This window comes from Cricetulus griseus, chromosome 2 (assembly GCF_003668045.3).
Source record: "Cricetulus griseus strain 17A/GY chromosome 2, alternate assembly CriGri-PICRH-1.0, whole genome shotgun sequence".
Classification (NCBI taxonomy): Eukaryota; Metazoa; Chordata; class Mammalia; order Rodentia; family Cricetidae; genus Cricetulus; species Cricetulus griseus.
The window spans coordinates 179,547,042-179,619,130 of NC_048595.1; positions in this window are offsets into that span (position 1 = coordinate 179,547,042).

Genomic DNA, 72,089 nt, shown 5'->3' on the forward strand with positions numbered 1-72,089 from the left:
AACACATACAGTTCAACAACTGTCACTAGGGTATTTTTACAACTCCATGATCATTTTTTAATCCTTAAAATGCCTTGCATTTGCTGTAAGCTAATAGGATGATCATCAGAAACTTAAAAGGAAAACCAGAGGATTAGAGCTCTGTGGGTTGCTTTAAAAGCCTTTAAGGTGTTTTAGAGACCATGGAGGACAGAGGCATGTGCAGAGCTGCCTGTAGTACCAGAAGAAACTCAGGGAGGCTTTGGTTCTCATGGAGTTCTGTACAACAGAAAAGGAAGGCTAAGGCCGAGTTGTCACCTTCCACCAAAATGCTGCAGTCATACTCTGACATACAGTCCCGAGACACACAACACTTTGTAACTTCAATTCATTTGCAGAATCTCTTGTTTACTGTTCTATTTTGCTTTGTTTGAATTTATTTTAAATAATTAATATATATAGCAGTGTCTGAAGAAAAACTCCGCACTTATCCATATGTGCCAAGTAAAATAATGCTTCTATCTTTGTTCTGTTATTTGTAAAAGGAAGTTAGCGACATAACCTAAAATTTACAAACTTCTTTTGTGATAGTAGTGTTTAGTTTATAGCTAGCATTTCAAATGTTAAGAATTACCTATACAAAATATAAGCAATGTAAGATAGATTTCTAAAAATGATTATAAGACAGAAAGAAACTACCTAAGGGGTATACAAAACATGCAAAAGTGGGAAAGTCTTTCAGCCTGAGGGAAGTTTTCATTTTTTTCACTTAGTGTATTTTTAATACATATTTTGTTATTCAATATACTTGTAACTATGTATTAACCAATCAATCTTTTTTAATCTCTTTATTTAATTTTAGAAAACTGATGCTTACTTAAACACAAACACTATTTTGGGTAAAAACAACCAAATAAAAGCTATTGGTGCTTTCCCTTTGATATTAGAATAATGCATAATTTTTGTTCACTCTTTGAAAGAATTAATCATGTATAATGCCATGCTGACAGACTCCAACAGGCAGTAATTTGGGTATAATGGGATACAAGTTGTGATTCAAGACCTTACAGACATTTTTGGATGGATCATCCGTAGAAAATTTCTTAAGATATTTTAACACAACTGGTAACAGAATTATGTACCAACAAAACTAATGATAATTAACCTATAATAAAAAGTAATGTATTCAAAATTTCCTTTTAATGAAGGACTACAACAAATGATTTACTGATGCAGCTTATTGTCTAATATGATTCAGAAATACTGAATAAGTAGATTTAGGAAACTGACATTTGATGCCCTATGTGAACCATGTCTCAATAAATAGCTAATTTTAATGTGTTCCCACTTTTTTTTTTTACAACTCCATGCAAGGGGTATTTTATACTAATTTATTGTCCATTATCAAAATTTTCTTTTTTCATTAAGAACCCCTCATTCAATTAGCCTAATCACCTCATTCTCTGTCTTCTTCACAGTAAACAAAAAGATTTGTGAGGTTGGTGTGGTCTTTGGCTAACACCTGAATGAAATGACAAATTCCAGTAGAAAAAGAAACATACTTTTGCAAATTATTAACTTAAATGTGGCAAAAGTTGATTTGGCTGAGATAGAACTTCCCAGATTTTAATGTCAATACAAATTGCCTAGAGATATTATGGAAATGCAGGTTCTAGCTTAGTAGATTTCACTCTCACTCAACATATCTAAAATTTTCTATTGCTAATAGATGTTCATCTGATACTGATTTTGAAACATAAATGAGAGTATTTAAGAGCAGGAGACCAGAACTTTGGCAGCAAGGTGCTATTCTTTGTGAAAAAAGTACTAGGATACAGTGTAAAATTAGGGGAATTAGAGAGCTAGCTGAAGGATTCTCAGGTGATAAAAGAAAAAGAGATGTTTGAGGGTCAACCTGGAAACATTATCTGTTCATTGTTTCTCTAAAAGGAAATCATGTTAAGAAACCTTTAAACTCCTTTAAATACCTTTAAACTGGAAGTCAGTAGTATGAGGCATGGGAATGGCCCCTAATGATAGCTAAATACAACTAACTATAAGAAGTGACAGCAATTTTGTCACAGACTCTATCAAGTTCAATGAAGAGTGGATGTTGTACATAGTGGGTTTTATTAGATAGTTGTTTTCTTTCTTTCTTTCTTTCTTTCTTTCTTTCTTTCTTTCTTTCTTTCTTTCTTTTTTTTTCTAAGAAGCATGGCCAGAGTAATGTGACAAAGTCAAAGAGACACATGTTTGGCTAGGCTAGGCTAAGTGAAGTACAAATCTAGTTTAAATTGTGGCAGATGAAAGTCTAAATCTCAATGTACTATTAATCCAGGAGTTGGTAATGGGAGGATTTCTTGGAGTAGATGAATTCTATTAGGATTATACAGGATCGAACTACTGCATTGAATTTGAAGTAGGTTAATTAATTACACATGTATGATTTCAAATGGAAAAACACCTATAAGCCAAACACCTGAACAATGAACAAATATCAGATCCACAGTGTGTACTAGACTGCATTATAGCACACAGTTATCAGGTCTGAATCCATGAAAGCTGCAAATGCTGTTTTACTTTGACAAAGAACCTTAGAAGATGTTTACTGTTATAGAGTGATTATTCTGGATTTTTGTGTTGTGTTCTAAGTTTCAACACATGTGACACAGACACTGAGCTTATATGAAGAAAAAGGCATAGACTGAAATAATTGCTGCCAGTCATGGAAACTAGGAGGGTCAATAAATGGGGTCTCTCCTAAGACTATTGGTGGTAGGAAAGTGCTTTCCTAATACCTGATTTCAGCTCAGAGGGTCTGGTTTCAGACTTCGCATCTCTAGCATAGTAACATAAACAGTATTAATACAGTTTTATGCCATACTGTGTATGCTTATTTGTTACAATTGTCATAGAAAACTAATATGGGATCCCAAGAGCAGGCTATGAAGACAATGTTCCAATTAGAAAAGAGAATGAGCTCAGCTCAGTAATATGGAGCCTGAGGCAGTAGAGAAAAAAAATGACCTGATAAAGCTAATTGGCAAATAAATCCAACTTATTTCCATGTTACATTTTCAAATATATTACTCACAGCCTCTTTGCCTTTAGGCAAGCTACCCGCTCTAATGGCAATGTCCTCTTCAAACTCAGAAAACTACAGAAGCATCAGAAGTAATTAAATTTGGATTTATGAACAGAGCATCAAACACTAGATTAAGCAGTAGACAGGGGCCACACTGACTCAGTCTAAGAACTTGGACTCTAGAACTAGATATCCATTTCATTGGCTGCAGTATTTTGCCAGGACAGGATCCAACAGGTTCTGTTTCAGGGAGTAGCTGTTTTACTAGAGATTTGTATGACTGTGGATCAAGTTCATAAGGCAGATAGCTTGGGGTTATTAGAGTTACTCTGCTTCACTAATACTCTAGCTTGCATGAATGGTCTTCCAAGAGATAGAATCAAGTAATCCTGGATGTAATTGTATACCATGTGGTCTCCATGGAGTCTTTGGATGTTTATGCTCAGCTGACCAACTTGAATGGCAAAGCTAGTAGTTATTTTTCCATATTGACACCAGCTAACTCACCTGACCATCTGAATAGATCAAATTTAGCTGTCTCCATGTGTGTTTGTGTGAGTGCTTGAGTTCTGACTCATGTTATTAAAGACAGAACAAGGTGCATTTTGCCTATGCATTTAGATAATAATCACTGACTTGGATGTGGATATTGCACTCTCACCTCTCAGGGAATTTTTGCACCAAATTTTATCTTCAGAGGCAAGTGTCCCAGATTCTCCAACTTTTGCTTGTATTCTCTTCCCAAAGGTGCTTGACAGGTTAATCTCTGAAAACATAGCTGTCTCCTGCTTTTAAAAGGTAATGGAGTATTTATCTCAGTTTTCATGTCTCTTTCTCAATCAACTTTCTCAAGTGGAAGCATGAAGAGTTTGCTTTTCCAAATTAGCCAGGCATTTGTTATAACCTACCATGTAGTGTAAACTGAAATACAGCTATACACTTCCCATGGATTCAGTATCATGAAAATGGGCATTATCTCTGTTGGCCTGAAAATTAAGGAGCTTTAAATATTGATTTCCTGTTTTCTAATGAAGAAACTGTCATGTGATTTATGTGAGAAATAATCTCATTAGTGCCATGTGTTGAATAGAGCCATATATTCTGGCTTCTTACTCAGTTATTCTGCCTAATTGTAAACTGGAGTCATTCACAATGCTAGTAGAGTTGTAATTTTGAAATCCCAGCTACTATATATGCAGTACTGGCATTTAAGGGAAATGTAAGTCATGAAGGTGGAGTTTATTACTTTGGTGAATGGATCTGGCTCTGATTCATTATGAGACATTCATACATCTCCCTTCTACATCTTTGCTGCTTTAATTTGTAACATCCACTTCTGTCATCTTTAGTAAGTGAAATGTCGTCAAATAAAATTTATCCAAAGAGATTTATGCCTTCATTGCCTACTTCTTCCTTAGGAAAGGTACAGATAACTCACCGCTGGAAAATTAAGCTGTGACCCAATGTTACCATTGTAATGAAACAGTGACATGTTTGAGTTCATCCTAGAGTAAAACCAAAGGCATGGAGAATTCATGGAGAAGCAACATCTAATCTATAACAGGAAGGATCCTGGATTGTTGAGTTGGACCGAAGAATGCGAGATCAGGCTCTGGAATATCTACCAATAAGTACTTAAATTTTGCTTGTCTTGGAATGCCATTATTTTTCAATAATAATTTTTCTGGATACAAAGACTTGGAAGTCAGATTTTGCCCCTTAGGCATTTTGAACATATCCAATTCCTTATAGTTTCTTTGCTTTAGCTGAGATGGCAATCATTAGTTGTACTATTCACTCCATCTGATTAGAAAATTTTGTTTTTTTAATAATGTTGTTGTTTCTAACTTATTTTAAACTTTAATTTTTTAGTGGTTTGGTCAGTTTTTTTCTTTACATAATTTTTATTCTACTTAAATTCTATTTTGTTTCCTTTGAGGGTTTCTATTTCCATTTGTGCATGTGCTAGTGTACCAGAGTTTTCTAAGGTTCTATTCATTCTATTTAATGCATCTATTTTTTTGTCTTGAGGTTAGATAATATCCACTGTTTCAAGGTCAATAGATTTGTTCTTCTAATTCAATACATTTGTCACAGCCCAAGGTTGAATTTTTTTTTTTTTTTACTATTTTTGTTTCAAATATTTAGTTCATTTTAAATTATGTGTTTCTTGGAAATTTCTACATGATAGATTGTTATCTTTAAATTTCAAATTACTATTCTCATATTATTTTCACAGTGCTCTCTGAATGTGGGTTCCAGCTAGGATGCCTAGGCAGTCTATGTGACCTCTAACAGTGGAGCCAGTGTTTATCCCTAGAGCATAAATGGACTTTGGGAGCCCATTCCTAATGGAGGGATACTATTGTATCCCAGATACATGAAAGAGGGCCTAGGCCCTCCCCCAAAGGATGTGACAGACTTTGATGGTCCCCTGTGGAAGGTTCACCATCCTTGGGGAGTGGGTGGGGAGTGGGCTGAGGCAGGTCCATGAGGGGCATGGGAAGATGGGAGGGAGAGGGAACAGAATTAATATGTAAAATAAGATTGTTTCTAAAATGCAAATATAATTCAATGATTCCAGGCTTCATCCCAAGTAGTCAACAGGACCAGGCAATGTTGACCAATGGTTCTAGATTTAGAGTATAAAGGTAATATGAATATAGGGATTATAGAGTATTACTCCAAGATGAAAGAAAGCTACAGAGGACAGGCATGTGGCAGGGGAGTCCCTGAATGGAGAAGTCACTGTGCAAAGTTGTGAAGGTAAAGTATAGATTGCATTTAAGACCCCAAGATATTGGAGATGCCAGCATGAGACATGTGCCAAAGAAAGCTGCACACAGGAAGCTGCAACCAGCCCAAGCGTGAGATGTAAGTTTTAGGTAGCAAAGCTGGAAGCAGAAACATCTAATCTCTCTGAAGCAGACATGGAGTTTGCTCTGCTGGGTTTCAGTCTTGTATTGTTCCAGTATTTCATCACTCTGCCCTATATGGTGATATATATTTTGGTCCACTGAATGTTGGAAATATATGCTCTGCTTTTTGATTTTACAGGAGGTTACAAGTAAGAGATTTTCTTGAGCTTCAGAAAAGACTATGGTCTTTTAAATTATATTGAGACTATGAAAAATTATGGGGATTTTTAAAGTTGGACTAAATTCCTTTGCATTTAGGTATGACCACAAATCTCTCTCTCTCTCTCTCTCTCTCTCTCTCTCTCTCTCTCTCTCTCTCTCTCTCTCTCTCTCTTTGTGGATTAAGATGTGAGCTCTTAGATATTCCCGCCTCCATTCCTTTGTTTGCCACCATGGGCTTAAACCCTCTGAAACCATAAGCCCACTTTAAACACTTTCTTGGTCATGATGTCTTATCAGAACAATAGAATAGCAACAAGAATAGACTTTCACATTTTGTTGTGATGGTCAAGTGTGTGTTCATGCACTTAAAGAGTTGCCATTACCATGAACATGGATGTTCCATGAAACAATCATAATGTGATTGTTGTTTTCTCATTTCAATGCATTTCTCTTATGGGAAACATAGACATGGGTTTAGCCATGTCTATCTTTGACTCTCAGCATGAATCTGTCCTTATAGATCCTTTCAGAAGCCATTGTAGTTTACAAGGTTGTTAAAGCTAAAAACAGATCCTTCTCAATAGACAATTATTTCCCTCTTTTTTACCTTCAATATTTGTTCCCATCACATTCACAGTCAAACAACACAGAGAATACATCACCCATTGCTGTAACCAGAAAGACTCCTTGATTTCTCCTGCAACTTGCATTTTAAAAATAAATTAATCAGCAAGCTTTAACCATTCTATGTGTTTATTTCAGGTCGCCAAGATTTTCATAAGCTGTCATTTTTTAAAAAGGAAGTATTTTGTTTTTGCAAGTGAAAAAACATTTCTATAAAATTAGAGTGCCTTGTTTTATTTTGTTATAACCAAGAAAAAGTCATAGAGTTTTGTTAAAAAAAGAAAGTAAATAAGAATGGTCTGTGATTAAGACTTTGTCTGGAAGATCTGAGTAAGAGAGAGAAGACTGGAAAGAATGTTATAGGTACAGAAAACAGAACAGATTGAGAAACGAATTAAAGCAGAATCAACTGAAGAGAAGTAAAAGTTTCAGAGAGAGAGAGAGACAGAGAGAGAGACAGAGAGAGACAGAGACAGAGAGAGAGAGAGAGAGAGAGAGAGAGAGAGAGAGAGAGAGAAAGAGAGAGAGTACAACAATAAAGTTCAGTAAAGAACAGAGACAGAGGAGTGGATTTGGGGGATGGAGGGGAGATGGAAGTAAGGAAGGGGACAGGAGGAGGCAGGGACAATTCAGTCAGGATGTAAAATAAACTTGAAAGAGGAAAGTTCAGTAAAGAGAAAGTTTGAAATTTCATGACAATTAACATTTATGAAAAAATTCATTCCCCATTTGAGTGGGAGTGCAGACATTTCAAAACCACTAAGAGAGGATCTGACAGAGGTTAGATAAAACAAAGATAAAGATTCTTCTCTCTAGTCATTATTCTATATATTTAGTTTATATATTTAAGTTTTGCAATGTGGGATTTTCCCAGTTTACTAAGACCTATTGCTCCCATGCACAAATAATACACAAAAATGAAAATCTGTGTTCTGTTATTAAACATACTCTCTATCTCTATCCAAAGTCCATCCATTCTTCAGAAGAAATTATCTATAGCAGCACAGTAATAATTTATCCTTAGTCTTCTAGGTCTAATGTATGAAATCCTGCAATTCCAAATACAAGATTCACTGAGAGCAATAAATTAATAAATAGAAAAGGGCATATTATAGGATACACACTATATATCTTTATTTATATCTATTTATATATACATATACCTATATATAGCTATATATCTATAATTCCCCCAATATCTATATTTCCACCTATATATAACTAAGGAACCTAAATATAGCAACCTAAATATAAATAAGAGCATAAAGGTAGAAATGGATCTGAGGAGAAACACAACCATGAAGATTTGAATTTGAATTTGAATCCTAAAACTCCTGCAGAAGCTGGGTATGAAGGCTAATGCTTACAATCTCAAGGTTGTTAACAGAGTCTGGCAGATTAGTAAGGCTTACTGGCTATCCACACTAATGAAAAGCTCCAGAACAATGTGAGACACAGTCTCAAAAAACCAAAGTAGATGGGTCACATTGAATGAAAACAGAGATTCACCTCTGGCACATGGTATATGCATATTTACTGTTGTGTAGCAGTTTCTCCAAAAGTTTAACTTTTCTTCTTGGACAAAAGCTTTCACAGAAAGGAGAAACAATAGGACATTCTACAAGGTGGTGCAATCCATCCTGCAGGACATCTCATTAAGGCAGGACCCAAGCAACTCAAAATAGCTTAAGGAGCCACTGAAGCTTACCAGTTCCTTAGGCTCTTCCATTCTGAAAGTAAAGACAGCTAGGAGATACTCTGAGAGCTGCTCAACTTCCTAGAAGAAGCAATAACCTGAGAAGCTGCCTTGAAATGGCTCATATCAACTGAGAAGCTAGGAAAGGACACTCCACCTTGTTCAGATATCCATCAGGTGTGCAGGGTGCTCCATTTTTCCAGCTTTGGTGAGCTGTCACCCATTCTGGGCTGGGCTTTTGGTGATGGACCTGTCTTTGAGTCATTTCTATCCCCTACACAGCCTCTGATACAGACTCTTCTAGTAAAGCAATACAAATCATTGGTTCAGCAAGTTGTACTTTGGTGAAGATCTGTAGTTTGTCTGTTGTTGGTTCCCTATCTGGGGCAGGGGCATATTTGTTCATGTCCCCATGGGATAGTGTCAGATAAGACCTGCACACACATGCAAACACACACACACACACACACACACACACACACACACACACACACACACGTCAATATATACATACACAGTAACACACATAATGAAGTGAAGGGGAGGATTTATGAAGAACTACTTACCAGCTGGCTTCCATCTGGGTATCGCTGCTGTCTCCTTGTAACTTTGAGATATGCTGGGAAAGTGGGGCAAAAACTAATCTTAATTTCTTCAAGGTGGAGAATTGAAGATACCTAACTAACTAAGATTGCTCTCCAGAGGTCTGAACCCTTAGTAGAGGGTGAACTAGATGAAAAAAGCACAGTGTTGAGCACCTTTGACTTTTTTTATATAGAAGGAACAAAAGGAAATACCCTTTGACAATGTGAACAAAAGATCCTAGGAAAGTTTTTAGAATTGCACTGCTGAGGGAGATAAGAGTAATGAAGTGCTAATAATAACTATTTTAAAATATCCATTAACTTGACAAAATTAAAAGGACTTGTGTCAAGAATATAGGACAGAATATTGAAAACAAGTGTTTCTTTTCCTGAAATTGGAAGAGGCTAAATTTAGCACTGGTTGATGACTGCTTGTGTTCTGAGGTAGATAACAAAAAGACATATGTAAGAAATATACGTATTCTGAGGCATCTATTTAGTGAATAGCTGCACAGAAGCACAGATTATGTTACTTATCAAGGTCCATCAGAGAGAGGACTCTCTGAAAGGGCAGACAGAGCATTCAGCTCAGAGAGAAATATTGCTTCCATGATTGCTCTGTGGGATGCTAGCCCCAACCCCAACCCCAGTCAAACACACCTACATCTGAATTAAAAGCATCTTCAGAGTATATGGCAATGAGACAAACAAAGGCAACATGGAAATTAAAGACATGTGGTCCAAGCTCAGGAAGAGTTCAGTGTGGAAGAAGGAAGAACTTAAAACTGGTTTATGCCGGTGTTGGTGGCACACGCCTTTAATCCCAGCACTCTGGAGGCAGAGGCAGGTGGATCTCTGTCAGTTTGAGGCCAGCCTGGTCTACAGAGCTAGTACCAGGATAGGCTCTAAAGCTACACAGAAAAAAAACCTGTCTTGAATAACTAAACCAAACCAAAAAAAAAAAAAAAAAACTGGTTTGTGTGTAACAGGAAATTGATGCAACAGAATATGGCTTGGCCAAAGAGGGAAGAAAACCAGGAATCAGAGCAAATTACTTTCCTTTTCTTTCTTCATTGGTGATTTGAGATAAGGACTTCCTATGTTATCCTGGCTATCCAGGAACTTGCTATGCAGACCAGGCTAGCCTCAAACTCACAAAGAGCCTCCTGCTTCCACAAACACTGGTTATGTCCAAGAAGAACTAGGCCATCATAACAATGAAAAGATCTGTTTGATAAGAGTAAAGAATAGTTAGGTAGCCAGGAGGGCAGCATGGGGAAATACATGAAAGGACTGCACATATCTGTAAAGATAGACTGCCTTCTCAGGTAAAGAGAGCACCAAAGTACAGTGAGACCAACCATTCCCCAGTGGCAGTGTGTGCTTCCTTTCAAATTCTCCAGGGCAGAGTGAGGTTAACCACAGCTCATTCCGATAACAGCAAACTCCTGAAGACATATAGCCCTGGAAAAGCCACATTACCTATTCATCTCAGAATATGTGGGGTGTTTCTCAGGTTTGTAATATAGGGGTGTCATTCTTGCTCAAGAAGGATACTCCTCACACTTGAGCTTTTTATGTCCTCAGGATGTGAAGCCACAAATTGAAAATATAGTCATTTTTATGTCCACACAATCAAGTTAGGAAATTAGAATCTGTATCCATTCCTTCATTCTTCTCTTATTATTTTTATCACTTACTCTATACTATCACTTATACTATTAGCCAATGTACTAAAGACAGCAGTGAAGAAGGCAGAGTAGGCACTTAGAGACACTTATGTTCTATAGAAATGCCCCAAACTTAAGGTATCCTGATGTAACTGGCTACAGTAACTAAGTATGAATTATCTAACTGGCACTGGAAAGCAATGCACATCAAGATAACCCAGAGTGAGTATTTTACTTTATTTTTAACTTATTATTGATTATTTGTGGATTTCACATCATGCTCCCCAACTCACTCATCTCCCTCTCCCCTTGCTTCTCTCCTCTGCCCTTGACAAACTGCCCCCCAAAACAAAATTTGACTGGAGTTTCTGACTAAAGTTATGCAAACAGTTATTTTCACTTAATTGTTTCTCATTTCCAAATCTTCCCTTTTATAATTGCATGTTAATTCCAGACTAAACACAAAGAATTCATTTGAGAAAGGTATGGTTTCCACAGTAGGACAGAGAAGCCTTTTCTATGTATAATCACAAAGCAAAGTACAGATACCTGACCAGTCACAAGTAACATGATGGTGGGAAATGAAGGGATGTATTTACATAAGAATAAGCAGAAAGAGAATTTTTTTGGGTGGTGAACAAATACAAAAAAAAAATAGATAATGAGGATGTACATTAAAATCTAGGAATCTAGCAATATACAGTAGCACAAACCTATAATCCCAACACTAAAGAGGATGAGAGGCATGGGGATTGCCATAAATTCAAAGCCAGCCTAGGCTGTATAACAGATACTAGGCCAGTCAGAAATGTATAGCAAGATCCCATCTGAGGAAAAGCAAAACAAACAAGCAAGCAAGCAACAACAGACCAAACCTAGGAAGTTTGATAAAGGAGAAAAGTCTTGTCTGTTTTGACAATTCATCTCTTTCCACGCTCCTAGATTAAAGCCATTCATGCAGAAGATTTGTGCTTCATAAGGTTTCTGTTGTATGCACATGTGTCTGTGAATTCCTCTCTAAAACAAGGGCTTTCAGCCTCATCAAAAGGTCAAGGAGAGAACACAGAGGGATGACAAGGATATGGTAATAGGAATCAATAAATTTTTATAAATAAATAGAAAGTAGGAACAGAACATTCAAGATTATGAAACACTACAAAAATCCTTTGAAAAAGATGTGCTTTGTACTTCACAAAAGAATGAATAAAAGGGAAGAATAAAATGAAAAATTGAAATTATTAATAAATTAATAAATGTCTCAACAGAACACTTGAGACCTATAAGAGGCTATAAAAATACCTAATCTATGATTTATTTATTGGCATAGGAGAAGTAGAAATTTTTCATGCTAAAGGGATTAAAAACAAAATTAGTTGCTTTTCTATTGCTGTGATAAAATAACATTACTCAAGGACACTTAAATGAGAAAAACATTATTTGGGTGCATAGTTCAAGAGAGATAAGAGTCCATCCAGGCAGGGAAGCTGGACATGGTGTAGAAGAAGGAGGCAGAGAAGTCATTTCTTTCATGCACAGGAAGCAAAGCTGCCACCAGCGCTATGCTTCCTCCATCTAGGTTCCTCTCCAAAAAGTTCCACAATCTTTCCTGAGAGCACCATGAAATGCAGACCAAGTGTTCAAATACATCAGCCTATGGGGGACTTTTCTCATTTAAAGCACCACAAAGGTATTTTCATAAGACCATAGCAAAACATCCTAAATCTACAGAAAATGATACCCATATAGATTCAGGAAACATTTTGAACATCAAACAGATAAGACCAGAAAAGACTTTCCCTACTAGATATTGGACACCATATCACAGTAAGATCAGACCCATCAGAATCACCATGATTTCTAATAGAAACTTAGAAACCACCAGACGTTGAAACAGTATATTTTATGGTATGAAAGAAAGCTGCCAATATGAATTATTAACCCAATACAATGAAATATAATAATTGAAGTAGATAAAAGCAGACAAAGGTAATTCATGGCCACTAAGGCAAATTCTATTGCAAAAGCTTGAAGGAGTCCTTCAGACAGAAAGAAAGTTGAAGTGAAACTTTCTTTGGGTTGCCAGCTCTCAAGTAATGACACTGAGACAGAGACATTTTATTAATTATGAAAGTTTGGCCTTAGCTTAGGCTTGTTCCCAACTAGCTCTTATAACTTAAATTAGCCCATTTATGTTAATCTATATTCTGTCATTTGGCAAGTTACTTCTGCTCAGTACTGTGCATTCCACTTCCTCTGTGTCTGGCTGGCCAGTTCCCCACCTCTCAGATTCTTCCGCCTGAGTTCCTCTCTCTCCCCCCAAATCCTGCCTATCCTCTCCCGCATTACTATTAGCAATTTAGCTATTTATTAAACCAATCAAAAGGTGCCGTAGCAGAGACACATGTTCACAGTGTCCAAAAAGAGTATTCCACAACAGAAAGTACTATCCCTGAGGCTACAGGAAAAGTAAATCATACTAGACCAGTAGTTACAGGAATAACAAATAGGAAAACACCATACAGTACACGATCGACCAAAAAGACAGGGACTGCTTTATGCCTTTCTGTAGTAATATATAAAATAAAGCCATTATGTCTGGCTTTAAGTGAAATGTATAGTGAAGCCTACTTTTGGCTTTAACAGAATAGTTCGGCGAAGACTTTGCTAAGTTTGGGTTGATCAGTAGAGACTGATAAGATGTTTTGAAACTGTTTAAACCTTGAAGAAATGTTTCTCTGGAGAATCTGCTTGCAGCTGTACTGATCTTGGTTCTACAACACCTGTAGCTCTGACTTTTGATTATGGGAATCCAATTTGCCTTGTATATGTTTGAATACAGAAACTGGAGTGAGCTAGCTGTGTCAGCCTTTCCTAAGAAGGCTGAGTTTCTCTGCTCCTTTGGAAAATGAAGGGTTAGCATCTTGGTGAACTTCTCTCTCTACTGATGCACCTCTGATCCAACATTAAACAATACTTTTCAATAACATCTTGGACTATAAATTTCTCAATTTCCCAATCAAAATACCAAGAGTAACTGGATTTAAGATAGGATCCATCTGTTTATTGCCTCCAAGAAGTGTACCTCAGCATCAAACTCAGAGGCTGTCTTACAGTGAACGAATAGAAAAAAAGTCCTCCTATCAAATGGAACTAGGAAGATGGTGTCACTGTTATATTCCAAGGCAAGCATCAAATCATAACCAGTGAGAACAGATAAAGTTACTTCACACTAAATAAGAAAATTTATCAAGAGTACACCAGAATTTTAAATACATATGCACCATAAACAAGTGCATCCAATTCCATAAAATGCACACTACTAGACAAAAAGACACAACACAATAATAGGTATTTCAGTTCCACACTCTATTGATAGACAGCTCCTCTGAATAAAAAATTAGGATAAATATCTGAGATCAGTGAGATAAAAATCATGTGCATCTAAAAGACATATATAAAATATCCCATCCAAGCACTGCAGAATATACAATTTTCTCAGCAGCGTATGGGCATCTTCTAAAACATAGACTAACAGAATAAATATGAAAACAGGATCCATCCTTCTGCTGCATTCAAGAAACACATCTCCATATCAAGGGTAAACATTATGTCAAGGTAAAAAAAATAAAAAAAGATATTCTAAGCCAATGGATTTAAGAAGCAAACTGGTATAGCTATTTAAATATCTGACAAAATGAACTTCAAACCAAAACTAATAAGAAGAGATAGGGAAGGGTAATGCATACTCATCAAAGGAAAAAAATCCACAAAAAGGGCATTGCAGTTCTTAACAACTATGTACCAAACACAAGGGCACCCAAGCTTGTAAGAGAAATATTAATACAGCTCAAATCACATATTAACCCTCACACAATGATAGCAGGTGAAATTAATTTACGATTGTCACCAATAGACAGGGCATCCAGGAAAAATTAAACAAAGCCAAGTTGGAGCTGACACTATAAACCAAATGGGCCAAACATATTTACAGATCATTTTACACAAACACAAATGAATATGCCTATTCTCAGTGCCTCACAGCACTTTGCTCAAAGTTGATCACACTCTCAGACACAAGGAAAGTCTCAATAGATACAAAAAACTGAAATAACAGCCTGTATCTTATCTGACCACCATGGATTATAGCTGGATATCAACAACAGAAAACTTACAAACTTGTGGTAACTGAACAGCTCACTACCGAATGAAAAAAATGAGTCAAGAAAGAGAGTAAATTGTAGCACTGAATGAAAACCAATACACAATTTACCCAAACTTACAGAATAAAATGATTGTGCTTCTAAGAGGCAAGTTCATAACACTAATTGCCTACATAAAATAATTGGAGAAATCTCATATCAATAACTTAACATTACACCTGAAAGCTGTAGAACAAAAGGATATCAGACCCAAAAGAAGTTCACAGCAAGAAATAAACAAACTCAGGCATGAAATTAATAAAATAGAAACAATTGAGAACAATACAAATAATTAATGAAGCAAAGAGTTGGTTTTTTTTTTCTGAAAATCAATGATTAACAAACCTGTATCCCAATTAACAAAAAGGTAGAAAGAGAATATCTAATTTAACAAAATTAGTGACATAACAACAGACACTGAAGAATTACAGAGAATCTTAAGAACTTTAAAAAACTGTACTCTATTAAATAGTAAAGTCTATCAAAGATAAATCAAGATCAGATAAGCAATTTAAGCAGACCTCTAACCCCTAGTGAAATAGAAGTAGTCATTAAAATTGATGTCCCCCTCAAAAGCCCAGGACCATATGATTTTAGTTCCGAATTCTACTACAGTTTTGAAGAAGAGTTAATGCAAATACTCACAACAGTGAAGAGTCTCATAGACAAGGAAAAAACCATGAAGACCTTTCATGATATTTTCCAGATAAACAGGTTGCTGAGTCCCAACTGCACTCAGAGCCTGGAGCATGAAAAGGATATGGAGAGTTTCCCATCCAGGTGGAGTCCCTGAATGAAGATGGACAATCAGGCAAAGACCTTATATCAAACACTGATGCTCTCTCAAGAGGTTCAGGTGGATTTTGTAGACTAGCAAGAGATACCTCATCTGACAAAGGAGAATCTTGATTTTAAAGAACTTGTGGAAAAGTTAGAAGAGAATGAGAGGAAGCTGAAAACACAGCTGAAGATTTGCATGAGGGAGGTCCAGGATTCTGAAGCAGCCCAGGCATTGGCATAGATGTCAAAAAGTGACAGGAGGATCAAGAGAACACACAACATCACAGTCTGGCAGAGTGAGAAGGACTTCCAAAGCTGGCTGGGATGACACAAAGGGGACAAGGGCTTCCTCATCCTAAGTCTGGTGACAGAAATAAAGCCTCAGATACTGTCAGACACCATGCATACCATGTCTGCCAGCATACACCCTCTACATGTTCATCAGGCATCTGGATTATAGCAACCATGGCCTCAAGGTACACTCCTTGAGGACCTCTACTATCAATGGCATTAAGAAAATCCTGAAGAAGCATAATGATAACCTTGAAGTGACATCATTCCAGTTATTCAACACCTACTTTCTCCTTCACAGTTTGAATCAGTACAGTGGGGATGAGGACTTCATGATGCAGAATAATATGAAGGAGAATTAGCACTGGCTCAAGAACTGACCTCACTGAATAGCGCCAGGTGCTGTGACCGTTTACATTCAGGTTTCACAACAACTTATTAGAATAGCAGAGGGATTCTTGCAGCCTATGATAGTTTCAGCCATGATGGAAAATGAGCATACCCAGGGGTTATCAGGTAAGAAGTGAAATATGCAAACAAGCAAATAAAAAGCACAAAACAACAAAAACAAAACCCCAACTTCATACAAGTTAAGAAAAACTCAACTTTAACTTAAAATATCCAACATTGCAATGTCCTTTTTAATAGCTTTATTTGTAGCATATTTGGAGAATAATAGGCACAGAAGCACCAAGTAAGAGAAGCTAGAAAGATAGTGTGCTCTGATTGTTGTACCACAGGGACAGGAGTAGAAATATCCAAGTACTAACCATAAGAATTACTGCAAAACAATAGCTAATTCAAATGCCTAGTATATGCTAGACACCTTTTAATTTACATTATTTTATTTTACTCTTACAACAAATTTCTCATTACATTATACCTATGTAAATAAGTTTGATGAGGTTTTCTCAGTCAACTTTCCATTGTAATATGTACTTGTAGTATCTATATGTAATAAAAAGTTCCTAACGTTGGATAATTGGTGAGGGAAAGAAATCCACTTAGGCTCACAGCTCTGGCAGCTGAAATCCAAGATGACAGTCCCACACAGCTTCAGCTTCCTGACACAGCAGTCAGAAGATCAAGTGGCAGTGTGCAGAAGGGACAAGACATGAGTGACAGCCTGCTTCCTCCACAGCCACACAGTCACTATCTAGTCAAGGAAAATTAGGACAGCTCAAAGCTCAAGCACTAATCTAACAACACAAGAAAGGCATTAACAGGACTTTCAAATAACACAGTGGGTAGGGCATTTGCCCCACAAACTTGACAACCTGAGTTTGATCCATGGAACCTGAGATGGAAGAAGAGAACAGACTCAAGAAATTTGTCTTGTGACCTCAACACAAGTGCAGTAGCTTTGTGGTGCACAGACATACATGCACACATACATAAGTACCATTTTTAAAAGTTACTAAAGATTAAGATATTTTGAAAAGAAAGGCATTAAGCTACACAGGAGTAAAACACCTTGCACTGGATGCAGCAATGTGGCATTGAGGACTTAGAGTTCCAGTATGTGACATTTGGAAAGACATGTTTAAACCAAAGCAGAGGTCAAGCCATCAACAAAATTCTATAGCCAATGAGCAGCAGGAACTTTAGCACAGGCTCTTCTGAAGCAAAGGTTACATAATCATGTGCCATCTCCCACTAGATAATTAGGTGGACTTTTACTCTTGGCACAAAGAGTCTACTGAATGACCTAAAATGGACTCCTCTCTCTGTGTTTGTCTTTCTGTCTCTGTCTCTGTCTGTCTCTCTCTCTCTTAACTAAGTAAATGTACATGGATAGAGTTCTAATTACTATAAAGTATCAGACAGGGATGATTCACAGTAACTAATGAATTGTTTATGATACCTATATGATTACACAACAATAAACCACTCCAAATAATGTCTTAGTTATATATGTGTGTGTGTGCATGTACATTCACACTCCATACATTTATATGCTTCTGAGAGGTAACTAGGTTCATAAGCTGACTATTCTATTGGAATGTTATTTCAGATACTTGTGTGTTAACAACTGATAGCTTAAGTAGCACTGGCTGATTTTTTGGAAACAGAGGAAATATATTCACAAAGGTAATTAACATGGTGATATATCTTTAAAGGAAAATTTGTATTTATAAGCATCCCTCTTCTTGGGTTAGAGGTCCTCATTAGGTAATTCTACCAAACATTTCAGGTATAAATAATACTGATTTCCTCAAAACATGCAGAAAATTAAAGAGGAAGGAAGATTTTCTAGCTCACTCAGATGACCAACTAAGTAGTTAGTACAGCTAATAAAGACAGATAAGTTTTTGCAAGAAAAAAATGAAGATCAATATTCCTCATTGACATAGACATAGTTATTTCATAATCTTCCAGCTAACTTAATAAGATAGAAAACAATTAACATACCATGTGTGGTGGTTACTCCATGAATGCCAGGTTAACAAAATACACATAATTATCAATGAAATGTAACATAGCAACCTAAGAGAGTGAATAACAATCATCTCAAAAAATAGAGGGTGTTGCATAAACCAATATCCATTTCTGCTAAGCTACACACACAGAGAATAACCTTCAGCAAACATTAACTAGAAATTATTTTGTTTACAAATAAATGGCAAACCTGACAGTTAAATGTAAAATATTTGATTCTTTTTCTTGAGTATCAGAAGGATGGTAAGGAGACCCAGTCATACTGCTTTTGTTCATAGTTTTATTAGCAGTACCACCTAATGCAGTATGTCAAGAAAGTATTATTAAATACATTTAAGTTGCAAAAGAGCTCCTGGGAGCACCACTCACAGACTCCTGTCCCTGAAAAGTCTTCAGTTCCTGTTCTAGACCAGAGTGTTCACTCACTGTCCAGACACTAGGTGGGGAGAGTTAAAGCCAGTTCCATCTACAGTGGGAACTCCAGGCTTTTTGGGGTTTGAATGAGGACACCTGAGACCTGGTCCTGGTCAGTCTCAGCCAAGAGTTAATCACTTTGAGTTGTTAGTGTATCTTGTCTTCTGCGTGTGGGGGCTGAGAATTGAACCAGGATCCTGTTACACTGAACCACCCTTCCCCCCAATCTCCAGGGTCAACTTTTAATCTTAATGTCTAAAATCCTTTTGAATCCTCATGTTCAGTTGGCAATTTTGGTTTTGCACATTAAAGATCAATAAAGTCTTTTTAAAAAGTTGCAAAAGAGTTAAATTTTTCTTTATGCATGAATGAATGTGAGAATACACAGACTTGATTGACTCTCCTTAAAAAGTACAAAGAATTACTCTATGATTTTAGCCAGGCTTTAGAGTGTAAGAGCTAAATAGAAAACCAATTGTAGACCTATCTTAGTGGTATACGGTTGTAATTTCAAACAATTAGTGTCTCAGGCAAGAGGGTCTGAGTTAGAGGACATTCTATTTAGTGAGTTCCATGCAACACTTTACAACCTAGTGAGCCCTTGCTTCTAAACAAACAAACAAAAACTCCCATCACTTGTACTTTTTAAGTAACACTAATGAGCTACCAGTCAAAATTTAAAAATTACCATTCACAATTGGACAAAATTATAAAATATTTAGCAAAATGTTTGACAAAATATTAGCATTCACTGCAACACCAAATCATTGTCTAGTTAAATGAAAGAAAGCTTATGAAAGGACAAAGACAAGATGTTTCCATGAATCAAATAATTCAAGATTTTAAGATGTTAATTTTCCTTTAATAGTCATTTTACATGGATAATAGAGTTAATCAAATCTGCCCACCATTATTGAATTTCAGGGCAATTAAAATTAAAAAATACAGTGAAATTTTATTTCAAACATACTAGAATAACTATAATAAGAAAGGTTTTAAGACTGTGTGTTAATTTAAACTCTAAGGGATGCTTGGTAGGAATGTGAAGTAGAACTTTGGAAAACTGTTGGGGATTTTCTTATAAATTCATGTCTGTACTTTGTGACCCCAAAAGTTCACTCTTGAATATTTACACAGAGAAAGGAAACTATACACTCCCCAGGGACTTTCACATTCATGTGTTTAGTAGCTTTATTCATGCCAGGACAAAATTGTAAGCCATCTAAATACTCTTCCATAGGAGATATGGTGACCAACTCAGGACACTCTCCTTCCAGGAAAATCACACTAAAAAAATAAAAGAACAAGCTGCCACTGTGAGCAACTATATGTACTGTGGTTGGTTTCAATAGCAAAGAAACATCCATTAGAATCACCAGTAAGGAGCCACACCTGAAGAACTGTCTTGATTTGCCTTACCCTGAGTGCCTTAATGGATATGGGAAGAGCTATCTTGTGGGCAGCACCTTCTGGCAGCATTCCAGTTGCACAGATACCTTACCTTTTGCTTGCTTGCCCCCACCTCTTGTCTCCAAATTTATTTGCCCTCTTGCTGCAGCTGATTCCTTAGCTGATATCAGAACCAGCATTTCCAGGCTTCCAGCATGGACTATGACCAACGGTTTCCAGGAACACTCATCCATATTAGGTTCTTGAACATACAGCCTTATGGACTGGGTGACTTCTATGCTGTCCATCTCCCTAGTAAGAGAAGGAAGCGGTGGTACTACTCTAAATATTGAGGCTCTCAGCATCAAGGACCAAGCAGCTACTGGGTTCTCAACTCTCAGATGTCATTCAGCTACAGTTACTATTTAAACATAGTATGACTGAATTATATATATATATATATATATATATATATATATATATATATATTCCCCATTGATTCTGTTCCTCTAATGAATCCTGACCATTATAGTGAGTATGAACCTGTAAAGTAAGATGCCAAGAGAAAGAAATGGTTTATGAATTGGCATATATTGTTAATCTTGAATAATCTTATTTGTATCACCTTCATACAGACAAAACTAATCAGTGTCAATACTAAACAAAACAGTTACGTCTTAAGGGGGTCGGCATTGCCTGAAAAAGATGCAGGGAAACTTCCAGATGTAACATAAATGTTTCTTATTTGTTTTAGAGAAGATAAATTAGAGATGAATGTCTTAAATACAGCAAATTGGATACTCAAAATCTCTTTCATAGATGTTATATAATGTCTATAGCTTATATAAATGAAAAATATGGCTTTAGAAAAATTAATCTTAATGTTTTATGTGAGGCCAATTATTCTTGGCACTAAAACTTAGTCACAAACCCGGAGTTAATGATGTCATGGATCTTACAGGAGAACATGCTACCACCACCACCACCACCACTTTAGTAGAACAGTGCAATTCCTGAGTTCTAAAACATTTATACTCACAATTAAGTGTAACTCTCACCCTGCAACAAAGAACGTTCTCTTTGCATAAAACAGAGAGCATTGAAGAAAACCTCAACATTCTATAATGTGGAGATCACCTTATCACAGGGTTCCGGGTACCAACAAATACTACTCCTCTACCTAAGGCACAGTGAATATCAAAAAAAAAAAAAGGGACAAGAAAAACGGTAAAAATCAGTGGACCAGGAAACCTCCTGTGAGATTGTGTCTCTTAGGAATGATAGGTTAGCTCCATCTATAACACCTCAACAGTATTGCTGCATAATCAAGACCTGAACCAATATTCATGTTAAGGAGAAAGGGGGAAATCTTTTGAGGCCCCACCACAAGAGAAAAATTATAGGAAACTAATGTTGAAGATGAAGATTAGCCTTTCCCAGAGATCAGCCCCTATTGGTTATCCAAGTCAAAGTAGTCAGCCCTGAAATCTTATGTGCAAAAGCAATACCAAACGGGATGCAGAAGTTGGATATATGTGTGTGTGTGTGTGTGTGTGTGTGTGTGTGTGTAACAATAATAATCAAAGAAAAAGAGGCTATTAATTGGAGAAGGGGTGGGAAGGAACATGGGAGAGTAGGAGAAGGAGACATGAGAAGTTTTGGGGGAGGATAGGGAAGTTGGAAAGTATATGATTTAATCTTTAAATTTAATTTTGAAAACCTCATACATGAAGACTATAGCTATTTTGAAGCATCATGACCAAAGAAACTTGTAAAAGAAAGGTTTTATTTGGCTTACATATCACAGTCCATTGAGAGAAGTCATATACAGGAACTCAAACAGGGCAGAAACCAAGAGGCAGGAGCTGATGCAGAGGACATAGAGGGGTGCTGCTTACTGGCTTGCTCATCAAAGCCTACACAGCCTGCTTTTGTATAGAACCCAGAAGCACCAGTCCAGGGATGGTACCACACCCACAATGAGATGGGCCATCCTTCATTTATCTCTAATTAAGAAAATGCCCCACAATCAGAGCTAAGGTTCCAATCAATTTTGATAATATCCACTGCTGCCCCACAACTCCTTCTGTGTTCTCCAGTATAATAAATATGATTCCCAAATTCATATACTCTTCTTCTATTATATAGATAACTATCCTATTGAACCCCATTGACCAACAACTTGCTGAGACATATCTCATATGTGGCTCTAATGTTTCTGTTTGATAGGCTATATCATTGTTGGTAGAGAATTATCCCTATTTTGACTAATTACTATATATACATAGCATATATAGAGACATTTTCAAATATCCTAGTGCTATTTATCGCCTTAACCCTGCCCTGCTTTAGCTTTCTTTCTGCTTTGCCCTGCCACCTAGTTTCTAACTCTTGCCCCTCCTTCACTCCACATAGCAGAGATAGGGACCTTTCTATCAGTCCTTTCCTACCTGGTGCTGACCCTGATTGCTCTCCGATTTTACCACTCACCATTTTCACCAGGTGCATAAGTTGCATGGGCATGGATTTGTTTACTGCTTTTGAAATTTGGCATAAACTGCAGAATATTACAAATCAGCTTCCTACTTGGTCGCTTACTGGCCTTTATTGTCCACTGCTGCCCCACATGGCAGGCTGTCTGCAGTGCCTTTTGTCATGAAGTAGCGATGGATACTGTGGCTGTACTCACAACCATGCTCTTCATCATAGTCACCATCCTTGTAAGTCCGAGGATGGCACCATCAGGCCAACGCTAACTCTTCTCTCCAGCATTCAGTGCCACATTGGCTCTTATCACCACATCTGAGAGAGAGACATTTTTCATGTTTCTCTGACTGGCACTGTTATCAGCGTTCTGGAGATTTCTTCTCTAAAGGTTAATAAGAAGTTTCTGAAAAGCACCTGGAACCATTTTGCAATAGAGGATTTTAGGAAGCCCTCACTTTGTGCAGCTTATCAGAAAAATGGCCTAATCTGTTGTGTTAAGAAAGAGATAAACTATATTCAGTTTTTTTCTACAGTCAACATTCCTTATTTAGAACAAAAAACTGAAGGTGGTGTTTATACACCCTTTCTGAATGCAACAGATCATTGCTATGGTGAAACTCATCCAATGCTTTATAAAGCCTTAATGGATATTAGTCTTAATGGCTTCGTGAATATAACAAACCCATCAAGTTTTAGATGTTATAATAAATTCTTTTAATTGGGGATCATCAAGTCTGCAAGAGGTCTGGAAGACAATCACTCCAGCAACCATGACTTCAGAGATAAGAGCAATTTATTGAGTATTTTATATGTGCTGAGCACACTTTTAGTATTTCACACATGTTATCAGCACATCTCATGAGAGAATTGTGATTATTATTTGTTTTAACTGAGCAAATAAAAGATATGGAATTTTATAAATTCACATGCCTATTAATAGAACAAAGATTTGAATCAGGTTTTGGATTATTCCTAACTCTGAAGTACTTGTGGGATATGTGTGTGTGTGTGTGTGTGTGTGTGTGTGTGTGTGTGTGTGTGTGTGTTGTGTGTGTGTGTGTGTGTGTGTGTGTGTGTGTGTGTGTATGAGGTGTCAGTGTCTGTCTATGTGTATGTGTCAGGTATGTATATGTTGTGTGTGGTGGTGTGTGTCTGTGTATGTGATGTATCATATGTATAGAGTTTGGGGTGTACAAATGTATGATTGTGGGGTGTGTGTATGTGATGTGCGATGTGGTAAGTGTCTTGTGTATGTGTGTAGTGTAGAATGTGAGTGGTGTAGTGCGTGTCTTTATATATATGTGTGTGTGGTATCGTATGATATGATATTATATGGGTCATAAATACCACCTGTGCAAAGTGTTTCATTGTGACATTTTTATAAATGCATATAATGATCTTTGATCACATGCACTGCTCATATCTTTTCTTGTCCACACTCTCTTCTTCCCCTGGTCCCTATCCTTTTTCCAACCTGCTACCTTCCACTTTCATATATCATTTTAATCTATATTCCACATATAATAGAAAACAATAAAATTTTTCTCTCTAAATCTGACTGACTTCTTTTAACATGATCACTTTCAGTTCAACACATTTCTCTGCAAATGACACAGTTTTATTTTTAATGCATAGATGAGATTCCCTTGAGTATTACCCACATTTTTCATCCATTCATCAATTGAGGTACAACACCACTAAATCCACAGCATTCAATTGGGAACCACCCTGTGATAAGCATGTCTGTAGGTGTTTTTACTGCTGGATATCTTCAGATAGGTGCCCAGGTGTGCTATAGCTGTATTGTGCTTACTCTATTTTCAATTTGGGGGGAAAATTACACAGTGCTTGAGCTAGGCTACATTTCAGACAGCAGTGTACACTCATCGACATTGAATGCTTCTTAAAGATTTGTTTTTATTTTTTAAATAATGTTTATTGGGGGTAAGTATTTACGTGTGAATGCAGTACCAGCTGAGGCCCCAAAGGGATGTCAGATCCCCTGCAGATGGAGTAGCAGATGGCTGTGAGTCACCATGCATGCTGGTATCAGAGCTCTGGTCCTCTGCAAGAGCAGCGCCAATTCCTAACCTTAGGCATGTGCCACCCCTCCAGGACTCTCCCGCATTTATGTGTGTATTAGGCATTGCTTTGTTTTCTTTGACTGATATGAGCTGGAAAGTCATTGCAGCTTTGATTTCCACTTCGATGGGCCATTTATGGTTCTTCTGTTGACAATGGTCTTCCTTGTTCATTTTTCCATTTCCTGGCTGTCTTACTTGTAGAGATGTTTGGAATCTAGTGTTTCAAGGTATTTGTATATTCAGGATATTAAACACCTGTATTTCATTCCAAAGGTTGTCTCTTTACTCTTGTTTCCTTTGCTGCACAGAAGCTTTTTAATTTCATACAGTGACATAGTCCAATTCATATTATTTCCCGGGCCCTTGGAGTGCCTTTCAGAAAGTTATTGACTTTGCTTTTATCTGCTTCTTCCTATGCAGTCCTCGATTGGCTTTGAAGTTCCAGCTCTTACATTAAGGTCTGTGATCCACTTTTAATTTACGTTCAGACAGGGTAGAAGATAAGGATTTGCTTTTAGTCATTCAACAAGTATTTGCCATGTTTTGCAGCTACCCTCTATTAGGGTGTTTTTCCTCCTGTGTATAGTTTTGGCACATGTGACTGTGGCTGTGCGCATTTATTTTGGAGCCCTCTATTGTTTTCGATTGGTCTTTTTTTGTACCAGCACCATGCTGGCTTTACTAATCTCTAATATAATTTTAAATTGGCACTATACTACCTCCAGCATTGATTTTCTTATTCAGGATTGTCCAAGTACATATTTTAATCACCTTGTAAATTTGCCTCAGAATTCATTTATTCATTCACTCATTCATGTTTTAGGTGAAAGTGTTTTAAGGACCTACTGTGTACTGTTGAAGAACTCACTGCTGAATAAGAGTGGTACACCCTAGAAGATACATCTGCATCATTGACTCTCAGGCATTTGGGATGTCACAGAAGAGGTAGTGGAAAGCATTTAAGAGTCAGAAGATAAGGAAATGTACAAAAAGAAAAGAAAGAGGAAAAAAAGCCTTCTGGTTGTGCTGTGACTACTGCATTCTTAAACTCACAGTAGCTTATCTGCACAAGACCTACAGAAAATGAAGTCTGTGAACTTTTCATCAGGGTTGAGGGAGGGGCTTATGAGATCCCACCCCTTCCTAGGCAACTATTGATAATTAATGATTGCTTCCTGCTGTTACTGCTAATAATTGCTCCAGTAAATTACCTCCCACACATGCTCAAGGGAGCATCCCCAGTCAAATCTGGCGGGCACATTCAGGAAAAAGATATGGCAGTAGGAAGGGGAGGACGAGTTTTGGTGGCGGGTGCAAGGCAGTGGGAGAAGGTAACTGGATAGAAAATGATTAACATGCACTATATACAAAAGAATAAATTTTTTAAAAGCTCCTAGTAGGCAAAGAACAAAATATATTAAAAAACAGCTATATAAATCATTTAATATTGTGACCAAGATTATAAATTCTTCATGTTAATTTAATGTGCTTTTTGTAAATTGAACTAGAAAAATTTAGAGGAATATTACTAATTTACCCCAAAGTTAGAAGATAATGTGAATGCATACTAATGATGTGGTGAAATACACTTATGAGAAGTAAAATTATCTTCAACTGTGTCTTTTGAAGGTATCCCATAGATGATTGCATGCCCTGGGCAATAGGAGCAGTATCTCCTTCAGGGGCTTCATCTGAGCTCCAGAGCCATCATTCATTCAAGTTAAGATTCCACATTATGGACAATAGGATCAATTATTCTGGATGTATCTTCATGCATAGAAGATTTGTGGAAATGTATCCACTAGGGAATCTTTTAAAAAATACAAGACACCATGGCTATTGGTTAGGAGGCCTGGGCAATCTATGGGGCCTCTGGTAGTGGATCAATATTTATCCCTAGTATATGAATGGACTTTGGGAGCCCACTCCACATAGAGGGATACTCTCTCAGCCAAGACACACACTCCAAATGATATGCCAGACTTTGAAGATCCCCCAGGAAGGCCTCACCCTCCCTGGGGAGCAGAAAGGGGATGGGATAAGGGGTCGGTTGGGGGGCAGGGCAGGGGGGGAGGGAGAGGGAAATGGGAATTGCATGTAAAACAAGCTTTCTAATTTAAATTAAAAAAGGAAAAAATATAAAACACCATTGAGCTTATCTTACTAAACAAAATCTATACTAGCAAATAGCAAGGATCATTAGACCTTGTGCTGACTCTAAGTTATACACTATGCAAGTACCATGAAAGACATCGACTGCAAAGGAAACAAAGTTATGCTGTGCAGATGCTCCTGGTGCGGGGCAGACTAAACGGCTCTTGAGGTCTGTGGTGCCCATGCCACCTAAAGGGCTCCAGAGAAAACAAAATGCACTTACTCATGTGAATATTTTCATTCATGGAGGGAGAAAACATGGAAAAGGGGGACAGAAATTAAAAGGCATTTAAAAATAGCTTATTCACATCTAATAAATAAAACATGTATGTAAATCATGGCACTGGGGCCCTATTATAGAAGAAAACATTTTAACCAGAAAATGATTTTATTTTACTTTTTCAACTTACAGATTTATTCTTTAAGAACTTCACACATGTATATGGTTAAGTATTATCATATGCACACCCCACTTCCTCCCTAACTCTGCTTATATCTTCCAATACTCCCTCCTATCTATTTTGATAACCCACTGTTGGTGAAAATAATCACAACTTTTATCTTAAAGGAAATAAAAGAGAGTTTATTTTGTGGCCATTTTGAATGTCCATGGCCCAGGAACACAGATTTGGGTTACCACTGGAGCACAGCAAACCTACCAGTAGTCACTCCCTCAAGGAAGAATGATGTGCCTTTCTCTAGGAGCTGTCAACTGCCAATAATGTCTCATTAAGAGATGGGACTTGGAGGTCATCTACATCATCTATTTAAGGGTTTGGAATCACCTGATCTTGTGTAGGTCTTATGCAGGTACCTGCATTGAGTATGAGTTCACAAGCGAAATAGCCATGTCATATCCAGAAGACAGCATCCCAATTCCTGCCCACCAGCTCTTACATTCTTTCTGCCCATTCTTCGAAGATGTTCTCTGAGACTGGGTGGGAGCGGGGAAGTTGATAAAGATGTCCAGGTTAGGGTTGAGCATTCAGTCTCTTTTCAGCCCTTGGACCACATATTTGTGTCTGAATGGACTGGTTCTCACTTCTCAGAGGAGCTTCTCTGACCCAGGTCAAGTGCACCCCAGCTCTATGATCATAAATACAAATGTCTAGAAAGTAATTTGACAGAATGACCATTTAGCATACTAACAGCAGGTTCAACTGAGGGGTTATTACTTCTCCAGCCATGGGCTTTTAGCCAGTTTTACATGATTTCATTGCAACAGTGATCATGGTTTTCTGTTCTCTTTTATGTTGGATCTGTTTGGGCACCCTTTTTCACACAGTTTATAGGGAACCATACTTTTATTCTTGAGGGAACTTCTGTAAATGATCACCAGGAATCTTGTTTCCATGCAACCAGTATCATATCACTCTTGTGGCTAGTGTGAACTCCACTTTCTGCAGCTGGCTTTGTGTTTCTTCAGGGCAGGGGCTTGAGAAGAAAGTGTGGACTTCTCTATTCAAATAGCATTAAGTATTCCTACATATTATTGTCTGCCTTTGGTTTCAAATGTTCTATTGTTAAATTTTTCTGGTGATAGGTTTCAATGATTGTCAACTCTAACCCATCTCCTCCTGGGACTCTTGACCACATAAATAAATACCTGTTTGAAGTCTATTCATAAACTTTCTACAAGTGAAAACAGTGCATCAGATTGGTAATATTGAATTCAATATTATGAGTACAAGCGTTGCTTCTGATAATTGTTTTCATCTGGATGAAAGACAACACCCTGACTGCTGTGGCTATTTCTAAACATCATACCAAAGTAGCTGAGTGTCAGAAAATGCAGTTCATGAAAAGTGCCTGCATCCACATCAATCTTCATGTGTTCTACCACGAGAAATCTAGTGAGAAAGTTGTATGTTTAGAACCTTACAGAAATGAAAACATCCTGGGGGCCAAACACTGGTCCTAATAGGGGAAACAGTGTGAATGAAGTATTATTTTAGGAACCACAACAGTTGTTGGCTCAAGGGTTTGTCTTATCACATGTTCTACATTTTCTCTGATGATATAAATGTGATGCCTTCTATGCTCAGCACAATCAGTCAGAATTCTCTAAAGAAACAGAACTGATAGATTAAATATATATGAGATTTACTACAGTGGCTTACAAGCTATAGTCTGTCTATTCCAACAATGGCTCTCTATCAATAGAAAGTCCAAGAATCCAGTAATTTTTCAGTTCAAGTGGTTGAATATCTCAGCTGGTCTTTAGTTATTCCTTGGAAATCTGAAGTGAAAGAAAGAACTTGCCAGTGGGACCAGGAATAGGAGTCTATCAGGCAAAGAGCAAGAGCTTCCTTCTTCCGTGCCCTTTATACAGGCTGCCAGCAGAAGGTGTGACACAGATTTAAGATGAGTCTTCTCACCTCAAAAAAGTCTTGTTTAAAGGTGGGCCTTCCCACTTCCAATGATTTAAAAGGGAAAAATTTCTTCACAATTGTACCCAGAAGCTTTGGTTTTACTTAATTCCAGATGAAGTCAAGTTGACAACCAGACTAACTACCACCCACACTTTATAATGCTGGAGATAATATGCTAGCCTGTGTTTTGACACAGAGGGACAAAGCCAAAACAGATATGAAACACAGAAACTAAAGAATCAGGCATGGGAGTCTGGACGCACCTCACCCTTGTCTCCCCTCCCCCCTCTGCCTGCTGCCTGAGTCTGAGGTATGTCTGGGCACTGCTCTGCCCTCAACCTCCTGCATAACCCCCTGCTTGGTTCTTTCCTGAGACTCTGCCTGAACAAGAGTGGACATGCCCAGACCAGAAGGCCCACTCTGTGTCTGGACATACCTCACCCATGTTCACCCTCCTCCCCCTGCCCTCTGCCTGCCACCTAAGAGTCTAGGCACTGCTCTGCCCTCAACCTCCCCCATCATCTCCTGCTCGGTTCTTCCTGAGCCACCCCCTGCACAAAAGTGGAACGGCCCAGACGGGAAGGCCCATCATGAGTCCAGACACACCTGAAACTGGTCCCCCATCCACTCTCTGCCTTCTGTGAGTCTGAGCCCTCCACCTGCCTCCTGAGAGAGGGAGAGACCCTACCTGCACCCACTGGAAGAAGAGATAGGAATAAGACAGTATAAGAGCACACTCAACAACAGAAAGACCAATATGACACCACAAGAATCTAGAGACTCCACACCAGCAAGAACTGAAAAGCCCAACTCAGAAGATGAAGAAGAGATGGACCTTAAAAATTGTCTTATGAAGATGATAGAGACAATTAAAGAGGAAACAAGAAAATCCCTTAAAGAAATAGAAGAAAAAACAAGCAAAAAATTACGTGAAATGGAGGAAAAGACAAACCAAAAAATTTAAGAAATAAACAAATTTCTTAAAGAATATAAAGAAAGCCAAGAAAAAAAAAAAAACAACCAAACAAGTGAAGGAAACAATTCAAACAGTTTACGGTTTGAAAGCAGAATTACAAACAATAAAGAAAATACAGAATGAGGGGATGGTAGAAACAGAAAAGCTGGGTAAATGATCAGGAACCTCTGATGTAAGCAAAACCAATAGAATACAAGAGATGGAAGAGAGAATCTCAGGTATTGAAGACTCACTAAAGGATATACAGTCATTGACCAAAGAAAATCTAAAATCCAACAAATCCCTAACACAAAATATCCAGGAAATATGGGATACCATTAAAAGTCCAAACCTAAGAGTAATAGGGATTCAAGACAGCAAAAAATTCAGTTCAAAGGTACAGAACATATTCAACAAAATCATAGAAGAAAATTTCCCCAGCATAAAGAAGGATCTGCCTATGAAAGTACAAGAAGCTTACAGAACAACAAATAGATTGGATCACAAAAAGAACTCCCCTCACCATATAATAATCAAAACACAAAACTTAGAGAATGAAGAAAAAATATTAAGAGCTGCAAAAGAAAAAGGCCAAGTAACGTATGAAGGCAAACCTATCGGAATTACACCCAAATTCTCAGTGGAAACTTTGAAAGCCAGAAGATCCTGGATAGATATCTTACAAACTGTAAGGGAGCATGGATGCCAGCCCAGACTACTGCATCCAGCAAAACTTTCAATCAATATAGATGGAGAAAACAAGATATTCCATGACAATACCAAATTTAAGCAATACATATCCACAAACCCAGACCTACAGAAATTACTGGAAGGAAAACTCTAACACAATGAAGATAACTATGTTCAAAAAAACATGGGCAATAGATAATCCCACTTTACCATACACCAAAAAAGTAGGGAAATCCACATACAATATAACAAACAACAACAAATGCAAAACAAAAAAACAATCAACAATCAATAGTCATTAATATCCATCAATGTCAATGGTCTTAACTTGCCTATAAAAAGATACAGGCTAACAGAATGGATACAAAGACAGAATCCATCCTTCTACTGCATACAAGAAACACATCTAAACTTCAAAGGCTGACAGTACCTCAGAGTAAAGGGTTGGGAAAAGATTTTCCAATAAAATGGACCCAAGAAACAAACTGGTGTAGCAATCCTAATATCTAACAAATTAGACTTCAAACTAAAATCAATCAAAAGAAATGAAGAAGGGCATTTCATACTTATCACAGGAAAAGTCCATCAAGATGAAGTCTCAATCCTGAACAACTATGTCCCAAATGCAAAGGCACCCACATTTTTAAAAGAAACATTCTAAAGCTCAAATAACACTTAAAACCTCACATATTTACAGTAGGAGACTTCAACACCCCACGTTCACCAATAGATAGGAGCATCGGACAGAAAATAAACAAAGAAACAAAAGAACTAACAGATGTTATTACCCAGCTGGGTTTAACAGATATCTATAGAACATTCCATCCAAACACAAAAGAATATACCTTCTTTTCAGTGCCACATGTAACCTTCTCTAAAATTGACCACATACTTGGCAATGTAGCAAACCTACACAGATACAAAAAAAAAAAAAATGGAATAAACCCCTGTGTCTTATCAGACCACCATGCTTTAAAGTTAGAATTCAACAACACAAATTACAGAAACCCTACAAACTCATGGAAATTGAGTAATGTGCAATTGCACCATTCCTGGGTCAAGGAAGATGTAAAAAAAAGAAATAAAAGACTTCTTAGAATTTAATGAGAATGAAGACACAACATACCCAAACTTATGGGATACTTTGAAAGCAGTGCTAAGAGGAAAGTTCATAGCATTATGTGCCCACATGAAGAAACTGGAGAATAGTCACACTAGAGAATTAACAGCCCAACTGAAAGCTCTAGAACAAAAGGAAGCAATCTCTCCCTGGAGGAGTAGATGCCAAGAAATAATCAAACAGAGGGCTGAAATCAATAAAGTATACACCAGGAAAACACTACAAAGACTCAATGAAACAAAGAGTTGGTTCTCTGAGAAAGTCAACAAGATAGACAAACCTTTATCCAAACTAACCAAAAGGCAGAGAGAGAGAGCATGCTAATTCACAAAATCAGAAATGACAAGGGTGATATAACAATGGACACTGTTGAAACCCAGAGAATCTTCAGGTCATACTTTGAAAACCTGTACTACACAAAATTCAAAAATTTAATGGAAATGTATAATTTTTTGGATAGATATCACTTACCAAAATTAAATCAAGAACAGGTAAGTAATTTCAACAGACCTATAACCCCTAATGAAATAGAAGCAGTCATCAAAAATCTACCAATCCAAAAAAAGCCCAGGGCCATATGGTTTCAGTGCAGATTTCTACCAGAAATTCAAAGAAGATCTAATACCAGTACTCCTCAAATTGTTCCACATAATAACAGCAGAAGGGACACTGCCAAGCTCCTTCTATAAGGCTACAATTACCTTGGTATCCAAGCCAGAACAAGACACAATGAAAAAAGAGAATTACAGACCAATATCCATCATGAACATCAATGCAAAAATATTAAACAAAATATTTGCAAATCGAATCCAAAAACACATCAGAGAAATCATCCACGATTATCAAGTTAGCTTTATTCCAGGAATGCAGGGATAGTTCAACATATGAAAATCCATCAATGTAATCCACCATATAAACAAACTGAAAAAAAAAAACACATGATCATCTCGATAGATACTCAAAAAGCCTTTGCAAAATCCAACATCCCTTCATGATAAAGGTCTTGAAGAGATCAGGAATAACTGGAACATACCTAAACATGATAAAAGCAGTATACACCAAACCAACAGTCAACATCAAACTAAATGGAGAGAAACTCAAGGCAATTCCTCTAAAATCAGGAACAAGACAAGGCTGTAGACTCTTTCCATATCTCTTCAAAACTGTACTTGAAGTCCTAGCTAGAGCAATAAGACAACAAAAGGAGATTAAGCGGATAAAAATTGGCAAGGAAGAAGTCAAAATTTCACTATTTGCCGATGATATAATGGTTTACATAAGCGACCCAGAAAAACTCTATCAGGAAACTACTACATCTGATAAACATTTTCAGCAAAGTGGCAGGATACAAGATTAACTCAAAAAAAAAAATCAGTAGCCCTACTATACACAGAAGATAAATGTGCTAAGAAAGAAGTCAGAGAAACATCACCCTTTACAATATCAACTAACAACATAAAATATCTTGGGGTAATAATAAGCAAAAATGAGAAAGACCTGTATAGTAAGAACTTTGAGTCTTTAAAGAAAAAAATTTAAGTATATATCAGAAAATGTAAGGATCTCCCATGCTCTTGGATAGGTAGATTCAACATAGTAAAAATGACAATCTTGCCAACAGCAGTCTACAGATTCAATGCAATTCCCATCAAAATCCCAGCAGAATTCTTCATAGACCTTGAAAGAACAATACTCGACTTCATATGGAAAAACAAAAAACCCAGGATAGCCAAAACAACCCTGTACAATAAAGAAACATCTGGAGGCATCACAATCCCTGACTTCAAGCTCTATTATAGATCCATAGTCCTGAAAATAGCTTGGTATTGGCACAAAAATAAACAGGCTGACCAATGGAATTGAACTGAAAACCCTGATATTAACCCACACACCTATGAACGACTGATTTTTGCCAGAGAAGCTAACGTTATACAATGGAAAAAAAGAAAGCATTTGCAACAAATGGTGCTGGCATAACTGTATTCAGACATGTAGAAGATTGCAATTAGATCCATTTCTATCGCCATGCACAAAACTTACATCCAAATGGGCCAAAGACCACAACATAAATTCAGCCACACTGAGCCTCCTAGAAGAGAAGGTACGTGGTACCCTGGAACAAATTGTTATAGGAGACTACTTTCTGAACTTAATACCAGTAGCACAACATTGAGTTCAACAATTAATAAATGGGACCTCCTGAAACTGAGAAGCTTCTGTAAAGCAAAGGACACAGTCAGCAAGACAAAATGCCAGCCCACAGAATGGGAAAAGATATTCACCAACCCCACATCTGACATAGGGCTGATCACCACAATATACAATGAACTCAAGAAGCTAGTCACGAAAACACCAAACAATGAAATAAAAAAATGGAGTGCAGAACTAAATAGAGAATTCTCAACAGAGGTATCCAAAATGGCTGAAAGACACTTGAGAAAGCACTCAACATCCTTAGCCATCAGGGAAATGCAGCTCAAAATCACTCTGAGATACCATCTTACTCCTGTCAGAATGGGTAAAATAATAACACCAATGACAATCTATGCTGGAGAGGATGTGGAGAAAGAGGAACTCTCATCCATTGTTGGTGGGAGTGCAAACTTGTACAACAACTTTGGAAATCAATATGGTGATTTCTCAGGAATTTGGGAATCAGTCTACCTCAAGATCCAGCAATTCCTCTCTTGGGCATATACCCAAAGTATGCACACTCATACAATAAGGACATATGTTCAACTATGTTCATAACAGCATTATTTGTAATAGCCAGAACCTGGAAGCAACCTAAATGTCCCTCAACTGATGAATGGACAGAGAAAATGTGGCACATTTACACAATGGAGTACTACTCAGCAGAAAAAACAATGGAATCTTGAAATTCACAGGCAAATTGATGGAACTAGAAGAAACCATCCTGAGTGAGGTAACCCAATCAGATAAAGATAAACATGGTATGTACTCACCAATTTTTTTTATTTTTAGACATAGAGCAAAGGATCACTAGTCTACAATTCACACAACCAGAGGAGCTAGGAAACAAACAGAACCCCAAGGGAAGATTGCATAGGCCCTGGATGAAGGGGATGGAGACAAGTACCCCTGGCCAAAGTGGGAGCCGGTGGGCAGGGAGAGGAAGGAGAGCCTTCATCCTGTTGCTGTTCAAAGCAGAAACAGATACCCATAGCTAAACACTGAACCACAATTCTGGAATTCAGTTGTCAAGAGGGAGGAGTTATGAGCAAAGGAGCCAAGATGAGGCTGGAGAGACCTGAAGAAACAGTGGACCTGACCTACTGATAGTATGGAGACCCTTGTCATAAAGCTGGGGAAACAGCATTGGAGCAAACCAAGCCCTCTGAATGTGGGTGCCATCTAGGAGGCCAAGGCAGTCTATGGAACCTCTAACAGTGGAGCCAGTCTTTATCCCTAGAGTACAACGGACTTTGGGAGCCCATTCCCTATGGAGGGATACTATTGCATCCCAGATACAGCAAGGAGGGCCTAGGCCCTCCCCCAAATTATATGACAGACTTTGGAGGTCCCTGGTGGAGGCCTCACTATCCCTGGGGAGGTGTGGGGGGTGTGGGGGATGGATATGTAAATATGAGTAGTAATTAAAGCATAAAAAAGCATCCAGGCATGGGAATCTAGGTCTGAAGATGAAAGGAATCATCCATCCATCAGGAGTGGGAAGATGCTGAGGGAATGTAATTGGTGGTGAATATGATGACAGTACATGGCCTACAAGAGAGATATTGTCAAAAATAAAAACACTCGTGCAAGAGTTAAACACATTAGTGATTAACTCTGAGTTTCCAATAATACATTAGTATTTCATTAAGGAAAGAAATGAAAGCACTTTTTTGAGTCATTTAACCAAGAGCGAGTCCAGATTTGAATTTTCTGCTTCAAGTTCCCCATGTCTTTGTTCTCTGAATGTTGTATGAGTCTGAATCTGTGCTTTCCTGAAAGCTGTCCTGTGAACCTGCCCCTGTCTGTGTCTGTGTATGTTGTATGACCCTGTATGTCTATTCATAACAAAGAGCTTCACTCTGTCATTACTTAATGGCACAGAAAGCATCACATGGGAGGGAATGGGATACTTGACAGAAATCTTTGAGTTTTACAAAATGATAATCCACCAGCTCCAACTGACCCAGAAAATACACATCTTGTTTATCAACCAATGCACAAATGTTTGCTTTCAATCTTTTTGGTAGGTATTAGAAAATTGTTTTCAACCTCTGTTTTGCTGTTTTCAGCAGATAATGTACATGTGTTGTCTGGATGAGGGACATAAAAGAATACATTGTTGTAACAATGCTAGTTTCTAAACAAAGAGAAAAGGCAGGAAAAGTTGATGTAGTAGTTTGAAAGAAAATGGCTTCCAGAGGAAATGGCAACTTTAGGAGGTGTGGCCTTATTAAATGAAGTGTGCCACAGTGGGGGTGGGTTTTGAGGTTTTCTTGCTCAGACCGCTTCCTGTCGCCTACAGAAGATGTAGAACTCTCAGCTATCTCCTCATCATCATGTCTGCCTGCATGCTGCCATGCCCCACCTTGATGATAATGGACTGAATCTCTGAACGGTAAGCAAGCCACAACAATTAAATGTTTCTAGACTGACAGCTGGGGAGCCTGAATGTGACTGAACTAGGCCTTCTGCATGTGGGCAACAGTTGTATAGCTTTGTCTGTTTGAGGAGTCCCTGGCAGTGGGATCAGGACCTGTCCCTGATGCAGGAGCTAGCTTTTTGGAGCCCATTCCCTATAGTGGGATGCCTTGTTTAGCCTGTTGCAGGGTTAGGGGCCTTGGTTCTGCCTCAACTTAATGTGCTAGGCTTTGTTGACTCCCCACTAGAGGTTTTACCCTTTCTGAAGAGTGGATGGGGGCAGAAGGGGAGGAACGAGGGGGAACTGTAGTTGGTATGTAAAATGAATAAAACATTTAAAGGTTAAAAAATGAACTAGTCTTGAATGCTACAGAAAATAAATGCTCAGTACCTGAGTGGCAAATATCCATTATCCTAATTTGGTTATTACATACCATAACACATATTAAACATGCACAATTATTGTGTCAACTAAAAATTATAAAATTTGTTGTGGTCTTTATACCCTTCATGGCAATAAAAATCCTAGCTAAGACAGAAGTTGGTATCAGGGACTATGGAATATGGCTGTAATAGGTCGGACCATGTTTTTCTTTGGAGAAATTTGGACTTTTGTACCTTGTGTTAGTAGGGAAGTAGGATGCTTTAAGTGCCACTTAATGGGTCATCCTAGTAGGAGCATGGAAGACAGTGGTGCTGAGAATGATTTGAACTGTGTGTGCCTGGATCAAGAGAGTCCAGACTAGAAAATATTAATATGTGGCATAGAGACAGTCTTGTGATATTTTGGTGAAGAATGTTGTTGCCTTTTGCCCTTATCAAAAAAAATCTGCCTGTGGCTAAAGTGAAGAGTTTTGGATTAATTCCATTGGCAGAGGCAATCTCAAAACAGCCTAGTATAAACTCTGCCATATAGTTACTAATGTTCATGTTTATAAAGATTTACAATGAAAAGGAGCAAGCTCAGGAGAAAAGCAACACCAGGAAGTGAAATGGAGCTATGTCCTGTGTTCAAGGAGATAACTGTATTAAGAAATAGACTTAATGACATGATAATCTAAGGGCATGATCCAGCCCAGCTAAGTTTCAAACTTTTAATTAAAGAGAAGTTTAGAGCCTGGTGTGTTGGCAAACACCTTTAATCCCAGCACTCTAAAGGCAGAGACTGGCTGATCTCTGAGTTTGAAGCAAGCCTGGGCAACAGAGCAAATTTCAGAACATCCAAGTTTAGGCAGTGAAGAAAACCATGGAAAACAGAAAAGTTGGTGAAGATATAATTGAACAAGGCGGGGGAGGGGGGTATGTTCCAGACCCAGCAAGCAGCAGAACTTGGCAGTTTTCAGCCATACGATTCTGGTTTGGGAGTAAAAGATAGAAGAATGGCTTTATGGAACCTTCCTCAGCAACTTAGGAAAGCCACTGAGGCAAGGCATGCGTCAGAGTTGTCCCTAAATGGAAGCCTAGAGAGACCTTTGTGTAAAGCTGTGAAGTTGCTAACAGGGAGTTGAGCCAGCCCAAGACGTAGAAGTATGTTACAGTCAACAAAGTTTAAAAGATCTGGAGATCTGAATAGCATTTTGATATCAGACATGAGATGCAGATTTAAAATTTGCTCAGCTGGTTTTCAGTTTTGCTCTGGTCCAGTATTTCATCAATATGCTTCCTTACATACATTTTGGAATGGAAATGTATGTCCTATGCTATTATATGTTAGAAGTATGTGATATTTTTATTTTTTATTTTATAGGGGATTACGGTTAAGAGGTTACAAGAACCTCAAAAGAGACTGTGAACTTTAGACTTTTAAGTAAGTTTGAAAATGTGATAGATTATGGGGACTTTTGAAGTTGGACTGAATACATTTTTGCATTATGATATGGTTACAAGCCTTGGGGACAGGGAATGGAATGTGGTGGTTTGAAAAAAAAATGGCCCCAAAAGGTAGTAGCACAATTAAGAGGTATAGCCTTGTTGGAGTAAGTGTGGTCTTGTTGGAGGAAGTCTATTACTTCACAACAAGAGAAAACTTAGTTAGACAGATGATTTCTTCAAGTGAAGTAGCAATAAATGTTTGAATGCATCGAAATGGAAGTCTGAATAGAAATTAAAGTAAATTTAATTGTGTATTTTGTTTCATTTTTAAAATAGCAATAATTATCACATTCAAGGATGACTATTTACATTTCATTTTTTTTACAGGCAGAACTCTTTCAATGGGAAGATGAATAACTTAATTTTGAAAAAATAACTCTTGAGTTACAAATTGTTTTTAAGGCCAGTTCTCAGTTTTCAGTCTTCCTTTCACTTATCAATATATGAATGATCACTCAAATGATGAACATACTGTGTTCAACTCTACATGGAGACAGTCTACTTTATCCCAATGCACTTATGTCATGAAAACATGGCACTGGAGTAAAAAAAAAGGAACTGAATTTCTGTAAGGCAAAAGAGTAACTTAATATCCACTGAGATAGATAATTTAAATAGGTCATTTTACTTTACTATTTAATTCTCATAATCATCACTGACACATTTAGGAACTAAACTGATAGTTTTTTTTTTAAGTAAAAGAAAAATCAATAGCCATTTAAAGCCATGGGAAGAGAGACTATTTCTAGATAAATTTGATGTCTAAGGAAGAGAGTTACAAGTCTATATGAAAGCGAGAATAAATCGAGTGCTGAGCAGCCATGTCTATTTTGTTATCAACAAGCAAAAAGGGATGTCTAGAAAGTGTGTGCTTATGGTTATATGATTTACATGCCATGTTTATATTTCTTCATTTCTTCAGTAGATGAACATCTACCTAAAACATTCCTTCATAGTCCAGCGGACAATATGAGAACCCGAACTTTTTCTGGAAGAAACTCCTCTATTTAATACATCCATCAGGCACTTCCCATGTTCTGGGGTAGTTAGTTACAGTGCCAGGTTTCTGTGGGAGAAAAATCATGCTGAAGAATTTGTGATCACAGAGCATGATGTCATTGTGATCTGTGTTTCTAAACATCAAAAGTGCACATGAACATACCTAGTGCATCGAATTTGGGTAAACTTCCAACTTTTAATGGTAAAATTCAAATGATAAAATTCTCAGTGGGGACAGTGGTGAAATATTAGACATTTAACATGAAGTTTCGGGAATGAGTATGAATTTTTTTGAGACATGGTTTCTCTGTACAACAGCCCTACCTGTCCTGGAACTAGCTCTCTATACCAGGCCATCCTTGTACTCATAGAGATGCTCCTTTCTCTTTCCTGCACCCCCAGTGTTGGGAGTCTAAGGCGTGCACCACAACTACCTGGCTTGAGTATGAGATTTTAATGGGAGATATTTTTAATTCCTCTCATTTCAGACCCCTCTTACATAGCATTGACTTTTAATTGTTCTTTTTTTATTTTTACTTGCATTTTCTTAAGAAACAAGATTTACCAAGATTTGTTTTCAAGTCAAGCTGAGTGTTTGAGTATATGTGTACATGTGTGTATATATCCATATAGGGATTCGTAATCTTTTTTTGTAACCTATTTATTGACTCTTTGGGAGTTTTATATCATGCATCCCCAATTCAACTCACCTCCCTGTCCCTGATGCTCCCTCATCCCTGCCACATTGCCCCCCATAAGGAAACAAATCAAAGTAAGCAAGCAAACAAAAGCAAAAGCAAACAAACAAACCAACAAACACCAACAACACCCCCCAAATAAACAACAACAATAACAAAACCCAAAGAAAAATCACAACAAAAGAAAAAATTCTTTGCTTCTCTCCTTTTCTGCTTCTCCCATGCCTCTTCATTCATCCTGGTGACAGAGGAGGCTTCAGAGGAGGTATATACTATACCTCTTTGTCCCATCAGTTATACTGGCAAATGTCTATAACAAGTCATTTTCTGGTTCAGGGCTTCTGGTTTCTGGTACACCATCATCACTGGATACTCGCCAGAACTCCTCTGGGATATCCTATGGATGCCATGAGTCCTGGACATCTTGTGGGAATCCTTCCACAGGACCAGTCCCTTCACCAACTCCAGCAGTTACCTAGATGAGGTAGATGCTTGGGTTGGTCAACCCATGGCCTGATTGTGGGCTTCGATAATAGCTAAGGTGGTTAGTCCCGGCCTCTGGGGCCACCAAGCTCAGGAAAGTGGGTGGATTCAGCTCCACTACATAGATATCCTCAGGGGCATTCACCCTGGCCTGTGTTGTGGGTTGGGAGTCATCTTTCCAGTGACCAAGGTCCAGCTCTCTTGATAAGAGGCAAGGCCAACTTTCTTAGGGCCAGCAAAGGGTGTGGCCAGCTCAACATGGCCCCTGATTTTATCTCTCATGGTTCCTAGTGCCTCAGACATCCACACAGACCCCAGCTGTAGCTGGACTACAGACCCAGACATGGCCCTCGGCAGCAGCTTGTGCCTGGTATACATCCTGGCTCTTGGAGGAGGGACTGGCCACTCGGGTGGGAGTGGTTGTAGCTCTATCCTTGGGCCTCTATGTGACTTTTGGTAACAATACAGGACCCGGACTTCAATACAGAGCCCAGCCATGAATGAAACATGGATCCTGACATTGTCCTCAACAGTGTCTGGGTCTGGGTGTCACCACTGCCTCAGTGGCAGTATGACCTAGAAACATGTCCTGATGCTAACAGGTGCATGGGACATCAGCACAGACCCTGACTGCAGTAGGGTCATGGATCCAGACATGGTCCTAAGATGCAGCTTTGGCCCTGACAGCACCATGACATTGAATATTAAGCATAGGCCACTCAGATATTCATGAATCCTTTCCCTCAGACACCAACCTGAACTCAGGTGACTGATCTGACCCTGGGCATCTCATGGTGCTTTGTGGCAACAGCACCCCAAGAAGTCAGTTCAGGCCCTAGCTGCTATATGGCCACGGACCCAGACCTGGCCCTCAGCAGCAGCCTGGGCCCAGATGACACCATGACTCTGACTCTGGGTGGCAGCACAGTTCACCCATATCTGTATGGCCCCTGCTGTGGCATGGCCTTCAGACTCTAACCAAGTCACAGTATCCAACCCAGATCTCTGGCCTCTGTATTGGCCTTAGTGGCAACATGGGCCACAGACTTCAACACAGACCCTGGCTGCAGCTAGGCAATGGGCCTGGACATGACCTCAGGCAGCAGCTCAACCTGGTCGTCATCCTAGCTCCAAGTAGTAGCCCCAGTAACTCGGATCAGGATGGCTGTGGTAGCAGTCTGGCCCCTGTACACCGACAAGGCCTCAGGTTGAGGCCCACAGGCTTCATGTGGCCTTTCATGGCTCCATGGGACATCGGTATCATCATACCGATGATGTGGTAGGACCACGGATCCAGACATGGTCCTTTGCCACAGCGTAGGCCCAGTTGTCAAAGTCCCAGGTGGCAGCCAAGGCAGCCCGGATCGGTATGGCCCTAGCAACGGCGTGTATCATGGACTCAGACAGGGATGAAGGAGGCAGCCCAGGCCCCTGGAGTCAGTGTTACACTTTACTGCAAAAGGAACAATGGGCATCAACACAGAGCACAGTTACTTACTGTTGGACCAGAGACCCCGACATAGCCCTTGGCAGCAGGCCAGCCTGGACATCATCATCATGGCCCGAGGTGGCAAGCCGACCTGCCTGCAGTCTACTACTCACCGCTGTTACCATGGATCCAGGTGACAAGCAGGCCTCCAACGTCTGCCGACTCCTCATCATAGTCCTTCCTTCCTTTCTGCATCTTTCCATAGCACATGAACCATTCCATTTCTCTATTACTTGCACTTCTCCACCACATATTTACTTATTGAAATAGGGCACATATGCCCAGCACCACAAGGCACGGGCCAGGCCCTGGGCTATCTTTCCGCCTGCCTGGGGCTCGAGGACTCTGCCTGCCGGCCGGAAGGAATACGTCATCTAGTATGTCTGTACAGCCTATTATTAAATCTCACATATGCCTATATGTATTTAATTAATTTGAATTCATCATTATGCAAAAATTTTAACCATTTTTATAGTTATTAGCTTTTAATTTTTCACATTTAATATACTATTTTTGTTATTATCTCTCAGAGAATTTAGAAAATATACTTTTTTAAGCCCTGGAAATTGAACTTTAAAAAGCTCATATCCTCACCAATAAATACAGTAAAGAAAAAAAATATTTACTTGTATTTTCTTTAAATAAAATTGAAAACCAAAGGTCATGCTTCCTTCACCAGCTATTACATTCAGCATTTTGACAAAACCCCTGAAGAATATGCTACATTTTATGAATATGTGGGCAATAATTACCTACATGGAATTTTTGTTTGTTCTATCTCATTACCAGGTTTTGTTTTGTTACTGGTCACTGTCAGAATGCCATCTGAAGGGACATTATTCTGAGGTCATTTCTAACAGCCAGCTCTTTCCAAGAAACAGGGAAAGGAGTTCCAGTTTCTCTCTGTCATTGAACTGTGACTCCTTGTAAGCTGATTATTAAATAACCTTACATTTTGTCTTTTGCTTCCAAACAGAACTTTTCAAGCTCTGGTAAGTGGAGTCTCACTTGTGTGTTTTCAGGAACACTTCAGTGGGAAAGGAACGTAATGTTCAGACTCACCTGTAATGACCAGGTGTCTGAGGAAACATGGGTGCCCTGTTTCAATGGAGGAGACATCAAGGAAGGGGGTTTAAGGGAAACAACAAAACTCCAATGGCAGGACATAATGTCTTTTCTCTGTTAATGTCATTCCTCAAAGTGGTAGGTACCTTGTTGACATTGGTAGTGCTTTAAAACAACAGATTATCTTTAAGATAAATCTTTTTTTCATAAATATTTCTAATATTTTTTAATTTAATTTTTACAAATTATAATTTCCCATGTCAACCCCTTCTCCCTCTCCCCCCTCCTCCCCAATCCAACACCATCCCCATCCTCCCTCCATTCCCCATAGAGGGTAGAGCCTCCATGGGGGCTCCCCAGATTCCACAGCATCATCCTGGGCCAGGCCTAGGCCCTTCCCCATGTGTCCTGGATGAGAGCATCCCTTCAAGTGGGATGGGCTCTCAAAGTCCCTTCTTTTTTTTTCATTCATTTATTTAGCTCATAAATAAAGTCATGCACAATTATGATACACAATGCAGTATGTTCACAATGGCATGGCTAAATTAAACCAATTAACATGTTATATCACACATATTCATCATTTTTGTTTTGAGAACACTTAAAGCATACTCTGTGAAGTCTTGAGGTCTACTGAGAGCAAGATAAATATGGTTGATAACAATATGCTATATTTTAAAAGTTGTGAGATAGTATACTTTAAGTGTTCTCCAAACAAAAATGATGAATATGTGTGATATAACATGTTCATTGGTTTAATTTAGGCATGACGTTGTGAACATACTGTATTGTGTATCATAATTGTGCATGACTTTATTTATGAGCTAAATAAATGAATGGAAAAAAATAAAGATAATTTTGCCTAAAAAACAACAGAAAATTTAAATGGTTTGGAGACTGATGTAAGAAGCTTTACTTAGATAACTATGTCAAATGCCTCACAATAAATCCTCACATAGTCCATGCCTCTTGTCCAACTGCAGTTTTATATCCTTAAAACAATCGTTTCCCCATTGTTAAAAACCCACATTGAAGCCTAATAGCCACAATTCTGCTCTCTGTTCCCATAAGTTCATCATTTCTAGGTTACACATAAAATTGAAATTGTGTGACATTTGTCTTCCTGTGTGTCACTTTTTTTTTTTGGCAAGCATATAACTTTACTACTTTACTAAATATGAAATCAAATTTGCATGCACAGGTGAGCACTTTCTGAAACACCTTGAATTCATCACATATTTGAGTTTTAATTAGCATATATATATATATTTATATAAAAAGAGCAATAACGGCAATATGTTATGCATCAATAGAAGCAAAAGGTTTTCCAAGTTCTGCAGTCATTTGAACAAAATTGTAGAGACATCCATCACACTCCATTTAAAAAGCAAAAAACAAAGAACAAAAAAACAAAAACAAAAAACAAACAAACAAACAACAAAAAAGTAAAAAACAAAATCCCAGAAAACCGTGCAGTTCTGTTACTCTTGTACTTGGCACCATTTTTTTTAAATTAGCTTCTCAGTCATCATCTGGGAGGAAACCATTCTGAGTAACATCATTTAAACAGCTCTGATAAAGCATGGTCACTAATATGTATCATAAAGCAGGCCCACATCTGAGTGATTACATATCATGTTTGTCTTTTTGTGATTGGGTTACCTCATTCAGAATGGTTTCTTCGAGTTCTGTCCATTTTCCTGCAAATTTCAAGATGCCATTGTTTTTTTCTGCTGAGTAGTACTCCATTGTGCAAATATACCACAATTTCTCTATCCATTCTTCGGTTGAGGGGCATCTAGGCTGCTTCCAGTTTCTGGCTATTACAAATAATGCTGTTATGAACATGGTTGAACATATGTCCTTGTTATATGAATGTGCTTCTTTTGGGTATATGCCTAGGAGTGGAATTGCTGGATCTTGTGGTAGACTCATTCCCATTTTCTTGAGGAGTCACCATACTGATTTCCACAGTGGCTGTACAAGTTGGCACTCCCACCAGCAGTGGAGGAGTGTTCCTCTTTCTCCACATCCTCTCCAGCATAAACTGTCATTGGTATTTTTTATTTTAGCCATTCTGACAGGAGTAAGATGGTATCTCAGAGTTGTTTTGATTTGCATTTCCCTGATGACTAAGGATGTTGAACACTTTCTCATGTGTCTTTCAGCCATTTTAGATTCCTCTATTGTGAATTGGCTATTTAGTTCTGTACCCCACTTTTAATTGGATTGTTTGGTGTTTGGGGGACTAGCTTCTTGAGTTCTTTGTATATTTTGGAGATCAGCCCACTGTCAGTTGTGGGGTTGGTGAATATCTTTTCCCAGTCTGTGGGCTGCTGTTTTGTCTTGCTAACTGTCTCCTTTGCCTTACAGAATCTTCTCAGTTTCAGGAGGTCCCATTTATCAATTGTTGACCTCAGTGTCTGTGCTACTGGTGTAGTGTTCAGGAAGCGGTCTCCTGTACCGATTAGTTCAAGGATATTTCCCACTTTGTCTTCTAATAGGTTCAGTGTAGCTGGATTTATGTTGAGATCTTTGATCCATTTTGACTTAAGTTTTGTGCAAGGCGATAGGCTTGGGTCTAACTGCAGTCTTCTACATGTCTGCAACCAGTTATGCCAGCACCGTTTGTTGAAGATGTTCTCTTTGTTCCATCGTATAAATTTGGACTGTTCGTCAAAAATCAGGTGTTCATAGGTGTGTGAGCTAATATCAGGGTTTTCAATTCTATTCCATTGGTCTACCTCTCTATTTTTGTGCCAATACCAAGCTGTTTTCAGGACTATAGCTCTGTAATAGAGCTTGAAGTCAGGGATGGTGATGCCTCCAGAAGTTCCTTTATTGTATAGGGATGTTTTGGCTATCCAGGGTCTTTTGCTTCTCCATATAATGTTGAGAATTGTTCTTTCAAGGTCTGTGAAGAATTGTGTTGGGATTTTTATGGGGATTGCATTGAATCTGTAGATTTGCTTTTGGCAAGATAGCCATTTTTACTATGTTGATCCTACCTATCCAAGAGCATGGGAGATCTTTCCATTTTCTGGTATCTTCTTCAATTTCTTTATTTAGAGACTCAAAATTCTTATGGTACAGGTCTTTCACATTTTTGGTTAGTGCTACCCCTACTTTATGTTGTTTGTGGCAATTTGAATTTATACTTAAATTTGATGGCCCATTTTTCCTTTCCCCAACTTTAAAGGAAGTACAGAGCAACTACTCCCTGTATAACAATAAACTGTTTTCAAATTTCTTTCTGATACATCTGAAGTAACAAATGAATAAAGCTTAGTTGAAAATGTTACTGTTTAAAAGACAAAATACCTTAATTTAAAACTTGGCGCTATAGATTATCTCTGGGGATACAAGGTGTTTAGCCACCATAAGCCATTAGAGAGAAAGTTCTAAGGAAACCATTGTAACACACCAAACATAAGAAACACTCCCTAGACTATTACTGACTGCCTTTTCTTCAAATGTATATGTCCAAGTTCCTATTTTGTCTTATTTTAACCAGAAAGTGTAGATTCTGCACCATGGTTTATTGTGTAGATTGTTGTTTTTTTAATTTACTTACTTTATTTGTATGACTGTTTTGTCTGCATGTATGAATGTGTACTTCATGCCCATGGAAGTTAGAAGAAGGGTTGGTTGCTCTGGAACTGAAGTTACAGATGAATGTGAGCTAAAACGTTAATGCCAGGAATTGAGCTTACCTCTGCAACAGTAGCCAGTACTCTTGGCCACTGAGCCATCTCTCCAGTCCATGTGGACTGTTTCTTTGAGACTGAGTATGGAAATCGTGGCTTAGCAGGATATTCCATTTACAAAACCCTTTACAGGAATGTAGTCAATTTCATCTACACCATGACCCAGGTTTCCTGGATAAGTTAGAAGACCTAGACAGTAAACTAATAACAATACTGTGATGAGATTAAATATCTTTACATGAGTGATTATTATGTTCTTTACCTTTCCATTCACAGCCAACATTTCAGATATACAAAGAATAAAAAGAAGAAATTAAAAATGGGTCTGGGCTGGTAAAATTAGACGTATCCTACCATGAGGAGTTATTCCACTATCTGATGCTAAGGCAAGCTCCAGAGAAATTCATAAATATATGCTCTCAGCTCCGGACCCCTCAAGCATTTGGGAGCAAGGCAATTTGCATCCATATTTAGTCAATAGACTCTCATGCTCATTATATCAAATACAAAAACTACCTTGTTTGCAATGACCATATTGCCAAGTTCAGGAAATTATGTGAACTTTACCACCAGATGACTGTGTTTTTGAGAACCAATTAACTCTTTCAGAGATTACCAACAATGAACTCTCTTTATGTAGAGAAAAGGCTTAGGAAGAAGAAGCATATCATATAGAAAGGACAGAAATCTGTTCAAATGAGAACACTAGGATTAATATTACTTAAATACTAATGTGAAGAGCACACACACACATGTGTACGCACGTACACATGTTCCCAGGTTTTTTAAGAACAATGGCTTGTTATCATTTTCATTAAACAGTTAACCCCTCCTAAATTAAAAAGGTTTGAGCTCCCAATCAATTTATTGGTATTATCTAGAAAGGAACAATAAAATCATAGTCTATTTATGCAGACTTCAGTATATGCAGGTATCAGAATCTGTATCTTAGAGATGATATGTAATATCACAGGAATGTATGTCTGTAAAGTCATATGCTATGCATAAGCATATTCACACACAGTATATATAATTGCATGTATTATGTTTATAATATGTACAGACATACTCTTGTTATATGTGCACATGATCTTTGTTATTTTATTTTATTTGGTTTTTCTGAAACAGGGTTTCTCTGTGTAGCTTTGGAGCCTATCCTGGCACTCACTCTGGAGAACAAGCTGGCCTTTAACTCACAGAGATCTGCCTGCCTCTGCTTCTCGAGTGCTGGGATTAAAGGCATGCACCACCAATGCCCGGTGATCTTGTTTTTATGTACACAAATATCTATCTATCTATCTATCTATCTATCTATCTATCTATCTATCTATCTACTATCTATCCATCTATTGATCATCTATAATTGATACTAGCCTTAGAAACATCAGAATCTGGGACCAAAGAGATATCTCAATGCTTAAGAGTATTTGTTGAGAGTATAAAGACCAAAATCCAGTTGCTAGCACCCACGTTAAAAAGCAGCAATGGTCATATGCCTTCAAACTCAATGCTGTAGGATGCAGCAACAAGAGCATCATCGGGATTGCTGGCTGCCAGCCTATGTGCAGGCTCAGTGAGAGGTCTTGTCTCAAAGGAATAAGGTGAAGAATAACAGAGTTGGGCACACAATGTCCCCCTTACACCACCATACACATATACACACATAATGGATTTTGAAATCACAAGTGAATCTCCACCAACAATGTGGGGATGAACCCAAAGAAAAGTAAGCAGTTGTCCTTGATATATATATATATATATATATATATATATATATATATATATATGTCTGTGTTTGCTGTCAATGTGTAAAATCCAAATATATTAGAATAATTGCCATATTTTTGTAACTTTCTCTGCCTTTTCTGTAATTTTTTCTTTTAAAGTTTGACAAAAGCAAAAAGCTTGATACACATAAAGTATCAATTTTATCTAGAAAATTTGTGTCTAATTACTAATTAATTAATTAATATTTAATAGAAGACAGATACAACAAATTGGTCCAAACTCCACTATCTGAAAAGCAAATGTTAACTTATGGGGTTAAAACCAAAAACAGAGCCTGAAACCCTGAGAATATAATACATTAGTAGGATTTTCACGTTATTCCTCTGAGAGTAAGAATAGTATGCTGTATTGAGGGATATGGCATTTAATATGTGGAGATGCAAGGTTTTTTTTTTTACTGAAAAAATGTTAAAATTATTACTTATAAAAGAAATAAAATAGGAAGTAAATTTCCATTTATAGAGGCAACTCTTGTTTCGGGGAATATCTTTCTGTTAAGTTTTATTATTTTTCATTGCAGTGGCTTATTACCAGATTTATCAACCAAAGTAGTGAAAATTAGAGAATTAAATTTCTACATCAGGTAACAAAACTGCAGGGAGAAGACTATTTTTAATTGGATTACTCCTACCTCTACTGAGCTTTCATGAACATAATTATAAAAGATAGCATTTCCCCAGAGTAACAAACATTCAAGTAGGAGAGGAGGGGACAAGCCGCTGTGTTACTCCATAGATCACCTGTCTCATTTAATTGATCTCCATTATGTGTGAAGTATTTCAAAGGACTATGAAAATGAGATGGAGTCACAAAATCACTTTGTAACAGCAGTTAGTTGAGGGGCTTTATCTCCAGAAGGTCACAACAATATCAACAATCAGAAATGTAAATTGTGATACTCTAGCTAAACAATCAAGGAACACATAATGCTTAGTTTTATTAATTCCTAAGGGAAAACTAAGTATAATTAATAAGTGAAGACAAATTCTTCACATTGCTTTCAATGGTATTGTTTATTATCTCAGAGAGCAGCTGCCATTGAACACTGAACTTTAGACAACAGTGTAATGGCTATTAAAATATTTAAACATACCTTGAAAAAATCTAGGGGCTACATTTATGTGGATTCATTCATAAGCAGAGGAGTTGAGAGCAATTATGACAAGCCTTAGACATGGACAATAAGTGCCATCTGTGTGGCCAAGGGGCTTTAATGGTCCCTTACCTGCTTCTCTTATGACTCTGCCCTAAGAACCTTTCTCACTCATGTGCTGTCAAACTGTTGCAGCCCGAGATGCCAGCTCCCGGGACTGCACCCAGGATTGCAGAAAGAATGCCTTCTGAGCAGCAGGATGTAGAACAATTTCTTACCTATCTGAAGGTCTTAAGGAAAGGACTCGCATGTTCTGATGGTAACTTAAGAACAAAGGAACGGGCACACTCTTTCCTGTTGGCAACCCTCTCTTTTACTTTATCTTGAAAAATCTCTCTTTCTTGGCTATCTGTCTACAAGCTACATCTCTTTACATACAGCTCTATCTCTTTTATCCACATATCTCTCTTCTATACACATTTCTCTCTACTGCTCTATTACATTTCTTCACACAGCTGCTACATCTCTCACTCATTCACTCACCCACTCCACTCTCACACTCACACACACTCTTCTCACAGAAGAAACTCTGAACAATATATAAATTACATTTTCAAGGTCACATAGCATTTCTTGAATAAACCATAAGAACCAGAGTCATTCTGATACACAAGGAATCACACGGTTTCTCTCAGGCTTAGACTGTCACACTGACTGGGCATGGTGAATTAAGCAGACTTGTAACTCCAGGTAGTCAAGGTTCCCAGACAGAGAATGACATTGAAATTCTGGACTTAAACAATAAACAGTTAGTTGGCTAAACCATGAGCCTTGTATCACAATGCTTTCTGAACTTTGGATGGGAGCTGGACCATGCAGATGACTCATCTTGGCTGAGACTAGAAGCTGTTGATTCTCAGCACTTTGACCCATATCTATTCTTAAGTGAGTGAAATAAGTGTGAAAATGTTTTTATTCTTTGAAATTTTGTGAAAATAATAATCAAAAGTATTAAGAGAAAATGCTTCTTTACACATTCTTGCATTTTATAATCTGATTTGGGGTAAGTTAAACAATACAATAGATCAAATAAACTGGTTTTCTATATAAAGGCCATTATTTTAACATTTTAAGAATATTAATTTTCCATATTTACTCAAACTCTGTATCTAAATGAATACATGAAACAGGAGTTAGCTCCAGCCTTAATAAAATTCTCATTTTGGCTGAATATTAGGGTTATCAAAAAACAAATTTTTTGCTAGCCTTGAATAGCCATAAGATTTCAGTGCTGTGTTGTTTTTGTATACAGAGTGGTTCATCATTGTTATAATACCCCAAAAGTCATAGTTTAGAAAAAATGTGAATTCCTAGGGATCATTGTTTTCTCTATAACTCTTCAGTTCAATCCCCTGGAAAAGCACACAAGCAAGAAAGATTGTTAGTAATAATTTGAAAATACATCAAGTTAGATGGGTAGGAAATGGAATAATTCTCAGCATTTATAAATGTGTTTTCCATCTCCTGTGGACTATTAGTCAACACTATTAGTTCCTATGAGAGAAGTGGCTTTCATGATGAACTACATTACTGACAGAGCTGCATTTTGAGTTTTGAGATTGTTTTGTTCTGCATCAACTCCTAACCCCAAGCATAGACTTCACAGTGATTTTTCCCAGTTTTTATGAGTTAAACATTTCAAGAGAGTAATAAAAGGATTTCAAAAGGTTTTATTGTTGCTGTTGTTTTTCAGTTCTTGTTAAAAGGAATGTGTGACCCATATCCAGTTATGATTCACCATGGTCTCCACCACTTGTACCTTGAAGTGACAAATTTAATGGTTTTTGCATTACTGTGCGCCTCAACTGCTGCAGTTTTGATAAGCCAGAAGCAGACAGATTGTAGTGTGGCAGAACATAGCCTAGACACTTGAAAAGAATGTGATAGTCTAATCCCAAAGCACAAAAGTCAAGCATGAAGCAGATTGTGTAACCTTTTCTCATGTGGATTTGTATAGAATTGCTGTGGGGCCCTGAACTTAAATCTAGGAGCTATGTGCACATAGTGGGCCATTTTTCTCAATGCACATTGGTTAATATTTTAAAAGAAAAGTGGAAACTCCATTTACAGCATTGTTTAAAAATTTTAAAAGTATCATCTTCTCCTTTAAGAATGGGAAAAATTACATGGAAGGCCAAGATATTAAGAGAATTTCCCCTTTAAAAATATCCTTCAGGCCATGTGGTGGTGATGCACGCCTTTAGTCCCAGCACTCGTGAGGCAGAGGTAGGCAGATCTCTGTGAGTACCAGACCAACTTAGTCTACAAGAGCTAGTTCCAGGATAGCCTCCAAAGCCACAGAGAAACCCTGTCTCGAAAAACCCTGATAAAATAAAAATATTCTTCAGAAACATAAACTATGAAGTCAAGCTGGGGCAAGACATTAACAAGATCAATGTTTACTCCACATTAAATTTTATATTTTACTGTTCTGACATATAGAAAGTGTATGTTAGTTGACACATGCCAACTGTATGAATATTAAAATCACGCTTCCAGGTAAGGTGGCAGCTTAGAAGCCTCCTCACTCTGACCTGTGACAAGCAATTGAGGAAGACATTCTACACTGACATCTGGCTCCTACATGCTCACATGCACGCCTGTGGGCACACACACACACATACACACACACACACACACACACACACACACACACACACACACACACACACACACGTGCATACACATCAGCACAAGCTTGTGCAATATAACTAACATGTATTGTACATTATACAGACAAAATATAACATTCCAAGACAAGTACAAACCAAGACAATTAAGTCAGCCCTCCAGAAAGATAATAACAGAAAACTATACTTTGTGTAACAGAAAAATTCTATCCAGCAAACCACTGAACAAAAATAAATTTCATGGGTGGGATGAATGAAAAATGAAGATCCAGGAAGAAAGAATCCATCATGGCCAACATGGTAAATCAGTACATTCCAATACTAATAAGCATGAAAGAAAAGTACTAGCAACAGTCCATGTAGCCAGAACAACAAAGAACAAGCAACAGGAATTACCAAACCCCTCACAAATCAACCTTAAACCCAAATAGCTTCTAATCACTACTTCAAAGACACAAACTAGCCAGGTGAGCTAAACATCTACTTATCAGTTGACACCAAGAACTATACCTCACTGGTAAAGATAGCCACAAATTGAAAGAGCTTGAGGGAGAGAAAGAAAAAGGTAATAGAATAAAAGTGATGTGAAAAGAGACGTGTGTGTTATTGGTAGGGAAGGTTGGGAATCAGAGAGATTGAGGAGAGGAAGTGTGGAAGCCAATACAACAAAGTATTATGAAGATACCATAATGAACCCATTAATTTGCATTGAAACTAAAAGAAAACATTAAATAAAAAATTAAATCACACACATATAATTTTAATAATATAGTTGTAGTTTCGAATTTTTTATATAACTAGATACCATATATTAAATAGGGAAAAGAAAGAAAGCCTGGGCTTTTTCATTTACTCACATGAGTCAAGTAATTTATAGTTGTACAAATTTTAATAGCAAATATGTTTCATAAAGTATTTACATTTATCATACAAGATTTGGGTTGCTCAAGAGGTTTAACCAAGGAATGCAGTAAACCAAAGCAGAAGAAAATGAGGTCTATGTGAATTGGAGAGCATATGACCTAAACCGAATTTGTAGTAATGAGTTTACATTGTAAGCATTCTTTCCTTCACTCTCACTGTCTGAAACTGCTTAAATAATCAATTCGTTTGAAATTAACTGGATAGCGTGACTTATCCTTATAATCTCTGAACTTCAGAGGCAAGGAAGACTACTGCAAGCTTGAGGACAGGCTGGGCTGTCTAGTGTGCTCTGGGCTAAATAGTAAAACCATCTCCTTCTCTCTATCTCCCTGCCCCCTCCACACACACACACACCATCTTGAAATTTGGAGTTTACATGTCTTGCTAGAGGAAGCAATTCATGGGGGAGAGCCTGGTACCACTTCTTGTTCACTCTCTCCTTCCTGAGTACAGGTGCACCAGCCAACTCTGTGCTTCAGATACCAAGCCTTCCATGGTTTCCCAACCATGATGGACTGTAAACTTCTGCATCCATGAGACAAAGATAAGCCCTTTCTCCTATAAATTGCTTTTGTCACGATATTTTATCATAGCAACAAAAAAAGTAAGACATTGACCAAAGTGTTGCAAAGTACACACTTGTCTTGGAGCACAATTTTACAACTAAGGGCACCCAGAGTCAACTTTTATGTTATTAAGGCATTAGATGGGTTGGAGTAACTAGGTACATGAACAAGAAATATCAGAATTGAAGTCTTCAGGGCTGGAGATGGTTCACAGAGTGTGCTGGCTAGTTTTATGTCAACCTGACATAAGTCAGAGTCACTGGAAAGGAGGGAGATTCAATTGAGAAAATGTTTCAGTAAGATTGGGCTGTAGGAAAATCTGTAGGGTATTTTCTTAATTAGTGATTGAAGGATGAGAGCTCAGCCCATTGTGGGTGGGGCACACCTGGACAGGTGGTCCTGGGCTCTATAAGACAGTAGGCTGAAAAAAAACCATGAGGAACAAACTAGTAAACAGCACCCCTCCATGGTCTCATCATCAGCTCCTGCCTCCAGGTTCCTGCCCTGATTGATTTCCAGTCCCAGCTTTTCTCTATTGATGAACTATGACCTGGAAGTTTAAGCCAAATAAACCCTTCCTCACCATTGCTTTTGGTCATGGTGTTTTCATTGCAGCAACAGAAACCCTAACTAAAACATTGGGTAAATGTGTCAACTGCCAAACCTGACAATATGGCTTGATCCCCAGAACTCACATGGTTGGAAGGAGAGAATCACCTCCTGCAAGTTGTCCACTGACTTTCATTTGCACACTGCGACTCCATAGGCACTCATGCATAATAAGTAAATAATTTAACTAAATTATAAAGATATCTTTACCCCAGGTGCTCAATCTTAATTGAATCTTTATGGCTCAGTGTCTCCATATGAATTTATTCAATGAAGATGTTGAGTGACATGATTTTATATAATATTTCTTGAATATTAAAGCCTTTCTGGGGAAAGGTGAAGACATAGACTTCAAAGTCAATAAAGTCATTAGGGAATAGTATGTCAAGAAAAGGAGGTGACCTCTAACTCATCAGGTAAACAGTAACCCCTATAGAAAATATCATTTGATTGAAGTGTGTGTGTGTGTGTGTGTGTGTGTGTGTGTGTGTGTGTGTGTGTTGGAACTGAACTAAAGGCAAACAATGAAATCTCCATTTGAATTTTTAACTCCACTGGGAATTTCCTGATTTATTGGCTTTGACAATTTTTTTATATTTCAACTTTGTACTCCTGGTCATTTCCTTAAAGCTAGAGACCATGTTTTATAGTTTTATAGCTGTTACTTTTTCTTCATATTTTACCTCCTTGAATTTTCACCATGGTATTGCCATACATGGTGATTGTTTACTGCAAATGGCCAATGAATGAATGCCATTCATGGTTTCCTCTAGGTAAAAGTATAAAGGTGAAGCACAAACCTCCAGCCAGTTGAATGCCCAATGAACAATGGGATATATATGTCTTCTGCTCTTGGTCTCTTCCAAATTTTCTAGTTTCTGTAGCTTCCCTCCATCCTTTCCCAGTGTCTATGCCTTATATTGACTAAACAGAAAACTGATGTTGTATTCAAAAGACCTCAACATACAAAGGAGTATTAACACACAGTATGTACTGTTTAGCTTCTCCATTCCTGGAGGCCAAAGTAGTGCTCATAGTAGCTGTGGGGGAAACACTTGGGAGCTTGAAAAAATGAGGAACTTCAATGAAATCAGAGCCTATTGCTAAGTCAGCTCCATTAAGCAGTTCTATATCTGAAGACTTTTGAGCTTTTGTAGCAATTGATTTATGCTGCTGTCTTGGCTTGAGACAGAACTGTTCCCATATTTATACATTGTTCGCTGAGTTCTGGCAGTACTTTCAGACAGGCAATATGCTGAAATGATCCAGGAGTGCCTCCAAGTTAGGTACAGTGCAGGCAGCACCATGCTTGCTGGTGAGATTTTCTGTGCCAAGGGCACTGAAGAATGTGTGTCTTTAAATGGCCACTTGACAAGCAATCTCAGGGGATTTATTCATTTCAGAGCCAGTGAGTGTGCATATCACTCAAGAAATCAACACATGCTCTTTTCAGGCAGGACAAGGACTAGCAGATTCTCCACATGTTAAACGAAAAAGAAATCTTTCACCAGTCCCGCTAAGGGCTGCCTATTTGAGAACAGCCATTTTTCTTCTGATTCTAATTAATTCAGACAGATTAAATATGTGGTCAGGTCCAAAGAGTCTGAATCAGGTGAAGTGATTTCCTTTTTAGTTAGGGAGGCAGGAAGGCAGTCATTCAACCCATCACCAGAATATATTGAATTGGAGCTGGAGAGAAGTAAAACAAATGGGCCACATGTGTGACTCCCATTAAAATATTTGCATAGCCTGACCTAGGGCATGAGAAGTCATGTATCAGAGGACTTTTTTTCAAAGAGAGAAGAGAATCACACTGAAATGTCTCTTTACTGAACACTTTCAAGTAAAATATTTCTAGAGCCTACAGAACATTTTTGTGGCATTGGTAAGGAAAAGCTCATTCATAATACAGGCTATGGCTTTGAAAAGCCATACTGCCTTTGCTCCTTCTTAGTAAATTACAACACCAGACACACTTGGATTAATACAGGACAATTTTCTCATTATTAATAGAGGAAGGAAATTACAGAGTATCTTTACTTGTAAGTCATAATAAGGACGAGGGCACTTTTGAAAACCCCCAAAATTATGGCCATTGTTTGACAGTTTGGTATGTGATTTACACCACATAGACTTTGAAGTCATGCAGAGCTGGGTTCAAGGCCAACCTCCACTGCTAGATATTATTACCAAGGAAAGCACTCCTTAATCTAGGAGGGATTTTATTTGTTCATAAACTTTAGAATCATCTAGGAGAACCAGGAATCGAGCAGAGCTAAATTCAAAGACAAAAGGTTCTCAGGACTTGATTTCTTTTTTTCTTTGTTTTAATATACAATATATACAATTCCATGTATGATAAGTATAGGGCATTCAAATTCATGGAGACAAAAAGAAAAGGTGGATGCAAAGGGCTGGCAGGAAGCAATGTGTCATGATTTGACAGACACAGGCTCTGGAGACAGTACTATATAGCATCAGATGAAAAGACAATCACATAGAACTGTACGGCTCAGACCAAACTTGGAATTTTAAGTGTGATGAAAAGTTGTAAATGTGGAAATGGGACAGAGATCTGATTTACACCGTGAAGGATCAGTCTTACAGCTTTTCTAGAAAATAAACTACCAAGGAATAAGTAAGTCTTACAAAGATGACCAATTTTAACCACTGTGGTACTACAATGTGAAAAACAGGAGATTGAATAAATTAGGTTCCAGTTTACCTCTGTGTATAAGATAGGTAAGTATGCCAGCATACACCAATATTTAACACACTTAAGACACAAAATTGTAAGTGTTCTTAGCTTCAGATTCATTGTAATTTATCTACAAAAAGGAATACAAGACCCCAATCGTATAATTCATACGTTAATATAAATTTTATGAACAAAACAAAGCTTTAGTGAGTCTATAAGGCATGAACAAGAATCAGGGCTATTCTTGTGTTTCCTTACTCCCCTCTCTCCTTTTCAGTCAGTGTCATCTAGAAACTAGAGGTCAATAAGTTCACTGAGTTAGGCATTGACTTTGAAAATATAATTTATTTCTAGAGTAAAAATATGGCTGTGAGTATAAAAAAATCTAAATGTGTAAAATTAGTAAAGTAAGATAAGCACTAGAGCTTATGTTCAATTTCTTGAAAGACCAACCAGTACTTTATATTTGACCAGCTACACCAGAAAAAAACCATCAGCAAGGACATTTAAAAAGATAGATGGTACAACAAACCACTTAACAGAGGAGCAAAGAGGCCCTGTACCACTTAAGGTGGTATGCCAGAATCTTCTAGTGGATTCTCTAAGCACATTCATTCCAATTTGGACTTTTCTCCAGGAAATAATGCTTCCTTTGAAGAAAATGTGAAGTATTCTAGTTCCCAGCCAGAGCCACGGACAGGGCTTTTCTTGTGGGACACTGGTCCCTCATATGTTGACAAACTCATACAAGGCATCAGTTTCTCACAGCCTACATGGCCTGATCATAAGCTTGTAAACAGTCAGTTACTCGGTACCCCTGGATCCTCACAGAACCCCTGGCAGCACTTGGTCAAAAGAATGACACGTTTCTTCACCAAATTTGATGCAGATAAACCTTACCAGTACCTGGAAGAGACCTTTGAGAAAGAAGCTGGGCTATCGGGACTTGATTTCTATCCATGTCTTAGCATGACCCTTCTTTCTAGTATTGACTTTATTCCTTTGGTAAGAAATGCTTTTCCATAGCCTCTCAGATTACATTTAAGCCAGGAAAACCATGGATTTACAAAACAGAATTTGAGAATTGACCTGAAATTTGGGATCCTTTGCCAGAGTTGAGATAAATTGATACTTGGTCACCATCTCAGCCATTTGCTAAATACCTTGTGGATAACTTATTTATCTCATCCAAGTGTTACCAATTGTAAATAGAATGACAAAGTCAAATGTTTCCTCATGTGCCTAAGGTTGAAATAAACTAAAAGTTTCTGGAATTCTATACAGAGAGAAAGCAAATAATGAGTTGGAAATAAAATTTCAAATGCTTTAGGAAGAACTAATTTAGGAAATTAGACTCCTGATCACAGTGCTGAGTTGGTCACCAGGACTGATCATGCCTGTGAAAGTGAACCACATCTCTAGGGATGTGTGACTAAGTACACTGAGTAGCTTAAATTTGCCAGTTTCTCGGATTTTACAAAGGATGTAGTATTTTTGGTAGAGAGAAAGAAAAAGGAAAAAGTATCTATATTTTCATTATAAGAAAAAATGAATCATGTGTTTCAATCCTTTTATCTCTCAGAGAAATAAATGAACCAATGAAAAAATATAGCATCATGCGTCAAGCATTCGTAATTTGTGCATAGAAAACAGTGAAGTTTATTTACAGCTGATTGGACCTTTTGGCGCCTGAAGAATATCTACTGAATAAGAGGTGGGCAGAGAGAAAGGGGATACAGAACAGAGTTGCATGCACAGTCCATTATTTAGGCTGGCAAGAAAGGGAAGCCACTCCCTTGTATGCCATAAATAAAACAGAAAATTGCCCTGGGTAGGACATAATGGCATTCCTAGACTCTGTCTGAAAGTTCTGTCAAGCCAGAACAGAGGACACATTTTGTGTGAACAAAGTTGACTAAGCAGATGAGCCATGGTTGTTTTCCACCACCACTTCCACTGTGCACCCATGTCAAAGGCAGCAGGAAGAGCACAGCAGGACCAGGTGACTTATTGGCTATCACAAGCTCGGTCTTTGTCTACTTTCCATGTCGGTCTAAAATCTCATCAGGGAAAACATTATGTTTTTCTTGGGTAATGACATTCCATGTATGTGCACATGATTTTTGTCCCAGTGTTATTTTGATTTATCAGTACATTGTCCATCTTAATTTCTGCAGGCTGCTTTAACAAAAAATAGCAGGGTCTAATAGCACAGGTTAATACATAATGTAAGTTTTGAGGTCAAGAAGTCCAAGTTTGGTTCTTGGTAGGAGCTGACTTCCTGGTTCCTGCCTTTTTCTTCAAAGGTGGGAAGGACTAGGAAACTTTAAGGTCCAATCATTCCATCCAAGCTCTGTCCTAATGACCTAGCCACTTCCCCAAGGCCCTACTACTCATGTTATCACATCAGTGATATTTATCCTGAAGGGACATAAACAATAAGAATACTGCAGGGCCATGGTGAGGTATGTGAATATAATAAAATAACTCTTAGAGTTATCAAGAATAATTAGGTGTATCATACTGAAAAGGTCACCTGATGATGTTTCTAGAGGAATACAGGGAAGCAGAGTAAAAGATTGCCATCATTTATGTGGCTATGAATACTGATTGCTGAAACTACCTATATTAATTTCTCTTCCCGCCGGGCATTGGGTATTGGTGGCACACACTTTTAATCCCAGCACTGAAGAGGCAGAGGCAGGCAGATATCTGTGAGTTTGAGGCCAGCCTGGTCTACAGAGCGAGTGTCAGGATAGACTCCAAAGCTACACAGAGAAACCCTGTCTCAAAAAATGACAAAAATTTTCAGAACCTGGAAGCAACCTAGATGCCCCTCAACTGAAGAATGGAAAGAGAAAATGTGGTACATTTATACAATGGAGTACTACTCAGCAGAAAAATGCAATGGAATCTTGAAATTCGCAGGCAAATGGATGGAACTAGAAGAAACCATCCTGAGTGAGGTAACCCAATCACAAAAAGACAAACATGGTATGTACTCACTCATATATGATTTTTAGACATAGAGCAAAGGTTTACCAGCCTATAATCCTCTTCCCCAAAGAAACTAGAAATCATGAATGACTCTAAGGGATAAATGGACCCCAGGAATGGGAAGTGGCATAAACTCCCAAGCTAATTGAGAGCATGAGGGTAGGGGAGTGGGTGCTGCCACAATAAGAGCACAAGAAGAAGAGGAGAGGAGAAGAAATGGAGGAGCAGATATATTGAGTTGGGGGAAGAATAGAGGAGAGAGAGCAGGATGAGAGATACTGTATCAGAGGGAGCCACTATAGGTCTGAGAAGAGATCTGGAACTAGAAAGATCTCCAGAGACCTACAAGGATGACATGATCTGACAGTCCGGGCAGTGGAGGAGAGGATGGCCTAGAAGCCCTTCCCCTAGAATGAGAGTGATGACTACTCTCTCTGCTATCCTAGAGCCCTCATCCAGTGGCTGATGGAAGCAGAGACAGACATCCACAGAAATAGACTGAGCTGAAATCTGGAACCTAGTTGAAGAGAGGGAGGAATGAAGAACGAAGGGGTCTGTACCAGGTTGGAGAAACCCACAGAAACAGTTGGCCTGAAAAAGGGAAAGCATATCAACCCCAGACGCTCTTTGGGAGGCCAGTACGAGACTAATCCAGCCCCCTGATCATGGATGCCATCGGGGAGGCCCCTGCACTCCTGGGAGCCTCTAGAGGTGGACTGGCTTTTTGCCCTGGTGTATGTGGGGGACTTCGAGAGTCCATCCCACTTGAAGGGATGCACTCTGTCTCTGAACACATGGGGAGGGACATAGGCCCAGCACAGGAAGATTTGGTGGACTTGGTGGAGCCCCGGTTAGGGGCCCTACCCTGCCTGGGGAGTGGTGGGTAGATGGGGTGGGGGGTAGGTTGGAGGTGGGGGAGAAGGAATGGGGGGAGGGAGAGGGAGAGGGGAATTACATGTGAAACAAGCCTGTTCCCTAACTTGAATTAATAATAATAAAAAGAGAGAAAAAAATTTTCTCTTCCCATTGCCATGGTAAAATATGCTGACAAAAGCAACTTAAATGAAGAATGGTATATTTTAGCTCCCATTTCCAGGTTAAAACCCATCACTTCAGGGAAGCCAGGTGGCAGGGTCTTGAGCAAGCTGGTGACATCCATAGCCAAGAGCAGAGAGAATGAACGCATGTATTCAGCTTGCTTTCTTCACTCTTGAACAGGTCAAGAAACTTGGCATAGGGATTGGTGTCACCCACAGTGGTTGGGTCTTCCTATCTTGTTTAAGGTCATTAAGATAATCCTTCATGAACTGGGCATTGGTAGCACTTGCCTTTAACCCAGAACTAGGGAGGCAGAGGCAGGTGGGTATTTGTGAGTTTGAGGCTAGCCTGGTCTATAGAGTGAGTCCCAGGACAGGCTCCAAGCAATACAGAGAAACTGTCTGGAAAAAACAAAACACACACAAAAAAAAAAAAAAACAAAAAAAGAAACAAAGATAGTCCCCCACAGACATGTCCACAGGACTACCTGATCAAGACAGACCCTTATTGCAATTCCTTTACCAGGTTATTCTAGATTGTGTCACATTGACAAGTAAAATGAACCATTATACTATCTAAAATTCATAGTCTGACTTAGAAGGCAAAAATCTGAGGGAGTTTTAGGGTGTGGTTATCAGCAAATACATTTACCTTTCACAAAATTTACCATTAAATAAGAGTGATTTAGTATTGTTATATAATATCTAAACATATATTTTTTTCTATTTATTCTTTAAATTGACAATTTTGTGTGACCAATAGGAAAATAACTGAGTTCTCCCTACTGCATTTATATTATATTCTTTATATAGACCAAATTTTCTTTTAACTTCAGAAAACAAGAAAAAAAACACAAATCCCAAATCATTCTGTCCCAGCAGCCATCTATTGCAAATAGCTCCTCAACAAAGAGTAGAACTCCATAGACCGTTTCCTACCCATACTGTTGCTGGCTTGGTTTTCTGAAGGTTTTGAGCATGTAGTCACAGCTTCTGTGAGTTTATGGGTATGACAGTCCTGTCATGTCCAGCAAATAGAGCTGAGCTGCAGATATTGATCACACTTGGCTCATACACTCTTTCTGCTTTCTCTTTTCCAATGGCTCCGGGTGTCAGGGAGAGGAGTGATAGAGATGTGATATCTGTATGTGAGCACTCCACACTCCACAACTAAGGTCCCTTATTCTCTGCACAATGCATTAAGCTCCATCTACTTCAAAGAGAAGCTTCTCTGATGAGGGGTGAAGGATGTACTGATCTATGGGTACAAAGATAAGTACTTAAGGAAAGGTTTAATACTAAACTTTCTCAGCTCAGTTGAAGCATATTTTGTGGAATTGTATTTCATACCTAGAAACCTAAGATTTAAAAAAAAAACATTGTTTTTTAATTATTCATAAAAAATGTTAAAATAGAATAATGTAGTTGACAATTAGGCTGATGAGTACAAGGACATTAGCTTCACCTCCCATCGAAATATTTTAAATGAGGCTCAATACCCATTTGCTCTTTTGCTTTCTTTTAACTAAGTGCAGTAGTTGCAATTGTAGAAGACTTCAAAGGGATTGTCAAGAACTATGGCCCAATGTTGCCAGCTGAAACAATTGTCTTTCAAGAGCTTGAGCTTGATAGCAGCATCAGATAAATCTGTGCAATAAAATTTGGGGGAAACAGGGTCTTACTTGAAACAGAATTAGAAATAAAAGCCTTTGGACAATAATGTGTGATTTTTGTGTGCTTGTGTGTGTGTGTGTGTGTGTGTGTGTGTGTGTGTGTGTGTATGTGTTTTCATGTATATGTGCATGTGTGTGTGTGTGTGATGGTGTGTGTGCATGTATGTGTAAGTGTGTATGTGAATGTATACATGTGTGCAGGTTTAGGTGCTGATGCAGGATGCTTGGACAGAATCCAAGACAAGATGTCAGTTTTCTTGCACTGTAGTTCCCTACCTTATTCCCTAGAGGAAAGGTCTCACACTAAACCTGGAGTTAAGCTGGCAACCAGCAAGCCCCAGTGATCCCCCTGTCTCCACACTGCACAGTGCTAGCATTACAGCCATGCTTTGCCACACCTAATTTTTATGCAGGTGCTGGGGATTCAGTTTCAGGCTCTCACCCTTGCATAGCAACCACTCTCACCCACTGAACCATCCCCCACTCTTTAGCATAATTTACTAAAATCATGAAAGTTGTCCTAAGATACGGCTTTAAATTGGAACATTTCTGATTTAATGACGTCTAGATTTATTGACAAAGTATATTTCAATTTTCCAAATTCTTTGCTATCAATTCATTATCTATAAAATAAGAACATTTTAGTCTTTAAACATTGCCTGGCAAATTTCCAATAAAAAGTGATTAGCATTCAGACATGATTGCCTCTCAACAAAAGCTTCCAGACAAATAGATGTGTAAATTGAATAAACTACCAATTCCGTCATTATATTGAAGAGTGCCATTTTGACAATTTCTTTGCCAGGTCCTTTGTTGACTGGCAATTTATGGTAAATGGGCAGTGGGCTGCACTTCCATGCACCCTGCTGTGTTCTTGGGGATCGGCTGAATCCCACTTCCCTTCCCTTTTGAGTTATGCATTTAGAGCAGCCTGTGATGGCTTTGGCTGCCTGAGCAGTGGCAAGATGGTTCCAGAGCTGTTCCAGCTGCTTCTTCCAGCTTTAATGCACTTTGATTGTGTTGATGAGCTCCAGCTGTGAGTTTGACTGCTGCTAACCATGGTTTTAGGGCCAAGGAATCACAACTTGTACTCTAACTAAACAGATTATACTTTAAGTGACTCAAATTATCTAACAATAGTGTGGCTCCACCTTTAGAATAGTCAAAGGATAATATGTCTGCCAGAGTGAATAGACAAAGTGATAAACTTTGTACATGTTGTTATCATAGCTTTGCTCATGGTGGCAGACATGATCCAGAAGTATTTAATGTAAAGCTAGGATTAATCCACAACATATTATTTTCTTAGCAACACATTTAAGCAACTGGTATTAAATAAACCCATACAAAAATATTAAAATTTAATCACTATGAGATTCATTTTAATTCAATATATTAGATTATATTCCTGTTGACCAGTAATTTCTCAACATTTTTTTCCTTAGTTTTGATAAGTGGCAGAATAAAAACCAGTTTTTACCATGTGGGAAATAGTAAGACCTAATAATGAAGTATCACTTGACTTATGTGTCATAAGATGGTTTTTGCAAGGTTTGAAAGAAGCAGGGAAGGACTCTGGGGTGAGGCTCAGTCAGTGAAGTGCTTGCCATACAAGCATGAGGACTTGAGTTCAGATTCCCTGTACCCATGCAAAGCTGGAGCTGCCAGATTGTGTCTATATGCAAATAATTGCTCTAACAATATGTGATTTGTAATATAAGGAACAGCATCATCAAAAGCACCAAGGAATCTGGCTGTGTATTCAGCCTACAAGAATGGCTGTCAGGATAATGAAAACTGGCTAACATGTTTCTACTGCTGAGGTTAACTACTATGCCAGGAGCTAGATTTTCAAAGAAAATGGCTTGGTTCTAAAACTGAAGAAGCTTCTTCTGTGATTATCTTGTTGAAGATTCCCCTTAGACAACATCCTGATTAACCATAGAAACATGCAGAGTGGGTTCTGGTGAGGTAGCTCAGTAGGTAAAATGCTTGCCCTGAAAGCAGCAGGACCTGAGTTCAATTCCCCAGCACCTATATAACCAGTTGGGCATGGTGGAGGTGTTTGTAATCCCAACACTAGGGAAATGGAGACAGGTTCACTGTCCAGCCAGTCTACCCAACCATTAAACACCAGGTTCACTGATAGACCCTATTTAAAAACCTAAGGAAGAGAGCAATAGAAGAAGATAGACAACATCAATGTCTGGCCTCCCCATTTTCATTCACAAAGGTACACATATGTGGACATGTGCACATATAACAGACACAGAGAGAGTATCCATATGAGGGACAGAAAGAGAGGGAGACAGACAGACAGACAGAGGCAGACAGAAAGAGAGAGGGCGTCAGATTGTATATGAATACTTGCCCATTTAGATTCTATTATACTTACTTGACTTGCATCTTAAGCCAGCCTCTTTAAGCACCATTCTCAGTCAGTACCTCATAGGTTACTTATTAAATAGCCAAAGAACATTCTTTTTTTTTTTTTTTTGGTTTTTCGAGACAGGGTTTCTCTGTGTAGCTCTGGAGCCTATCCTGGCACTCGCTCAGGAGACCAGGCTGGCCTCGAACTCACAGAGATCCACCTTCCTCTGCCTCCCGAGTGCTGGGATTAAAGGTGTGCACTACCAAAGCCTGGCTTGCCAAAGAACATTCTTAAATATGGTTTGTGCTCTCCTCCATATCTAGAAACTCTAATATCAGACAGTCATGAAGGTGTAATCAATGGTCTTTTGTTTTGCAATAGATACATTCATGGATACTTGACTATTGTGGGCATCTAGCATTTCAGTGGATTTGCCTTGTTGTGTGTATTTTGATAAAACAGCTAGAGAAGCAATTACTTCTTGGTCACCTAAGTCCATATGATGTTCTGCTATCAACACTGGGAGCATCATAGTATGCCATCTATAGTATGACAAAATGATGAAGCTTAAGTTGATTAAATTTATGAACTCATAGTTGGCCTGATTCTATTGGTATTGAAAACAACCTGTTCAGTTTACTCAAGTAAAGAAACAGCTGCAATTAAAGTCATCACCTGATTCTGCATTTAGTAATCCTTTAGAATGTACATGGACATGTGTAGTCTTCATGCTGGTAGTACTAATTCCCTATAGCATATTCTATTACCTTAGATGGACTATTTTGAAAGGAATGGGCATTCTTTGGGCCTCTGCTTTGCCCTTCCTACTGCTGTGGTCATTTGAAAGTTAGAGCAAACCCTCAACTTACCAAGCAGACTTTTATGTTCTGCATTTACCAATGGGAGACAACAGCATTTGAGTTCCTGGAGTATAAGGTTAAAAGTTGCCAAATCTTCATGTTTAACTTAATTTTTACATCTTGACATTCACCTGAAGATCACATTAATCACCATACATCCAAAGCTTGTAAACTGTGTATGAGGACAGATAACAGTTATTCTACATTACATAGAAACAGCAACCATTTGACACATAGGCATCTACCTGTGGTCTTACTCTTTGTATCTTCAGGCATCATTAGAAATGTCCATGTTTTGGGGGAGGGCCTAGGCCTGGCACAGGATGATGTGGACTTTGGGGAGCCCCCATCGAGAGCCCTACCCTGCCTGGGGAGTGGAGGGTGGATGGGTTGGGGGTAGGATGGAGTGTAGGGGGAGGGGGGATAGGAGGGAGATGGAGAAGGGATTGAAAATCGAAACAAGCTTGTTCCTAATTTGAACTAATAAAAACAATTACAAAAAAGAAATGTCCATTTGTGTACCTCTGTGTTCTGTGATATTATAAAATATTATATAATTTGTGTGAGTCTGTGTTTCTTTGAGTGTTTAGACCCCCCAACTTGTTTTACTTTCCTAGAATTGAATGCTCTGTCAATAAAGGTCCAAGAAAGGCCCCAACTATAATCATCAAATGGAAGAGTAGAGGCTATATCTCCTGGGAAAGGATCTCTGTGAAATGTAGAGGCTGATTTTTTTATGAATCACTTGCTAAACCCTAATGTTCTGAACACAGTCTTCAATGTCCTAGAATTACACTGGCAAGAATCTAAGTTCAAGCAGAAATTCATCCACTAGCCTCCTATTAGTCTTTGCATTTCCATTTTGTGTCATAACCTATGACACAGCTGTTGCTGTCTTGAAATCTGACCAGCTGTGATGACCTGCACAAGACTGGGCTGTCAACATTCTGCCAGGAGTAGGAGGAGATAATGATTGCCTACACTCCACGAGGACCTATAGGAAATTGGTATCTGATGGGGGAAGGAGATGTTTTCTTCAGTGGTATAACCACTGGTAAGAGCTTCTATAAATAATGCCCCATCTAAGCTCAACTAAATAACTTCAATTAAACTCAGTGATTCACTTGCTTGCTGCAGGCCTACAGTCAATTTTAAAGGTCCCTCTGAGCTTATGTCCATTCCCCTGTGCAGCTAGTCCCAAACCTGGTCTAAAACACTAGCTTTGCTGTTGAAACTCTTCAAACATAAATAAGGAACACAGAATGAGTTCATAAAAAACATAATAACATGTGTTTAGAGCAAAACCTAATCAGAAAAAAGGAACAAAGGAAATCATCTTGCCTTGTTTTCTTGATGGAGCTATGTGATAAATGTTGGGATAAAGACAGACATGAAATTCTTTCTAATATAACAAAAATAAAAATACCTTACATGAACATCATACTGAGGATGAGGGAGAGAAAAATTAGCCATATAGGCAGCTGTAGAAAACAGAACAGCATGGCAGCAAAGAGCCAGAGGGGATGGAGGACACCAAGAAGACAGACATTTTAAACTCAGCAGGACCGATGCACATATGATCTCACAGAGACTGGGGCAGCATGCATAGGACCTGTAGTGATCTGCACCAGATGGGGTCCCAGAGCTGAAAAAAATGGACACATACCCCTATCCCTAACCTGATGCTATCTCCAATTGTAAATGAAAATGTAGTTTTCTCCAAGGGAGCTGACTGGGGAAAAAAACTACCCTTAAGACTTAGCTCCACTCTCAACAGTAGATGGCCAACAGAAAACAAACTGGAAGGTATCTTTGGAAGTATCCAAAAATGTCTTGTCAGAGGTTTATTGTTTTGCAATTTTTATATATCTACTTATCTGTCTGCCCATCTCTCTGTCTGTCTACCTATCTATTACCCTACAGGTTTTCTATACATAGTACAGCTTCTAGTTTTGTGTTTTTATGAGATTCTTGCACGTGCAAACAAGTGTGTTTCTGCATCTATTTCTTTTTGTGTGCATTTTCCTGAGCTCCTTCCATTCTTTTTTGTTTTATCCTATACTAATTTGTTTTTGTTTATATTATATTTTATTATTATCCCTTTTATGCCCATTTATTCTCTAAGGAGAGACAGAATGGTGGAGGATTTGGATTGGAGAGAAGGAACTGGGAGGGGTAGAGGGAAGGGAAACTGTAATCAGAAGAATTCTACTTTCAATATAAAAATGAGAAAGCAATTTCATATAGAAAATATATTAAAATATTTTCAAAGGGTAATTTGAACAAAATGAAAGCACAGCATAGCAAAGCTTGCAGGAACCAATTAAAGTGGTGTATAGAAAGGGATTTATAACCGAGGGCATTCGTTATTAAAAGAAAAGGGACAACTAAAATAATGACCTAGTCAAACACCTTAATACACTGGAGAAAGGAAGGAAACAAAATACATAACAAGTACCAAAGAAACATTAAAAATTAGAGCAGATCTTGATCAAATACTGTCCAAATCATTTAAACCAGTAGGAATAAAACCTTATGAAAAGATAAAATTAAATGCTGATTATTATGTCAGGAATGGAATCAGTACCATAAAAAAACTACCATAAAGAAATTCAAATGACTGCTGCTGGGGAATCCTAGGAAGAAATGTGTGCTGAGCAATTATATACACTCAGTGAGATGAAAACATCCCAGAACTCATTCAGAAAGTAAGGGAAGATCTAAATACATAAATACATAATAAAAGTAAATAAAATAAATACAAAATAAAACTAAATACATAAATACATAAATACAAAGTAAGAGCATTAATAATTCCACAGTTCCCCAAAGAAAGTCAAGGTCTAGATTGTTTACTTGGTAAATTAATCCAATGTCTTTACAAACTCTTAGATGTAAAAGAGAAAGCAATAGTTCTCACCTTGTTTTAGTGTGGCTATTGTCACTAACACAAATTACTGAACTGAACAGTCCAAAGCATCTAAAGTACAGACAATTATCTTCTTTTAATATATTTTTAATAAACAGACAAAATTTCTCAGCAAAATTCCATCAATGTAAAGTCAGAGTTGTTTTAAAGAACTTTAAATCAATCATTCAAGTAAGCTTACCAACCAGAACTCATATAATACAAACAGCAAACATGAAAAAATCAAGGAAAAAAGTCTCTATAGGATTAGAAGCCCTTGACAAACTATCATCTCACAGATAATCCTATCACAGAGAGAGACCTTCACTATTGATAAACACCCTCTGCAAAGAACCCTACCCTTGAGACTCAAACACTGTGCATTCCTCCTGGGACCCGAATCAAGACACACTACCCCATCTTAAGAAATTTTATATTTAAAGTAATAGTGACAAGAGTGGACTCCAGAGAAGTCTAACCTAAGATTCATTCCTTGTTGATGTCTTTGTGGCTTAAAATTAGCTATAAAGGATTTTATTGTTACCAAATAACTTTCTGACATCTGTTCCCCTCCCAAAATGGGGTCAGGGCAGACCAACTAACACAGATGTCACCTTACAGATGATGAATAGTAAAGAACAAATTACCAGGTGGTTAATCAGTGATGTCAATAGAGAACTCTTTTCAGAGAGACAAAGGGGAGCTGTCACAGTTAAAGTAATTCCAAAACAGCATGGTGAAGCTTGCCTGTAACCCCAGCATTTAGGAGACAGAAACAGGAGATCACAACTTTGAGACCAGATTAGGCTTGATAGACGCACTTTGTCTCAAAGCTAACAGCAATATGGAGACACTACTTCCAGCCCTTTCAAAAGTATGTAAAGGCAAGAAGTTATAGAGAAACAGATCTTCCACACATTTGACACTAACCAACTCTGGTCTACTCGTGGCTTCTGCTGCTGTTCTGCTAATGATATTTGTTTCAAAACACAGGCATATTTCACCTTGAGAGTGAGACATTAAAACAAGGTAGGAAATGTAACTGGGAACAAGAATGGGGCCATTCTTTTTTTTATCTTTTCTTTTATTTAAATTAGAAACAAACTTGTTTTACATGTCAATCCCAGTTTCCTCTCCCTCCCCTCCTCCTCTGTCCCCCACCGACTCCCTATTCCATCCCTTTCTGCTCCTCAGGGAGGGTAAGGCCTTCCATGGGAGATCTTCAAAGTCTGTCATTTCATTTGGAACAGGGCCTAGACCCTCCCCTGCATTCTTAAGAGAATCACATGCCCTTCCTTTTGACTGTCAGACTATCAGAACAACAGACCCTAAGAAACTGGAATTTCCTTAGAAATTATGTTACTGCAGAAGAAAGGACTGAAGCTTGGTGCCAATCAGAAGAGAAACATCTGCCAGGAAGATATTCCACTCAGTTCTGACAATCTAGCAGGCCACCTTGTAGGGGAAAATTCATCATCATTGTCTAAATGATCATCATCATTGTCTAAATGATCAACGATGGGCCAGAAAACACCTTGACTGGTACTACTAAGCTATGTATATTTCTGTGTATTTAACTATAATATGACATGACACCAAAGATGGACTGATATAGAAGAGAGCACTGATTCCCTCTATTTTTCCCCTAATATGTCCACATTGACTAAATTTCCTTTCTTCTGTCTCTCTTCACTTTTTTCTTTAATAGGCCAGAGGACAGGTGACCCAGCCTGGCCTGTTAGAATGACAAGGACACAGGGTCTGGTGCTAACATATCCAGTAGTGATTTGGTAGAGGCAACCACAAGACAAGACACATTTTTGCTATTAGTCCCTTACAATGAGTTGGCTCCATATAGAAAGGTAAGGGGGAATGATCCCACACTTGTACTGAAATTACTTAATTTCAGGAATGTGTTCTTGACTTCATACCTCAGCAAGAATCAGCTGCATTTTGTTGTTGTTTTAAACTCAATTTAGCAGGAGAGAAAGAAATTACACTGTCTTTTAAACTGTAAAGAAATTCTTATACTTGAAAGGTTCTCCACAGACGTTGCACCTTGCCTAGTCTTATTTTCCCATTGTTGGGTGCCCTCCTGTTAGTTGCTTGGTATGGTCAAGCCTTTGAATGAGTGGCCCCTTATAGGTTCATGTGCTTGAATACTTGGCCCTCAGTTGGTAGAACTGCCTGAATAGGATTGGATGGTGTGGCCTTTTGAGGGGCAGTGTGTCAATGGCAATAGGCATTAAGGTATCAAAGGCCCAGACTATGCTCAGTTAGCTCTTGTTGCCTCATAGCTTTGCCTCAAGTTGTGAGATCTCAACTATTGCCCTTGAGCCATGTCTGCCTGCAACCCTGCTGCCTGCCATGATGGTCATGGACTCACCCTTTGAAACTGTAAGTCTTCATTAAATGCTTTCTTTTATAAGATGTCTTGGTTATGGCATCTTACCACAATAGAAAAATAACTAAGATAGTTTGTTTGGTTTTAACTGTCTAGACAACTGCCATTTTGTGCCTGGCTTTGTCTTTTGGAACTGAGCTGTTTGATTGTGTTGAACTACTTGGGCTATTATGCTATACAGTATGAAAAGCCTTGAATTATTTGGTTATCAATCATATGACAAGGGATGCTTTGCAGCTCTTCTGAGCCACTGGGATTCCACTGAAACATGTGAGACAGAGTAACAAGATTGTTGGGGAGGATTTCATCATTATTTTATAACAATAAAAATATTAAGTTTACCATCTTGGTATCCTCTAGGGAAAATTCCCCTCTCTGTCCTTTGTAAACTTATGATAAGAGCTATTTCCTATGATTGTTTTCTTTCTCATCTTTTGGAAAAGCAATTAGAT